We start from the raw sequence: 71,558 nt of genomic DNA, 5'->3' as shown, positions 1-71,558 counted from the left end.
TTGGCCCGGCGAACTCCTTTGCTTGCTCCCATTTGTTGGCCACAGTTCAGGAGGTTATGCATAACTTTGGGGTCCCCCTGGCAGGCGACAAAACGGAGGGTCCCTCCACGTGTCTCAGTTTTTTGGGCATAGAAATTGATTCCGTGGTCATGGAATGTCGCTTGCCTGCCGACAAGCTGGACGACCTTAAGGAGTCGGTTGCTAGGGCGCGCAGCCTTAGAAAGATTAAATTGGGTTCCCTGCAATCGCTGTTAGGCAAATTGAACTTTGCCTGCAGGATTATGCCTATGGGGCGGGTGTTCAGCAGACGTTTGGCTGCCGCCACGGCTGGGGTGCTTCGGCAGCACCACTATATTAGGTTAACTCGCCCTCTGCAGGATGATCTGGCAGTATGGGGACTCTTTTTGGAGTCCTATAATGGCCGAACTTACTGGCAAGCGGCTGAGGTGTCTAATGCTCAGCTGCATCTGTTCACTGATGCTGCTGGTTCAGTAGGCTTTGGCGCAATTTTAGGGAGGCATTGGTGTGCGGCCCAGTGGCCAGATGCTTGGAGGGATGCTGGCTTAACTAGGAACCTGGCGTTTCTGGAGCTTTATCCCATTGTAGTGTCTGTGGTGCTCTGGGGGGATAAGATTGCGGATAGGAGGGTGTTGTTCCACTGCGATAACATGGCAGTGGTGCAGGCAATTAATAACCTAACTGCTTCTTCTCCTCCGGTAGTCCGCCTTTTGCGTCGCCTAGTGTTACAGTGCCTGCGTCTTAATGTGACCTGCAAGGCTGTACACATTCCGGGTGTCCACAATATAACGGCTGATGCTCTCTCTCGGTTTCAGTGGGCGGAGTTTCGAGCTGCGGCCCCGCAGGCGGATCTGGTGGGAACCCCGTGCCCGGAGGAGCTCTGGGCCCTTGGGCTAGACGTGTAGACCGCTGGCTTCGTGACTCAGTATCGGTAAATACGTGGAAGCGGTATAAGAAGGTCTGGCAGGAATGGGCTGCCTTTGAAGGGGCTAGTGGGGGCTTTCGGGATTATACGAGCAGGGTTCAGGGCCTGCTGGCATTACTGTGCCAGTGGGCCAAAGCAGGGCAGTCGGCATCCACTCGTTTAGCGGGCCTGAGTTTTCTTTTCAAGTTGCGTGGTTGGCCCGATGGCACAAAAGACTTCATTGTTCGGCAGGCCATGAAAGGCTGGAGGAGGGGTAAGGGGTCCCAGGACCTCAGACGGCCCGTTTCCGCAGAGCTCTTGGGTCGGCTACTTGCAGTGTTGCCGTCGGTTTGCCTGTCCGATTTCGAAGTTCGGTTGTTTCGGGTTGCCTTTTCCTTGGCCTTCTTCGGGGCATTACGTATTGGGGAGCTGGTCTGCCCGGACAAGCAAGTCCCGGGGGGTATTCTCCGGGAGGATCTGTTTATCCTGGCAAACGCAGTGCGCTTTAAAATCCGGCGGTCGAAAACTGACGTTTTCGGTAAAGGGGCTTGGGTACACCTGGGCGCGACTGAGGGGTCGGCGCTTTGTCCGGTCACGGCAGTGCAGGAATTTTTGCGGGTGCGTCCTGACGTAGATGGCCCTCTTCTACTTCACGAAAACGGGCAATTCTTGTCCCATTTTCAGTTTATAAGGATCTTTCGTAAAGCCTTGGAGGCATTGGAACTCCCTGGGCGCTTTTATGGGGGTCACTCCTTTCGGATCGGTGCAGCTACGGAGGCTTCCAGACTAGGCTTGTCGGAAGCTTCGGTACAGCGTATTGGTCGGTGGCAGTCTCGGCGGTACTTATCTTACGTTCGGCCTGGTGCCCTTGTCTGAAGTTTTGTTTTTGATCTTACAGGTCGTGTTCCTCCCCAGGTGTGGCTCATCGGGCATTCCTATGTTTTTTGGGCCAGGAAGAGGGCCATGGTGAGGCCGAACGGTGAGTGCTTGGGTTTTTCACCTTCCGAGGCTGAGGTGCGCTGGTTTGGGAAGAGGGGGATGCGGTGGATACAGCTTCTCCCCGAATTGGTGCAGCTCGCTAGGTTGCTGGGCCCTCCGGCGGTTTTGGTTATTCATCTGGGGGGTAATGATCTCGGTCTCCTCCCTGTGCGTTCCTTGGGGTATACCATCAAACAGGATATCGCTCGGGTTTTGGTTTTGTTCCCGGACACTACTGTTGTCTGGTCCGAGTTGGTTCCCAGGAACTATTGGCGTCAGGCCCTTAACCAGAGGGCTATGGAAAGGTCTAGGATTAAATTGAATAAGTGGGTCTCCAAATTTGTGACAGGAATTCATGGTATCCCGTGATGCTGCGGTCTTTTTTCGGAGTGATGGGGTCCACCTGTCGGACGTGGGTCTGGATCTTTTTAATCTGGCGTTACAGGAAGCAGTTGAGCAGGCCATGGCTCTGAGGTGTGGGGGCCCCCGCTGATTTAAGGTATTAAGACAGCGGGTCTGTGGCGGGTGGCGTGTCCTTGCCGGTCAGGAATTGGTGTGGCTGGATATGGAAGGCGGGTCTCAATCCTCCCCTAACCTCTGGTGGTAAGGTCAATGACCTTGGTCGTGCCCACCAAGCTTATGGTCGGCTGGTGGTTAGCACTGGTAGATGGGCAGCGCAAGAAGCTGTTTTTGTGATGTTGGACGAGGGGGGAGGTGAGTACCTCGGTGGTTTTTCAGGATGGAATCTGGGCCGGCAAGGACAGAGTTAATTTATTACTGTGTTAGTTGTGGCGGTTTTCTGTGTGTTTATAAATGTGCTTTCTTTTATATATAGGCTAACACAGTATGGTTTGTGTTTTGTAATAAAAGCTGTGGCCTGTTTTCATCCATATTCAGTTGTCCGTGTTTTATTGGGTAAGTGGTCGTGGGTTGGTTAATGGGTGGCTTATCCCGGAGCCCTATCCCCTCTGCTTCATACAGGTAACTATCTATATAATCCTGCAGCCAGTTACATCATGTGCATCATTCTGACATCATCAGCAATTGTCAAGCAATGGTGCTCCCGCAGGAATTATAACTTAAAGGGCCCAAAATTGTGAGAAGGAACAACATGTCACCTTTCTGCCCAGCTTTGGTCAAGACCAATCAACCACCAATGATCCCAGAACATCCTCTCATTCCGTACACCGTACAAAGTGGGATCACTTAAAGGGAGACATCAGCGTCACATGGAACCCCAGCCAGCGAGGAATTCCATTGAAATTCTACAGAATCCCGCAAATCAATTGCAATGAAGACAAAATTTCTATTAAAAAAATCAAAAGTGAAGTGAAACAGAAGGAAATGTTCCAAGATTCTATTATTCTTCTTTTTCTATAATTACTGAAAATTAGATGTTTGCGCGCTGAGGTCTAGAAGGCATTTGAGGGACATTAAGAAAATGTAGAAGGCGTGTAATCCTGGACCTTCAATTACATCCTTGGGTAAAAACCATCAGCCGCTAATTCATACAGTACAGACCCGGCGCTGGAAATCATCAGAGCGCCGTCTTTCCAGAGCTATATTTATATACGGAGAGAGTGTCTGGAACCGAAGACCTTCCCTCAGAACGAAATAACGTTAACTCTTAACATCCACAAACCACTGGAATCATATACCAGCGCTGTATACAATAATATACCCCCCCAGCGCTGTATACAATAATATACCCCCCCAGCGCTGTATACAATAATATACCCCCCCAGCGCTGTATACAATAATATACCCCCCCAGCGCTGTATACAATAATATACCCCCCAGAGCTGTATACAATAATATAACCCCCAGCGCTGTATACAGTAATATAACCCCCCCCAGCGCTGTATACAATAATATACCCCCAGCGCTGTATACAATAATATAACCCCCAGCGCTGTATACAATAATATAACCCCCAGCGCTGTATACAGTAATATAACCCCCAGCGCTGTATACAGTAATATACCCCCCAGCGCTGTATACAGTAATATAACCCCCAGCGCTGTATACAGTAATATACCCCCCAGCGCTGTATACAGTAATATAAACCCCCAGCGCTGTATACAGTAATATAACCCCCAGCGCTGTATACAGTAATATACCCCCCAGCACTGTATACAGTAATATAACCCCCAGGGCTGTATACAGTAATATAACCCCCAGCGCTGTATACAGTAATATACCCCCCAGCGCTGTATACAGTAATATATATTTTTTAATGATTCTATAAGCCCATAATCCGTGTGTGTGTTTGTGTGCTTGCGCGCCCCTCGCTCCTGTACGGTTAAACCTGTTTATTTTGCTTGTGTGAGTTTTCGCTGTGTTCCACGGAAAAGTTACAGAGTGCGGGCGTCAGAGAGTTTTCTCTCCCGAAACGCAGACGCCTGCCAAGAGAAAGCAAAGCCTCCAGGTGGATCCGCCGAGTTCCATCTGTGCCGTATAGCGCCAACCGCGGAACGCGCTCATCAAACTGAATCGGGGAACGCGATGGAGAACATTAATTTCCGGCTTCATCCGGAGGCTCCTAAAATCAAAGATGACGGACTCCATGTCTGATCGGTCCAGAAGTTCTCTCACATCTCCTGAACCAACCAACAACAGTCACCAACTTAACAATAGGAGAGACGCAACTTAATGGGGAGGAATAATCAGGCAGATCCTAAGAACAGGAAGTTAAGATAAAACACGTATGGGTTTATTAAGTGTACAGAACCGGAACATGGATGATTTGGGAAGATAATTACAGTTTTCTTGTTGCCCCCACAGACTCACGTGGGTGGCCCCACAGCAAGGAAACCACGGTAACCCATCCATATAATTTATACAAAGTAACAATAGTATTTATTTTTTGCGGAGAACCCATAATTTTCTCATTTTATTTATCCTTGCATGAGATTAAAGGACACATGATGGCCCCGAGCGTGAGACGAAGGGCTGAGGAACAACCAGAAAAACGGGCAGATTCTCTGCGCTCCGCACCACTGAATGCAACATACTTCCCAAGTGTCTTGTTATTTGGGGAGGACAGTCCTGATTTTTCCCAGGACGGTGCCCCACTGTCTCGCGGATATCACTTTTTTATTATTTTAGTCATAATTTCTCTGGTAAAATCGTTCTTATTGATGAGAGGATCGAGTCGCCCCCACGGACAGCAACAGGGTGAAGCCGGCGTGGAAACTGTGTGTTCCCGGGAGCCGGTGAGGGCCACAGGCCCCGACACGGCTCCTGACAGATGGAGCGAGGCTCCGGGGTCAGGGAACTTTGTTATTATTGGAAAATAGGGGGCAGGAGGGGTAATTATACGTCTGTATAAACGGCGTATAAGAGCTGAGCGCACTCCGTGAAACGGCTCCCGGCCTTTTTGTAAATAAACAAATCGTCTACCTAAGCAGGGTAAGCAAAAAATAAAAAAAAGCCATCGCTTGCTCAGAGACACGCTCTGTTTGGTTTGGCCCATCGCAGGCACCGTCCGCGCCCCTGGCGGACAGCATGTGCCGGGGGTCCGGAGTCCGGGGAAGGGTTAGCTTTGAGGTGGTCGTGGGGGGGAGGGGTCCATGTTCTCTGCCGCGTGTTGGGGCAGATATCGGAAAGTATGTCTCGTCAGTACCGAGAGCCTCACACAGGGCGCTTTGTTTTCGGCGGGTCGGACGGTCCGTCAGTTTTTCTGCCGCTGGCCGAGGTTTTATTTTCCCTCAGACTCTGACGTCCGTCCGATCGCGCAGGTGCAGGAAAACGGCACGAGATCAAAGGAAATCAGGAAATACACATTTGCTGGGGGGTATATTACTGTATACAGCGCTGGGGGTTATATTACTGTATACAGCGCTGGGGGTTTATATTACTGTATACAGCGCTGGGGGGTATATTACTGTATACAGCGCTGGGGGTTATATTACTGTATACAGCGCTGGGGGGTATATTACTGTATACAGCGCTGGGGGTTATATTATTGTATACAGCGCTGGGGGTTATATTATTGTATACAGCGCTGGGGGGTATATTATTGTATACAGCGCTGGGGGTTATATTATTGTATACAGCGCTGGGGGTTATATTATTGTATACAGCGCTGGGGGGTATATTATTGTATACAGCGCTGGGGGTTATATTATTGTATACAGCGCTGGGGGTATATATGTATACACTGTATATATACACATTACATTTATTTATAAAGCGCAGCGCTGTTACAGTCAGTAGAACAATTTCACATACAAAACACCTACAATAACAAACTGGTACAAAAGGAGAAGAGGGCCCGGCTCCCGGGAGCTTACAATCTAGTTGGTGGTTGAGGGGGAAGTGAGACAATGGGAGAGGACGGCTTGGATGGGGATGAGGTGATTTGGTTCCGATGATGTGTTGTAGCCGCTTTCTGCAGTGGTACCTGGTATGTCGTTTCCCTCCCGTTTAACTCCAGTGTAACTCTTACATAGCCACTTATAAGGAGGCCACTTGGGGAGAGGCCACAGCAGCTACATTTCCAAGTGAGGCCTGGTAATTTATAGGGCTGCCTCACACGTGGTGATTGCATACAGGAGGCAGATGTTTCACACCTTGGCTAACAAATGCAATTAAGCCAGACTAGAGGGCACCAAATTTAACCCTTTGATAGCAGCAGGGTATGGAGATGGCAGGATACAGACATACCAGGTGAAAAACAGGGGTAACAGCAGGAGATGAGGGGTTCAGACAGAATATGGGATATTCATACCAGGTGGAAAACAGGGGTTACACATATATATATATATATATATATATATATGTGTGTGTGTTTATACGACGACCCTGCGCGGGGGGGAACCATCTCGTTGCGGTATGAGCCCGGGAATGTTTTCACCGTATCGGGCCGACCGGCGTCTCGCGGATCTCCAGCTACAAACTTTATAACGTTTATAAAAGGTGCGGCTGATCCCAGAGAGCTTCACCTGACCTTGTATTTAACTATACATAATACAAGGCATCACACTGCTTTAACTATACATTATACAGGGGCCGGGTCACTGATTTAATGATACATTATACAGGGCATCTCGCTGATTTCATGATACATTATATAGGGCATCTCGCTGATTAACTATACATTATACAGGGCCAGCTGTTCTTTATATGTTTTTGTTCGGGTTCTGGTTATGTCACAGCTGGAATCCTTGCTTGAATACAGGTGACATTTATTAAAACCCTTTGGCTGCCGCGGTTAGCGAGTCCCTGGAATAGGGGGCCGTTGCGTTAATAAACTCATTCTAATGAAGATGACAGACTTTGAAATGTTATAGCGGGTCGGTCACCCAACATCAATCAGATGTGAAAAGGTCTCATCGGGGGGGGGGGCAACCACCAGCATGAAATATTCTTTTGATATTCAAGTAGTTTTGTACAGAGCAATAAGCAACAGTCACAAGGTCACTGTATTAGTCTCTACCACTTCTGCTGGGAGGCTGTTCCCCATATCCACCACCCTCTCAGTAAAGTAAAACTTCCCTACATTCCATCTCAGTCTCTGATCCTCTAGTGTTAGATTCCGGTCTCTTGTTGTAACTTTTCCCCTCCTTTGGAATAAACTCCCCTCCTGCACTTAAGATATTAGTAAAAACTCTCATCACCTTCAGCCAAATGGGAAAATCCCCACATATGGATAACGACCTATTATATCATCGCCAGACAATTTATTAGGTCATTCTTTAACTAAACAATAATTGTAATATTAAAGAGACTTCACGGGAAACACAAATCAATAATAAAGGTAGTTTAAATAAATCATGAAAATAATTTTATTTTAAAAAAAATTGTTCTGTTAACATAAAGAGACAGAAAATGTGTTTTTTTCATCAAACTTATATTTATTGTTCTGTGAATAGTATCAGAGATATCGGAGACACATTTTAACCTACAAAACAGCATTTTTTTTAAACGTTTGTGCAAACCAGTTGCACGTTTACAAACACAATTCTCCAAACTGAGAATGAGCCAATCCATTTGACCTATGACATCATAATTCATTAACACAATTGTCACGTTGCATGGTCACGTGTAGTTATGCCGCAGTTATGTAGTCGGTGGCATATTCTGGCCTAGGGTGCCAGGTCAAGAGGGGCTCGGCAGCCCCTTTATGTCTCATAACAGGGAGCCAATTACTTCTGGGCCATCAGGCTCCCTGTGATGTCACTGCTCAATGGGCCTATTAAACAGGAGATCGCTAATCTCTCCAACCAACCCGTTAGCTTTATGGAGGACTGTGCCAAGCAATGTCTGTAACCCCCACCCCACCCCATGCCCCTGAGACCACCATCTTCACTGCATTAAAAGGCTCTATGCACCTTTAAGACACAGACCCCCAGGATATGACTTCACAAACCCTACAACTTTAGAATAAAACATTTTTTGTGCGTTGAGATGAACTCTATCGCCATAGTAGTTTTAGGACAAAGGTTGATACCATTTTTTTTAAACTTAGGGGTTAATTACCCTGCCATGGCCCACCAGCTGGTGAACCCCCAAGTACTAGAGCAGAGTTTAACTTTTAACTGTCTTGTTATTACATCTGGCAATGAAATAGAGAAAGTGGAAATACAAGCATTATATCTACTGAATATTTTCTTTTTTTTTTTTTAAATTGGTTTTCTTTTCTGTGCAGGAAAAATAGTCCCAAACATATTTTTTTTCCAAAAAGGCTTTTTTGTAAAAACAAGTATCTTTTTTCAACCTTCACAAAAATGAAAATGAAAAAAAAAAAAAAAAAAAAGGAGAATAGGTCTTGGCAATATTCGCAAACTGAGCAGAGCCTCCACCCTGGCTCACTGATAACTACACATGAATACATTCAAAAGGACCACAAACTGAGGTGGAGGACTCTTGGAGGAGGACACTTACGTTTCTCCTCGTTCAGAAGGACCAGTAACAGAGGTGGAGGACCCTAGGAAGAGGACGCTTATGTTTCTCCCCTCATGATAACCCTGGCCCACTTTGGCTGGCCGGGGGGTGGATCGGCTTCTTGGGCGATCACCCCCCCTGGTGCCCCACTGCGTAATGGGTCGGCTATAGGGGAGATTTAATGTCATATCTTGGCCTTCCGCGATGACCATGGAGAGGGTGGCCGAGGGCAGTCGCCCTGTGTCAAGCCCAAAGCGAGGTCCAAGGTAAATACGTCACTGCCTATATAGTTTACATTATTTATTTGTCTTCTTTAAGGTTTTAATACACGTATCCTGCATTTTGAATTTAGTATTATCAGTGCAAAAAAAGGAAGCAATTCTTAGTTGAATACCAGCAGTTCTTATATCGTCTTTTATATCCATTCATTAACATAAGTTTTAATACTTGGTAAAGTAAGGCTAGTTTTGGAAGGCTATGTCATCAATCTCATATGTCTTCCACACGAGAGGTGTTCTCTGGGATTTGGTCGAAACCATGGAAAACCTTAGTCTTGACCTTTGTACCTTTTTGTAAATGAAGCACTTTACCAGCAAGTGCCAAAAATTCCAGCGGCGAGTAAGATAACGCCACAACGCAGCATAAATGGCCTCTACAAGAGAGACGATCACTAGACGGCTACCATGTCTAAACTTTAGACCTGGCTGAATACCAAGGAGATATACAGATCCCAGAGGAAACCTTAAAAATAAAGTGGGGGGGACATTCTGGACCTTCGAGGGGGAAAATCCAACATTCCACTAAACTTTCAAAGATTTTTCACACCTGATTTTTCCTTGGTCTTGTGATAGTAGAGAGAAGTGGGAGATTTATGCCTCTGGTGGCCCCAGTATCTAGGCCCCATGAGACCTTGCCCATCAAGGCGGCTTCAAATGATGGAAGACAATGACATATGACATCATACCGACACACTGGTTAAATAGTATTAATGAGACACATCCTATACAATCTCCATTCTGCATTTGTTTTCCAGCCAATAAGGGCACTTGCATTGTGAAACTTCCCCATTTTTTCATTCACTACATTATCAGGACTAGATACCCCTTTTCGAACTTACAGTAAAGATTCCTTAATCATTCTTGACACTTTCTGATTGCACTAATGTTTTTTTTTTTTAAAGCTCCCAAGTGTCCCGGTTTTCACCTGACAGGTCTGGTTTATGGGCAAACAGGATCATGGACCAGCTTGGAAGATCCTCTGATCTCCCCTGACCGTGTCCACCTTGAGCAGCTCTGTAGTTGAGCACTGCAAAGTGGCTTTTCAGGTACGGTGGATGGTCGACCACCCAGGTCTAGGTCTGGTCACACCCACTTTTGGGTCAGACCCCTCCCCCGCACCATTGCCCACATTCCTAAGAGCAGGAGTCAGCACTGAATAAAAGCCATGACCATGACTGCATATGCCATAACTGCCAACAGCCCTGAACTGGCCAGGACAATCTCACAAAGGAGCTTATGGCCAAATGTCAGCTGTCCCAGCAAATGCTGTTTTTATTGGGACATTTGCTAGGAGGCTGGGTATTTTGTTGACAGAACGTCCTGCGACCTCACCACTCGGGTAACATATTGTGGATAGAATCGTTGCTTGGCTGAATTTGGGGAATGAAATGATGTATCTAATCCTTTGGGAACTGTAGCCATCTGAAAAAAAGTGTAGAATAAATGGGATTTTTTGGAAGTCCATTTAAGCAGCTAACGGTACCCAAAACATTAATCTGATTCTAGATATCGAGTTGTGCAAGAATTGTATTGGGTCTGAATCCCAGATAGACTAGAGGACATTTCAGCTTCACCATCCTCAACTTTTTTTTTGGGCCACCATGGCAGACACATCTCTGGAAACTTGAGGAACATGTGAGCTACTCGTTAAACCTTTGATTGGTTTACCTGGACCTCAGAAGAGTATAGCTATAGATTGTCACGTTAAGCCCCTGAGTTGGCCAGAGGTTCCTCGGTGAACAACAAAGGTGATAATGAGTTAAACTAGTGAATAAACCACTAAAAACCAGTATATGGAGCATGACTAGCACCTCCTTCTTCTAGACAATCTGTTCTTACTTGATGTGACATAATTCATAATTCTTGCTTCTCACTAAAACCATACCTTTTTTTAAGGGTTTGATCTTCAGGAACATATTCTGGTAAGCAAATGGTGACGACATCTTCTAAAACCATGAAAGGAATACCTTTAACATGCCGTCTCACTATATGTGAAGCATTAGATATGTAGCTTATGTAAATTCTTCAATATATATATATGTTGGACAAGTTATTTATCAAGATGATTGCCCAAGTTTTGCTGATCTAGATTAACACAACGTATGGTGGACCACATTGTGACGTCCGGTGGCCAGAAGCGTAGATTCCAAAAAATAAGTGTTGTGTTTTTGGTAGGATGATTTGTGAGGAAAAGGTGCACATTCAGAATAGTCACAAGATGTTCCTTGGTGTTTCTCATCGGAAAAATCGGTTATCTCCAAAACAGCTCCATTATACTTCAGAGAGAAGATTTTGCTGGTGGTCCTGGTGGCCCAGGAAGACCAGGTGGGCCTTCAATGCCCGGTTCTCCTTTTACACCTGGTGGTCCCTGTTTACCAATCATCCCACGAGGTCCAGGAAAACCAGGTTGTCCTTGTAACCCTGGTGGTCCTATTGCACCTGGTGGACCATCCGGTCCTGGAGGGCCAACATCACCTTTTGCTCCTTTTTGGCCTCTTAAGCCTGGAGGACCCATACTGCCTTTTTCTCCTTTGATGCCTTGCGTCCCCTTTACTCCAGTAGGTCCTTTCTCTCCTTGGGGGCCAGCATCTCCAGCGGGGCCTCCTGATCCTTGTGGGCCTGGATACCCTAATTCACCCCTGTCTCCCTTTTCCCCTCTTGGACCTAGAGAACCTTTGATTCCTACATCGCCTTTGAATCCTCTTGGTCCTGGTAGGCCTGGCAATCCTGCCATGAAAGATAAACATAATTAGAACTGATTTTATTATCTGTATTTATTTGTCCAATTGTATTACGTTCAGTCAACCTTTTTTGACTCTGGAGGGTAAGTTATTAGACCTTCGAGTCGGTTTGTTTAATGTCTGGGCTGGAGCTGTGCTTGATTCTGCCCATTCCCTCCCCGTTCCCCATACTGATATGATCCACTTGCCCTCTTTCTCTGGTGAGGTCTGATCAGAGATCTGGAAAGTGATAGAACCACCTACCGCTTCCTGCCACTAATGCCTCCCGCTATACACCCCAGCACCCTGCGACGCCTTTTCCAATGCTTTGTTGCATTGCCTGCTTACCTTTAAGTCATTGGAAATAATTACCCCCAAGTCACTCTCTTCAATTATGGCTAACAGCACAGAGCTCCTAAAGCTATATTCTGCTTTTGGATCTTTATTTCCCAAGTGTATCATCTTACATTTATCAACATTAAACTTCAGCTAATCTCAATCAATTCATTTATTTGCCATTTGGCTTTTTCCACCCATTGCAGGCCTTTGTATCATCTGCAAAAAGACATATCAAACCATTAACGCCTTCAGTATTATCACTACTAAAAATATTAAAAAGTCCCAATAGTGGGGGCCCCCACTAGTGACAAGCCCTTCCTCTGAATATACCCCATTTACTACAACCTTCTGCCCCCTGTCACTCAACCATTGGCTTTTGCAGATCCAAACAATGCAATTCATGTATGAGTCTCCTATACGTGACAATGTCAGACAGGCGATCTCTACTGCCCCTCCCGGAGCTAATATTTTAGTTACCCAGTCAAAGTAATAAACTAAATTAGTTTGACAAAATCTCCCTGCAGTAAACCCATGCTGTTTCTAGTCTTGCAAACCATTTACATCAAGACATTTAACACTTCTTTCCCCAGAATGCATTCCTTCTTCCCGATTGGCTGCCCGCCACATAGATTTCATGTAATACTTTGTAACTTGGGGAGAATCAGACAAGCTGGTTAAAGAGACAGTCTAATGTCACCGACAGCCCCACATATTAAAGTGCATAACATGTAATATGCATTATTCTACAATTGGCACTGCAAGCTGTCAATCAGTGGCAGAAAAGTACTTCCATTGAAATCAATAGGAACACTTTTCCCATGCGCACTGGGGGTCTAAACAGACCCTCGCCCCGAGGAGTTCAGCAGAAGCAGTGCTGGAGATGGCTGGAGGTGAGCAGATCACACGTAAGGAGATGTCTTTGGCCAAACGCGTCTCCTGCAAGACATCCAGCTGAAGGAATGGAGAAAGGGGCAAATATATTCTGGGGGATTCAGATAATTATATTATTAATATTAAGGAAATTCCATTTAAAAAAAGATGGGAAGGCATTTTTAATGTTTCTTCATAAAATGGCAAAGAAGACTTGCGGAGCCGTAAAGTTTTTTGGTGTCGGTGGAAAAATGTTGTCGACTTGTTTTTCTTAATCCTTTCTCGTTAGCGTGTCTGGCTCGGTGTGATGTAATGCTTCGACTCGCCTTATCCCACCCAGAGCTTAAAGGAAGCTAACATTTTACAACTTGCCAATTCTGCAGCTCTCTGCGGGGTTTATCGCGCTACTTTTTCTTTCCGTCAGAAACTTCTCTGTCCCCAGATCCTTATTTATTCGTAGAGTCTTTTCTTTCGTTGAATGTTTTTTTTTTAGAATTCCAAAATATCAAATTACTTTGTCTCTTTTGCGTCTGTTTTATACATAAAGTAGCATATGTGCTCATCATAAAAATAATACACTTTAAGACCAACAGCCGCCACATAACACCAGTGGATATGGGCGTTTTTATGTAGAGCGCGGCCGGGCATTTCTACCCACCGCCTGCACGCTGCAGTACCGGACCTGCCACTGGAGCAGCAGATCGGGCGAGTGTGTGGAGCTGTTGGATGCCACTGGATCCTTATACTTAACTGCCCTCAAACCCCTTACCCTAGAGGTCACAACACTTGGACGCCCCAATAGACGAATCGTGACCCCTTAATGTTAGCAGATTATGTCCCTACCAAGTTACCCCATAGTCACAAAGTTTGCTACCCAACGCGTTTTGTTCTTGCGCTAAGAATATCTAAGATAAGACGCCAACGCCCTACTCCCCTCCTGACGCTAAACACTCCTGACCTAAAACATTTTGTGGATTTTATCGGCTACCATACGTTATAACGAGGGTCACGGCATCGGCTGCTGTGTTGTTAGTCACGTCAGGAATAAGGTGATCTTGTGCCCCATACACATATCTGGGAACTCTCCGGTTCTCCTGGTCAACACCCGAATCCTCCAGGTCACAGGAGTGGGGTCTTGACAGGCCCCACTCCTTGACCATTTCCCCTTTAAATAGGGGTGAAACCCAATGTCAGCAGGAACGCCCCTGACGTCAGTGGGCCGCCCCTGAGGTTCTCAGGTATGCCCACACACCGTCAGGGATAGGAATATCCTATACAATTTTACACCATAACCCATCTCTACCACATCAGGAGGTGGGAAACCTGAGCGGTCCAATCACAGTGAAACAAATGCACTACAACCGGTCCTTCAGCTTAAGGTCCAATCACAATCAACAATTCCCACAGTGACATGCCTTTCATATATAGAGGTACTTTGCCTTTCATATATATATATACAGCCAGATTGGACCAAGTGTCCGGTGGTCACTCCGTATCTCCGCCCCGAGTTAATCCACCTCCGACGCATTTACCCCATTCAGTATTTTCGAGGGATATTTTTCAAGCCAAGAGCGGTTGAAAACCAGAAGTTATTTGGTACGTGGTGGGAGACTGTAGTGTTTAAGGAAATTTACTAAAGAAAATGTAAATTTTTGGAATATTTTGTAAAAAAAAATAAAAAAAAAATAATTGTATAAATGATTCCTAATTAGGAAAAAAAAGCCAAGAAACGGTGCTTCAGTGAACCTCACACGTGCATGTATGTCCCTTAAATGTTTTTAAGCTAGAATAGGGATGATAAAATGTTCCTTTGTACGGCTCTGGGGAATATGACGGCACTATACGAAACAATAAATAATAATAATAATAATACCCATTTGGCATTCACAAACTAAACCGATTTATTTTTCAGGGTTTGGGAGCAGAATCTAAAAAAAGACATTTTATATACACATTTGCTAAAGAGCGCACTTTCTTTAGCATCAACCAATCAATGCTCTCCTTTGTGTCACGTGACAATTAAGTGTTCCCAGTAAAAAAAAAAAAAATATATGAAAAAAAGGCAAAATTAGACATGCTTAATGAATTCATTTTTTTGGGGCATTCTGCAGTGCCAGAAATGATGCTTCTGAGAATGCATTTAGTTACAAGCGTCGGTAGAACTTATCTCCAACAATGTGTATAGAAACGGCAGGAAATTAGCTGGAATTGACACAAATACGCTAAGCGAACTTGTTTCACTAGTCATCTAAAGCTTGTAAATGTGACAGAATAATAAACGCAACGCCCGTCGCCCCCACACAGGTTTAGGTGGGTGGACCACAGGGCTTTTAATCAAATAAAGCTGCCTTGGCACCCGATCGCCACATAAAACCTTCACGTACTTACTCACAATCCCCTGGTAGCAATAGTTACAGAATTTATTTGGCTTTTGCCGGTTACTTACTGGAGAAAGGTTAAAAAAGCTATTAAAATATGCATTGCTAGAGCTTGGAGGAAAGCTGAATCCCCTACTTGGAAAGAAGTAATGGATCAAACTACCCACCAAGCTAAGATGGAGAAACATTTCTATCTGATGAATCAAAATCTGCTGAGATATAACCAGATATGGTCCCTGTGGTTTAATTATATTACGGATATTCATTCAAACGATTCTGTCTCTATCACATAGATATACTCTTTTGGGTACTAACCTTAATTCCCTTGAAAGACCCCAATGGGTATAGTGTCCTCGGAGTACATTATAGTTACCGATAACTCAACCTCTACCCCTCCCACCGCCAATCTCGTTTGTTTGCGTCTTGCGTGTATGTGTATGAATGTTGGGTAATATGAAGATTTATATACGTCTTAGTACTGTTTAAGGATATTATTGTAGTTTATGTGAAGTGGACCAGAGTAGTTCATTTTTTCCTTAATGGTTTTGTATCAGTAAGAGTTGTAACTCTGGTTTACCAAAGAATTGTTGTGTATATTCTTCATATGCTCTGTATCTTTTTGATATGTGTTTTATATATTTGAAAAATTCCAATAAATTTAAAAAAAAAAAAAAAAAAAAAAAAAGCTTGGAAAAGCCAAATATTAACCCCTTATTAGTTTATTCTGGGTGCTCCTTGGCACTGAAAAAGAGTAAAAAAAAAAAAAAGAAAGTAAAAATCTCGACTAATGAAAAATCCAGCTCTCTCCTGGAAAATAAGACCAAGTTTCAGTTTTAAGAACATTAGTCCAAGATGGGATTACTGGGTATTTTCGCCTTAAGCGTACCCCCCCCCAATATTCTTTTAGATCTACCCGTCTTTTTGATATTTGTTTCGCTGTGTTCAGCAGCTATAACCTCTTGTGAGCATCTGCTTCCACTATCGTGAAAAGCCGGAGCTCCACTAGACTAAGGGTTTCTTTGTAAGTCCTAAAAGCTCACACACTTGACGTTCCACCTGTGGCAAGGACACGGCAAGCTCAGGTGGACACGGAAGTCTCTAACTGACTTACACTGGGACATACTGAGGTCCTTCAACTGCTACCAGGAATGGACTGGAGATGGACCTCTGGCTGATAAATGATTTGTGTCTGGAGACATGTTGCTGCATGCTACACCCTTACGCTTTTTCAAGGTGTACCTAGCAAGCGGCCGCAAACCAAACCATCAGATCGGCCCCATGAGTGGAGAAAAGTGGGAGCCCAGAGAGCAACTAAATGGTGCACTTGGCAGGTATGTAATGTTAGATGGTACCATACCAAGACCTTTTGAAGATGCAAAACAAGTCAGTGACTGTATATACCAGATCTCTACCTTACCTTTCACAAAGGTGACATCGTCGAGAATTTTCCCGTGCTTGGTGTCCACCAATTTCATCTCTTCCATGATCATGGACAGGTTCCGTACGTCAAAGTCGAGCCGGGCGTTGAGAAGGCTAAATCTTTCCCTTAGCAGATCAGTAGTGCCCTGCATGAGGGTCACGGATTTATTTAGGTAATAAAGTTCCTCGGCATGCGAGTGAAATCCCAGGGTACAAGAGAGTCGAACGTCGTCAAGATATTTCAACATGCTATGGACGTGGTTGTCCGTAGCGTTGATATTGATGAATATGGTGCTGATCTCGGTTTCATGGGACGACATTCTGCCTTCCAAGCTCTCGAACCTCTCGACCGTCCGATTCTGTGTGTATTTGGAATGGTATTGAAGATCCTGCATGTTCTCCTCATGGTCATCCAAATAGGAGGAGACGTTGTCCAGTTGTAACTGAAGGCCCATAACCTGCAGAACCAAATCGTGCATGACCTCAGTGTTTTGGCTGATCCTCTGGGCCGTAGCTCCGATACTGTTCTGAATGTTCTTGGAAAGCTCGGCCGTTTTGGCCGATGTGGCCTTAAACCCGTAGACGACTCTGCTGTAATTCTGCCAGTCGCTTACAATCTTTTGCAGCGTTAGTGTCTCCTCGTCGGTTTTCCTTTGGATAACGTTCACCCACTCCGATGTTTGACCTAACGTGAAATTTATTTGCTGAACCGCAGACGTGATGTCGTAACGTTCCTGGACCAGCTTTTTCACCGATGTGTCCAGCTCGCTTGCCGCTGCCTGCCAAACTCTCACCTGCGACAGGAAGAGCCCCAAAGTCTGGTTGATCTGTCGAAGAGAGAAGTCGCTTCTTTGGATCTCACCATCCATTCTGCTATTGGCCGACGTGAGAAGCTGGTGGCTTTGAGAAGTCCTGTCTAGAAGCATTTCTTGTACCAAAAGCATCTTCTGGATCTCCTCCAGCTCCGTGTGGAGCTTGTTGATCTCCTCGCCCAAGCGGGTGGCATCGTGGCAGTAGGAACAATTGCCCAAAGATTTATCATCTGAAAAGAAAACCAAAAAATGAATTTACAATTTCAAAAAACATTAAAAATTCCTGATTGACGATCTACAAGAAGGTGGCACCTTATCTAAAAGAAAAGGAAGACATATTGTCCATTCTCTACCTCGTTCTGTCAGACTCTTTCCTACTTGTTCTAACCTTAAATGTTCACAAAAACCCCACCTGTTCAGAGAAGCTTACAATCTATCCCCTTAATACCGTCAACCTGCCCCCTAAGGAACCATCTGTCCACACCACCTTCGAGATCTCCAGTCACTGACCTCTCCACATCCCCCCACGCTACAATCAAATCATTATCACCAAAGTGGTCTCGTGTCCTCCCCCTGTCTCGTTCCCCCTCAACCTCCTCATAGATTGTAAGCTCATAGGGCCAGCACCCTATTCTCCTTCTGCCCCGGTATGTCTTAACATGTGTTAATACTTTACAAAATTCTTGTTAATTATCACAATCCCCTATTTGTAACAGTAATATAAATATATATTAATAATAATAATTAATACTAATTTGAAAGAAGTAACAATGACAATAAAATTAACCTTGTTTTTATTTTTCACGTGAAAATAATTCAGCCGACGCGATAAATTTGCCATTTAAATGAATCTAAATCCTCCTCCTTTTGGGTTACTTTTTGCTGTTTAGCGAATTCCCGTCGCTCGTCTTTTTTTTTTTTTTTTGGCCGTTCGGAATGAGTTCATTGCAAAAACAGGATGTGGTTATTTTCAAGTGAACTTTTGATATTAACAGACGATTCCGTGTACAGTCCAAGTTTCTGCTCCCCGGCCGATACACAGAAACCACTATTATACCCTTCAAGGGCTTATATATAGAGGGGTTACACGGTCAGGGCAGGGGCCAGACCTGGACTGGCCATCTGGCAACTGCCCAGCTTGCACCAAGTGGCAGGGGCCACTCACTTTTCGTGCTGTTGGCATGGCGGATCCGGGCCGTTTATAAAGAGTGTAACAGGAGGCCAGGCGCATTCACGCACGCCATTTAGCGGCCACTGGCCTTAAAGTGACAGAAACACTTTTCTGCTATATATAATCTGAACTATGTATACATTGTGGCTCATATTCCTGATATATTGACTTAAAATGTGTATTTTAGTTTTGTTGAGTTTTTGGCACAACAAACCCCGCTTTTGGTTAAAACTGATCAAAGCAATCCTACAGGTAGCCAACTGAGATCAAAAAGTTCAGTGTGTCCAGATCCCCTTGATACGAACTGAAATACAACCTTTACAGGTATATATATATATATATATATACATACATACTTATATTACTATTAATAATTCAAAATAATATATTAATATAAAAATAACTGATATAGTATTATAATAACTAATAATGAATAATTTATAATATATAAATATAATAATAATAATAAATACTGTAATAATAATTTTTGTGTATTTGAATGTTAGGTAGATGTTGCTCACAAACACAGACAAGTAGTGGAACATAACTTCTTTTCTTTACTCCATTAACCACATGCAACACTTTAAGATATATATACAAGAGACCTAACACAACAGAACAAGTACACATTTCCACGATGCTGCCATCTACTGGCAAAACAGACTACATAGTACCCCAATACATAACAATAATAATGTTTTAATTCATTATAAATAATTATCTTTACTATTTTTCCTACTGCATGTTTTTTTTTTAGAATTTTTTAAAATATTTTCTTTAGATTTAATATTCTAATTGCTAGTTTAAACTGGAGGGGGGTATACTGGGAGCAGCAGTGGTCTGGAGCGAATGCTATCTTATTATTTCCCTGTCCTTAGTGTTGTTATTACGTAGCCATAATTGTTAAAAAACAAGGCCAGTTGCATCATGATGATGACATCACAGGAACGCTTTTAATATGAGGAAGCACCAGGAGGGTTATGTTGCCATTGGGGTTACTGCAGAAGGGGGTGAGACTTTCCGCCCCGGGTGCCTATGGGTAATTCCGCTATTGAACAGTTTTGATTTTGACCAAAAAGCTTTTTAACCCCTTAAGGACAATGGGCGGCCCCTAAACCCATTGAAAACAATGCATTTTGAGCCCGTACATGTACAGGCTTTGTCATTAAGGGGTTAAGGCTCTTCTTATCAGATCTCAGAGAAAAAGGAAATAATTTTAATAATAAGAATATTTACCGAGTTCTTGGAGGTTTTCCTGCACGGAAACAATTTTCTCCTCGTAATAATTCTGGGCCGTGCTCAGGTCGTTGTACAAAGAGTTGACTTTCCTGAAGACTGATGAGGTGAGAGATGAAACAATCGGAACGAAAATGACATCACCGTTTTAAGCAATCCGTGCATGGCCAGAAAAAGTCAATAAACTGAGCTGGTGTTCTGATTCATGTAATGTAAGTAAGTTTTACTTTACTGAGAGGGTGGTAGATAAGGGGAACCGCCTCCCAGCAGAAGTGGTAGAGGTTAATACACTGAGGGGGATTTAAACATGCGTAGGAGTTGCGTATATCCTGTGGGTGAAATCCTCTGCACAAATTCCAAAAACAATTTATACCTCCCAAGTGTCCCATTTTCTCCGTCACAGTCCTGATTTGCAGAGACTGCCTACTTTGACTGCCTGGTCCAAGGAGCTTTAAAATCGATGGCGGTCTGTACTGAGTGCCATGATGGGGGGGGGTCTTCAGGTAAGATGAGCCGGTGGCTCTTTTGCCCCAGTCCTGCCTTTGTCCCTCCCCACCTTTCAGCCACTACTCCCAACAATAGTGCCCTGATTTGGAGGCATGGAAAAGCCTTTGTCCATTAAGGGGTTAATAGGCGTGTTCTTTTTGCATAACCATGAAGGTCATAAACCCACCGCTTCCGAGTGGAGACCCCATGTTTCATGTCACTAAACGACACCCAGCTGCCTTATAACGGACAATATTGGGCAATATCTCCATTCTCTGGAATTTTCAATAAATAATCTTAAACTGCGCTGCCCCCCCCCTCCGATCTCAATCTTGTAAACAGATTAATCCCATGCAACCCGCCAAATCGGAAAACAAAAATGTTAAGTATCTTTTCAAGGCAAAACAAGTAAACAAGTTACCTTTTTTAACACATTAAGACCTGAAAGAAAACAATAATTATGGAAGTAAAGGGTTAACGACGACACAATTCTAGATTGTTCTTGAAAAATAGAAATTTAATTCAAGAATCAATTTTAAAATTGGCATTTTTTTTTTTTTAATCGGCGCTAAAGCTGCATTGCGGACTGGAAAACTGGAACCAAAGAGCTGACAATCTAAATAAACAGCTGCATTTCTTGCTTAATACATTATTTGTATTTCATATAAACTCAGATTTTATTTAAAATAATTCCACTTGCCTAATGAAGCCAGTATGATGACCGCAGCGATCAGAACCACGATGATGACATACAGAACCTTCACCGAGTGCTGGAGCGTCAGGTTCTTCTGGCATTTAATGCAATTGGTTCCCATCCGGCCTAAAAAGTCAAAAAACACGATATTTTAATATTTTTCCGCTATGATGTAATATGATGTCATATGATATAATATGATGCTCTATCGATCAACTTTCTATTTCTAACAGCAGATAACAGGAAGGAAGCTGTGCAGACAAACCCTACGATATTCCCATTTGTAGGAACTCTACAGGGTTTGCCCCAGGCTCTCCGGGGCCGTTTTTTGCAAGCAGAGGGAGGAGTGACATTTGGCCACACCCACTCAAACTCACTTCCTCCCTAATCCCCAACCACCTGAGGGAGTCTGGGGCTGCTTCCACATGAAGCCACTTCCCCAACGGAGAGAGCTTCGAGTAACCTACCCTGGGTCATTCCTGGGTATGGATACTGGGGCATTCAAACCATGGCTCGCCTGCCTGCCAGACCCCGGGGAACCCCTTACCATGTACTGTGAAATTTCCACCTACCGCTCGGTCTGCACCTGCCGGAGGGCATATCGTCTTCCTCCTGAATGAGCTCCTCGTCTGTAAGACATAAAAGTTCTGCTTTCGTTTATGGTGACATATTTATAACACCCAACGTTCTAAAAAAAATATATTCATATATACGACAAGGAAGAGAAAATGACATCATCAGGAGCTTGTTGTTCCAAGTAGCCAATGACTGCGAGATAAGGCAATGGATGTATCATCATACGCTGTGTATAGCGCCCTCTAGTGGCACAGCAGCAAACCCTAATCAGCCGTTGGTCTCGTCTTAGATTCAGGAGCCGTTTGTCTATCCCATGCATGTTTAATCCCCTCACTGTATTACCCTCTACCACTTCTGCTGGGAGGTTGCTCCACTTATCCACCACCCTCTCAATAACTTAGTTATATGGTTCCTGGAAACAGGCAGTTAAGATGGCTGCTCCCGTAATTAGGGGGCACATGGGAGCTGCAGCCGCGGAGGCCACATTTTTACAGCTCCCTGGGCCAGTTGGGGGAGACCAGGGGATGTCTCCAAGAGACCCGCGATCCCCACAGCTGAGCCACTCAGCAGCCCCCAAAATCAGGACTGTCCTCATAAAAACGTGACACGTGGCATAAATGCTTATTCATTCCATTTAAATGGACTTTTCTGTACCCAAAGGGTTAAAATAACCCCCCAGCTTTGTAGAAACGCTTCGTTTGCGATGTTTCTAAATATAAAAAGTCTTTGTGGAGTCGAGGCGGCAGCTTCCTCCGGGATGTTTGGAGTTCTCTCCCCGCTGATGAGGTGACATTTTCCTTTCGCACAGGCGGCTTTAAAAAGTTTTTTCACGGCAGAAACACAGAGGTCCTTGAGCCGCGGGGCAGAGGTGGCAAAATCGGGACTGTCCCACGCGAAGCGGGACAGATGGGAAGCATCCCGGAGGAAGCTGCCTCCTCGACTCCACAAAGACTTTTTAACAATAATAATAACAATGCCATCCGCCCGATCGGTGCACGGAGCGCGGAGGCCGATGTGGCTGCCTGCCGTACGGGCAAGAGAATGTCGGCTGACGGGCTTTCAAGGACTACAACTCCCATCACCCTTTTTTTGTGCCCCTGCTTTTGAGGGCTGTAACTCCCACCGAGTTACAGCCCTCATAAGCAGGGGCACAAGAAAAGTAGAGGGAAAAATAATGGTAAAAATGTGTATTTTCTTCATATAACCTGCGTACCGACGAATAGCTTAGCGTGCCCCCCAACAATATATATATATACTGTATGTGTATATATGTTACGCTGCTCATTAAATTGTCCCCTAAATCCTATATATAGAAAAAACGATGAAAATGTGTCCTGAATACCATCACAGGTTCATTTCCCTCATTGTATTAACCTCTGCCGCCTCTGCTGGGCGGCTGTTTCAGAAATCAGTGAAGAAATACTTGGTAGGGTGCCGGGAATCTTCCTAGAAGTGCAGACCCGACTTCCGGCATGTTGTTTACTGTCCAGTCTGACATGCGTGATCTCCCAGTGTGACATCATATGTTTCCGCGTGGAAATATGTTTCCAATCTCCCTGAGGGGATGACCTCATCCCTGAACGCTAATATTTTCAGGGCTAACATTCCAGACTGCAACTCCCATCACACCTAATTGAGTGCTATGTATCGGGTGACTGTCAGAAATCACGCAGTAGCTTAATATATACCCGCTGACGGGTTTAGTAGATAACTCCCATCATGTTCAGCCACCTGTTCTTGGATTGGCAGTTTCTCATCAGGCTCATCCAAGCTCTTCATTCACAGACATTAGATACTAAGCACTTTCTATTCATTTAGTTGCTGCTGACTATAAAGCCCATCATACAGACGACTCTGATTTTGATATGTTATCCCCCATTAATCACGGTGACTTCTATATATCACATATAAAAAAGCAGCAGCCATACACTCTTTCAGGGCCTCAGAGGTCCCTTCTTCAAATGAGATCATTCCACCTGAGGAAGAGACCTCCGAGGTCTCAAAAGCTTAACTTCAACTGAAGACTCCAACATCCTGGTCGATCTCAACGAATCACTCGTCATTTACGAAACGGCGACGCAAAAGTCTCCTCTCCAGCACCTCTCCTTCTGATATGCGGACTATCGGGCGGTATTATTATTATATACTGTATTATTATTATTATATACGGTATTATTATATATGTTATTATATGCGGTATTATTATTATATACGGTATTATTATTATATACGGTATTATTATTATATGCGGTATTATTATTATTATTATATACTGTATAATTATTATTATATACAGTATTATTATTATATACTGTATTATTATTATTATATACGGTATTATTATTATATATGTTATTATATGCGGTATTATTATTATATACTGTATTATTATTATATACAGTATTATTATATACGGTATTATTATTATATGCAGTATTATTATTATTATATACTGTATAATTATTATATACGGTATTATTATATGCGGTATTATTATTATTAAATACAGTATTATTATATATGTTATTATTATATGCGGTATTATTATTATATACGGTATTACTATATACTGTATTATTATTATTATATACGGTATTATTATTATTATATGTAGTATTATTATTATTATATACGGTATTATTATTATATACGGTATTATATATGTTATTATTATATGCGGTATTATTATATACTGTATTATTATTATTAGATACGTTATTATTATATGCGGTATTATTATACACTATTATTATTATATACGTTATTATTATATGCAGTATTATATACTGTATTATTCTATACAGTATTATTATTATTAGATACGTTATTATTACGGTATATACGGTATTACCGGTATATGCGGTATTATTATTATATACTGTATTATTATTATTATATACGTTATTATTATTATATACTGTATTATTATTATTATATACAGTATTATTATATATGTTATTATATGCGGTATTATTATTATATACGTTATTATATGCAGTATTATTATAACCTGTATTATTATATACGTTATTATTATTATTATATGCTGTATTATTATACACTGTATTATTATTATATGTTATTATTATATGCGGTATTATATGGTGTATTATTATTATATACGGTATTATTATTATATACGGTATTATTATTATTATTATTTCTATAGCGCCCTCATATAACGCAGCGCGGCAAAACAGTCCTTTGCATATGGAACTTTACTTAATTAAATTTTATTTAATTAATAAAAAAAATAAAAAATGAATACCAGTAAAAATAATCAGCATCGTCAGCAAAGGGTTAACTATAGGATATAGGCTCAGTATAATACCCCATATATGGAAATATTCATTCCGAGCCACACTGGTGGGTCGTTCCATGCATTCACTACTGACTGAAATGCTAAATTGTTGTATGTCAGTTAATGACTACTGTGGGGAACCACAACTCTTATAACACTCAGCCAACTGCAAGCTGGTTAAATAACATCTGCCAGCAGATCGGCCCCATTCGGCCTTCGTCCAGTCGCCCGTTTCTCCTGCTGTAAAGACTGAAACCTTAATCAGTCGTTGGTCTCGTCTTAGATTCAGGAGCCGTAAGTCTATCCCATGCGTGTTTAATACGCAGACTGTATTACCCACTACCACTTCTGCTGGGAAGCTGTTTCACTTATCTATCATTCTCTCAATAAACACAGTGAATGGCAAACCCTGGAACTCTCATGGATCTTTGCCCCAGGCTCAGGGTCTCCGGGGCAGATCTCCGGGTCCGGATCTGACTCCTTCCTATTCTCCCCGCTGGGATCTTAAGTATGACTCCCAGTTGGTGCTTTTCCTCCCAGTGTGTTATGGTTGATATCGCTGCTTGTATGCAGGTGACTCAATTAAATGTATCTTTAAATAATGACAAGTCAAGGTTTCCATGACGACCGGTATTAGAGCCGTTTGGTTGACACATTTGGCGAGTCGCTACAGAGAATCTTCACGACGGGCTATTAAAGGGTTAATATAGAAAGCGTCTCAGCGGCGGCTCGTTATGATAATCCGGTCATTAAAGAGTTAAGTGGGGACCGCGGCGCGCGAAGCGTCTCTCCTTACCTTTCATTTCGCTCCCGGAGCTGGAATCCTCCGTCAGGTGGTCCGAGAAACGCGCAGAGGGGCTTAAAACCCCGTTAACGCCCCCCCTCCCCTCCCCCGGGGGGAAACGGCAGGAAACGCCCGGGAATTCTCTCTCTCTCTCTTTTTTTTTTTTAGTTCTTTTTTTTTAAGAAAAAGCAGAAAAAGAAATGTGCGTTTTGGGAAACTTTTTGTGTTTCCTTTAGAAATGTTTTGGATGGAGGCGTTTGCGGCCCCCGTTGGCCCCCGGCTCGGAGCGATCGGACAGCATCCCGGAGCGCAGTACTCTGTGTGAGCCGCCAGCGGAGCGGCTGCGGGGAGGAGAAGGGGTCTTGGCCGCCGTCCAGCGCAGGCTGGGGGAAATCTGACACGGTGCCGTGCGGCCGGCGGGCAGAGGGTCCGGGGCCCCCCCCTCCTTCACATTAACGACAAACAAATGGAGGGGGCTGGAGATTGAGACTGACGGCGGACATCTGATCCGGGGGGGCCGAGAGACCCCGCAGCAGTCATTTAACTTCATGTCATATGCATGATGTCATCTCCCTGACATCACTCGCTGATTTAACTATACATTATACAGGGGGCCGGCTCGCTGATTTATCTATACATTATACAGGGGCCGGTCACTGACTTATCTATACATTATACAGGGTCTGGCTCACTGATTTATCTATACATTACACAGGGGGCCGGCTCGCTGATTTATCTATACATTATACAGGGCCAGCTCACTGATTTATCTATACATTATACAGGGGCCGGTCATTGATTTATCTATACATTCTACAGGGGCGAGTCACCGATTTATCTATACATTATTGATGATAGTTTGGCGGGGAGGAATAATGGTCTGGGGCTGGCAGTCAGGATGCTGACCGCTTACTTCTAGTGAAGGGAAATCTTAATGCTTCGGCACCAACAGACTCTGGACGAGGCTCGGCTTCCAGATTTGTGGACAGTTTGGAGAAGACCCTTTCCAGCGTGACTGCCCCCCCGCAGGGTCCATAAAGACGGCTGGATGAGTTTGGGGGAAAAGAACTTGAGCAGCCGCACAGACCCCCGACCTCAACCCCATCCGACACCTTCAGGATGAACTGGAATGGAGATTGTGAGCCGGGCGTCTCGTCCAACATCGTTATCGCTGCAAAGGGGGCCAACGTCACACTAATGTCTATGCTCTTAACCCCTTCAGCTTCCTTTTGTGCCGCTCTATCTCTCCTCTCCGTCCCTCACTTTCACTTTCTCGCGGTCCCCAACCTCTTCCTTTCACATTCTCTCGCATACACTTTCACATTCTCTCGCATACACTCTCTCTCGCACTTTCACTATCTCTCTCTCTCGCATAGACTTTCACTCTCTCTCGCACTTTCCCTCCAGATCGCTTTCACTTCCTCTCCCCATACCTTTCACTTTCTCTCTCTATTGTCCGTGGCTTTCGCTTTCTCTCCCTCCTCTTTATCGTTCCCCCCCCCCCCCCCCCCCCCGTTCGCTCACTTTCACCATCTCTCTCTGTCTGTCACTATAGATCACTTTTTTCCATAGCTGTCACTTTTTCACTATCATTTCCTTTCGGTTCTCTCTCACTCCTCACCTCTCGCTCACTCTTTCGGTTTTTCAGTCATATTTACGGCTTTCAGCGCTCCCTCTCTTTCTCGCTTTCTCCTGTATCCTGCGCTTTTGGTCATTTTAGATTGAAAGCTCTTTTGCTCTTTTTATTTCTGTATAATTGTTATGTCCAGTTCACCCGTTGTACAGCGCTTTGGTATATGATGGCGCTATATAAACACTGAGTAATATTGGTGCAGTCAGCGATTGGCACACATTTTGCGCCCCCGTTACACAGCCCCCTCCCCCATCTCTCACGTTCCTCTGGCTCTCTCTTGCTGTCTCTTTATCTATCCTTGTAGTTCTTTGTTTTCTCACTACTGCCCCCTGGTGTTTGAAAGAGGAATTTCCAGGCATTGGTTACATTTTAATATAAATTATACACTTTTCAGGGACATTCTGCCTAAAAAAAATCACATTTTTATGACCGGTTTCAGAACATATAGACCCTGACCTGAGAAAAGTCTTAGCTAAACGCATGGGGAGGAATAATTCAGAGAACAGAAAGCTGACTGCTTCCATGGTATACACATAGGGGAGGGGGCTCTACTACTGCAGTTTACAGCAGATTCTTTTAAGAGGTGTATATTCCTCCCAACTGTCCCGTTTCGCATGGGACAGTCCCGATTTTGCCACGCTATCCCTCTGTCCCACCGAGCTCTACCTCTGTCCCGCTTTTTTGGGAGAATAGAATAGTCTATTTCTACAAAGTATGCGGAAAAACAAAGGAGAGATGAAGTGGCAGCCTCCGAAGGCCGGACCCTGAATGCTTTAACTCAGGTTACCACCTTTTCCCAAGCACTTTCCTGGACCATTTCTGGAACGTTCACACCGGATGGTGTGGCTGGGAGGTGACCAAGGAGAGAGACCTGCAGTGAAAAGAAGAAAGGAGAAATGGAACACGAGACAAGGGTGAGGAGAGAGAGATCAGAGAGAGAAAGGGGGGAGATACAGAACGGAGAGTAGAGAGAAAGAAAAGAGAAGAGAAAGAGCAGAGAGAATAAAGAAAAGAGAGCGATCTGTAACTGAGTGGGGCATTTAGAAGAAGAGTAATGGGGTTTATTTACCCCGTTTCATTTATAAAGCCGTTCCCTGCTGTTTCTATACCTGCAATACCCACCTTCATGTTCCCCACAATCAACTGAAGCCCAAGCAAACCTGCATACTTTGCTACAAGGTATACAGAGTGGACCAAGAGATCTCCTTTATTATCTGTTATTGTTTTCTGTATTGTTATTATCATTTTCCTGTTTCTGAGCCTGAATTGTCTATTACCCTTTTTTTTTTTCTTTTTTTTTTTCTGTCTATCTATGCTTTATGGCCTAGGAATGCCCTTACTGGGAGTTGCAGCATTTTTCCACTGATTGTTTTATTTGTTTTTATTTGGTAAAATTTATGTCATGCCTGTCACTACTTAAGTGTGTTATATTTTACTTTCTATCTTTCTGCTCCACTAACCCCTTATCTCCTATATCTGCCCTCTTACTGCCCCCGTCCACTTTAACACTATTTAACACTCTCTATTACAGCCCTCACAACCTGCAATACCCACCTTCATGTTCCCCACAATCAACTGGGGTTTTACGCCCGCCCCAGTGGTGTTCTACGCCCGCCCTCCCTGCCCCTCTCCCACCCGCCCAAGTGGTGTTCTACGCCCGCCCTGCCCCTCTCCCACCCGCCCCAGTGGTGTTCTACGCCCGCCCTGCCCCTCTCCCACCCGCCCCAGTGGTGTTCTACGCCCACCCTCCCTGCCCCTCTCCCACCCGCCCCAGTGGTGTTCTACGCCCGCCCTGCCCCTCTCCCACCCGCCCCAGTGGTGTTCTAAGCCCGCCCTCCCTGCCCCTCTCCCACCCGCCCCAGTGGTGTTCTAAGCCCGCCCTCCCTGCCCCTCTCCCACCCGCCCCAGTGGTGTTCTACACCCGCCCTCCCTGCCCCTCTCCCACCCGCCCCAGTGGTGTTCTACGCCCGCCCTGCCCCTCTCCCACCCGCCCCAGTGGTGTTCTAATGGAACTGTACCATCTGCCTTCAAGCATGCGCTAATCACACCAATTCTAAAGAATCCTTCCTCAGATCCCGTCTGTTTGACTAACTACCGCCCTATCTCTCTGCTTCCTTTTATCTCTAAGCTGCTTGAACGGAGTGTGTACAACCGCCTCATTAACTTCCTCTCCTCTAATTCCCTCCTTGACCCTCTACAGTCTGGTTTCAAACCCCTTCACTCTACTGAAACAGCTCTAACAAAAGTCTCCAATGACTTGCTCTCTGCCAAAGCAAAAGGTCACTACTCTATTCTAATTCTACTGGATCTCTCTGCTGCTTTCGATACTGTTGATCACCACCTTCTTCTAGACTCACTTGCTTCTATAGGCATTCGAGATACAGCTCTCTCCTGGATCTCCTCATATCTGTCTAACCGTTCCTTCTCTGTCAACTTCTCTGGCAAGACATCATCACCCCTTCCACTTTCGGTTGGTGTCCCCCAAGGTTCAGTCCTTGGCCCTCTGCTATTCTCTCTTTATACTTCCTCTCTTGGCAAACTAATCAACTCATTTGGCCTCCAGTATCACCTATATGCAGATGATACCCAAATCTACCTGTCTTCTCCTGATCTCTCTCCATCTCTCCTGTCCCGTATTACCAATTGCTTGTCTGCTATTTCTTCATGGATGTCACAACACTACCTGAAACGTAATCTTTCTAAAACTGAACTCATTATCTTCCCTCCCTCCATCTCCACTCCACTACCTGAATTCTCTATCACCATTAACAACACGACTATCTCTCCTACTAACCAGGCCCGATGCCTTGGGGTCATCCTTGACTCAAACCTCTCCTTCATCCCTCACATTCAGTCCCTCGCCAGATCCTGCCGCTTGCACCTAAAAAACATCTCTCGTATCCGCCCATTCCTCACCCAAGAATCCACAAAAACACTCGTTCATTCCCTTATCATTTCCCGTCTTGACTACCGCAACACTCCTCTGGTTGGCACTCCACTGTCTCGACTCTCTCCTTTACAGTCTGTCCTAAATGCTGCTGCTAGGCTCATCTTCCTTGCACGTCGCTCCTCTTCTGCTTCCCCCCTCTGTGAAACCCTCCACTGGCTCCCAATTACCTTTAGAATTAAATTTAAGATCCTGGTACTGACATATAAGGCCATCCATAATACTGCTCCCCAATAATACCCCCCATAATACTGCTCCCCAATAATACCCCTCATAACACTGCTCCCCAATAATACCCCCCATAATACTGCTCCCCAATAATACCCCCCATAACACTGCTCCCCAATAATACCCCCCATAACACTGCTCCTCCGTACATTTCTGACCTCATTAGCAAATACTCTCCTACTCGATCCCTACGTTCCTCCCATGGGCTAAGGCTCTCCTCCTCACTCATCACCTCTTCCTTTTCCCGTCTACAAGATTTCACTCGAGCTGCCCCATATCTCTGGAATCTTCTCCCAAGGAACCTTCAGCTTCTCCCTCCCTCCCAACTTCTTCAGAGAAGCCGCACCATCTTAGCTGCTAGAACTTCCTTGTCATCGATACAACCCCCACAATACCTCTCACCCTTTCTCTATGCCTTATGTTTGTCACCCCATTTCCCTCTAGATTGTAAGCTTGCGAGCAGGGCTCTCTCCACCAAATGTATCGGTTTGTCTTAGTCTGTCAATTCTTGTCTTGTCATATCCCTTGAATTTATGTATTGTATTAAGCGCTGCGTAAACTGTTGGCGCTATATAAATAAAGGATAATAATAATAATAATAATATACACATTATCGGGGCTTTTAGGGCTGTAGAACCCTGCGATCCCCTCATACCCAGCAAACATTCTGACCTCCTAGAAAAGAGGATCCCCCTCTTTCCTCCCCCGATGCCCCTCTCTCCTCCCCCGATGCCCCTCTTTTCTAGGAGGTCAGAATGCTTGCTGGGTATGAGGGGATCGCAGGGTTCTACAGCCCTAAAAGCCCTGATAAAGTGCTTTAAGGTGTTATACACAAAACGGAGAAATGTGCATACTTCCCAACAGTCCTGGTTTTAATGGGAAAGTCCTGATTTTCAGGCACTATCCCAGGTGGCTGCCCTACTGTCTCGCTGTCGCAGAGGAGAACATGGGCCGCTCACAGACTGCCGCTGCGGCTCTCGCGTGGCCCCCTCGTCATGCTCAGCCTGGTGGCTCCTGGAGTAAAGTGGGCTGTGAGCCGGTGGGTTTAATGTTAACTCTCATCACATAAATACTACTGCCACTCGAGTCACCTGTATTCAAGCAGGGATTCCAGCCGCGATCTAGCAGGGAGAAGCGCACCCATTGGGGTGGTCAGATACGAAATCAGAGGAGAAGGTGAAGGAGTTGGCTTTAGATTGCGTGACCCCTAGAATCTGCCCCCTCACCCCGAGACTGGGGTAAAAACCCTGCAAATCTGCCCCTTCACCCCGAGACTCAGGGCAAACCCCCTCAGTTCCCAGGCATGCCGGTGCGAATAGGAGAACGCATTCTTTTTTTACTTGATCCTCTGTCCCTGGAGAAATAGCCCCGCCGAGGGGTAATTGTTCTTATGGGAACCCTGCGGACAGCGCCTCGTATGTCTCTGGAATCAGCGGTGGGACTGGCCTGTGGGTATTCAGGTCACTCGGCATCTGTACTGCGGGGATTACACGGCATTACACGGCTCGTTGCGGGATTACACGGGCAAATTACAATAACAAAGACTCCTATAGCTACCAGCTGTCCCGGATTTCCAGGTAAATTCACATTTCTCGGTGATAGTGATAATGCCAGTTCTGCCACCTTTTGCCACAGATCTCCGGCCATCACCTGCTCTTTAATGGATATAATAGCGGGGAGGTCCCTTTAAATGTTCATTGCATCCCCCCCCCCCCGCTATTTGCCATATGCACCCCCCCCCCCCCCCCATGCTCCAGGTATTTCATGCAGGAGATGATAGACTCATTGTCAATAGGCGATGATCTATTGAGACCCCCGTGCGCATGCGCAGAAAGTGCTCCAAGTGATTTCAATGGGATCACCTTCCTGCTGCTGATTGGCTGCCTCAAGCAGGGGCAAAAAGGCAAATCCAAAAATCAAGTCTAATATAATAATAATAATATAATAATTATAATATAATAATACTAATAATAATTATAATATAATAATAAGATAATAATAATAGTAATAATAATAATAAGATAATAATTATAATATAATAATAATATAATAGTAATAATATAATAATAATAGTAATAATAATAATATAATAATATAATAATACTTCATGCATTAAAGTGAATACGACGGCTGTTTGTGGGGAGATGGTTTCAGTCACCAGCTGTGGGTCAGGCCGGTTTCATACTCGGTCAGATCTCTGAAAGCCGGGACTATACCCGGCCATCGACCTGTAATAGCCTTCGGGCATTTAACCTCCGAGCCCGTGACTAATGTGACTTCATTGCATTCCTGCTGTAACGACTCAAACCTTAATCAGTCGTTGGTCTCGTCTTAGATTCAGGAGCCGTATGTCTATCCCATGCATGTTTAATGCCCTCACTGTATTACCCTCTACCACCTCTGCTGGGAGGCTGTTCCAATTATCTACCACCCTCTCAGTAAAGTAAACCTCATTCCATCTCAGTCTCTGATCCTCTAGTGTTGGATTCCGGGCTTTTGTTGTCATTTTTCTCCTCCTTTGGAATAAATTCCCTCCTGTACTTTATTAACCCTTTTGTGTATTGCAGTACACAGCTCCGGTGTGCCCTCTAATGGAGGCCGGCGGTACTGCAGCCCCCGAGCTCAGACACTTCCAGAAGGCTCATGTTGCTTCATTGTGCGCTGATGAGTCACAGCAGCTGGACCCAGCATATATAATAACCCCAGCATCTCGAGAGGTCCTCAGAGCGCCAGCCGTCAGCTCTGCGCTGCCCTCACCCCGATACCTCCCAGGTAAGAACGCGACGTTCCGGTTACTGGTATAGCGCCAGCAGATTCCGTAGCGCTGTCACAATAGGGAACAATTGAAAATGACAATAAGATAAACTGACGTTAAAACAGAGGCAGAAGGAGAAGAGGATCCTGATCCTGAGAGCTTACAATCTATTACTGTAAGATTAGAATCCCCTTAGAAGCAGCTGCTCTTATGTATTTCTTAACGTTTAGAACCACAAAACCCAAGCATCCAACCCAAAAAATATATATTTTCTAAAAGCTTCCATTACATCGTATTTTAAGTTTTAATTACATTGTATCTTCATCTTAACCCTTTGAGGGAAGGTTGGGATGTGTTGCAAATACCCATGGTTTTTAAAGAGTTAAACCCCAACGGACCAAAAAAATTGTAAATATATATATATATATATAACCAAAAGTAGTGACATCGCTCCCCGGTGATTATCCAGGATACCGTTTATTAATGTGCATAAAAAGTGTCGGAATACGGTTTATTCTCTGCTTACAAACACTAGAAAATGAGGGGATTTATTGGAATTGTATTATTTCTATATGTAATAGTGACAATTCTACATTGAATAATATTATATATACTGTGTATATTTATATATCTATAATCTATCTACTGTATATATTTATGTATTTTTTAATATATATATACTGCATATATTGATATAGATATATACTGTATATATTTATGTATTTTTATATATATACTGCATATATTTATGTGTATATATATCATTATTATTCATGTATTGTTTTATATAGCACCATCAAAATCCGTAGCGCTGTACAATGGGTATATATATATATATATATATATATATATATATATATATAGTAATACGTGTTATGCATTGAGTGCAGCTGTTAATATAATCTATTATATATAATATATTATAAATATTGGAATATATAATATATTAATATTAGAATATCATAAATATTGGAATATATAATAGCGATATAAGAGTGAATATACCTGGTTACTGTACACGATCTGCCCCCGTCAGCAAAAGCTGATAATGAGCAGCCTTCCCCGCGGGGCGGCCAGACGGCGCCAGAAAATGAGCACTCTCCGAATGTGCTGCCTGGCAGCGAATGGGTTAAACATTACACGCGTCGGTCACGGTTATCACTGATATGTCATACGGTACCTTTATGGGGGATTATTAGATATATTATTAGATTTCTATACAGTCATTTTACGTTTAATAATTTGGGGACAATCAGCGGATTTGATTTTTTTGGGTGTAATTCATGATAATTCTATGATAAATCCTGGGAGTGTTTTAATGAATGTTTTTTTGGTTTTTTTTTGACAATTGAAATGGTGTTTTTAAAGAGAATTATCCGCATTGTCAGCATGCAGAACCGGGCCGGCCTTACAATAGCCTCCGGCGCTCTTTGGGGAGGAAAAACAAACAAAAACAATCCAAATAGAAGAAAGAAGGACTTAAGGAGCTGCATTGGGTGTATTGGGTGTATTGGGGATGTCAGGAGAGATGGCGGTCCTTGGTGTTGTCCGATGTTCTGCGCATGATGAAAAGTAGATGTGAGGTCAGGCTGGCGGGCTACCTTTGAATCTGCCCCGTGGGCCGAACTCCCTGGAGTGGGGGAACTCAGGGCCGTAACTAGGGTCCTTGGGCAAGGTCAGAGGTTGACCCCAGCCTGATGTCACATCTACCACCGGTGGGAAGCACGAGAAGACCCAGGGGGGCTGTGGCCGGCAGCTCGAGTGAGTCCCCTTATGTTGAGGCACCTGAGGGCCCCTTTTGGCCCATGGACGTTCCGGCCCTCGCTGTATGCGTTGGACAAGCTGGTAGGTCGCGCAGCACAAGCTCAATGCGGCCACTGGCTTCACTCATGGAGCCACCCTCAAGCCAAGATGGACGTGCCCGTTGTATGGACGCAAGCGGGGAGGAAAAAGTCTATAGTGGAGGAGGTGTCCATGCTGGCCGAGCTCCGAGTCCCGCTTTAACCCTTCGTGAGCAGAAAAGGACAGCAAAAGTGCTCTACTAGTTCACATCCATGGCCGCAGAGCCTCCGGTTTGGAGCTTCTGGCAAATAGTTCCGTTTATATTTTTGTTTTAATTTCGATTATTTTTTTTTTTTTTAAATTTGTGAACATTTTTGATTTTTTTTAAACACATTTTTAGCGTATCGCGGATTCAGCCAGTTTCTGCGCTTAAGGAAAGTTCTAAAGACAACAAACTTTTGGAAGAATCTCAAGAGAACTTCCACATATTTTTCTCTTATCTGAAAATAACGAGAAATTCGGAGAAAGGGAAAACTTGCCCAAAAAAAATAATTTTTTTTTTTACAATAAATCGCTTGTCAGGCAACATTTTTCATTTTGAAATATTGTTGCCTTAATTCGCAAACCATCCAAGTCAACTTGGCTTTAACTCTTTACACGCCAAAAAAAAACTTTAGCGCTCTTAGGGAATTTTTTGGTCATAAATACCTTTTTATTCGAAATCTGGAGCCGCTTCAATAAAACGTGACGTGAATTTTCCAGATGCGAGAACGAGGATTATTGCCTAAGATTCTTGCTTCTGGGGAAAGAAAAGTTTCGTAATACTTTATTATTTTTCCCCGGTTCCCTAACTCTGTTTAGAAATTTCCAGTAAGGTGAATTATTGTTAATAAAACAAATTAAAAAAAAAAATAAAAAAAAATCTTAAATACAGGCTTCTTTGTTGAAGAAGAAATAATGCATTTTTTTTTATTTTTTTTTACTCTTTTATATGGAAAAAAATTGCTAAAATATTTGAAACAGTCCAGTTTTGGGTTTTTTTAGAGAAAAAGTGTAACATTAAATATTTTAAAAACGTTGCCAAGTTTTTTCTACTTATTTAGGTTCTATGGTACCTTTTTTTTGATCTTATAATAGGAGGTGGGTGGGGCTACTTTGAAGCTCCTCCTCCTATGCCTGCCACGGTACAATCCGGTACTTTTTGCCTGCCCTGGCCCTGGCCTGCCCTGGCCTTTCTACTGTATTGTTTGAACGTTATATTTATCGCTATTCAGTGAAACCGAACGGAGAGGAATGAAAAAAAAAATTAATAATGCCATATTTTAAAAAATATAGATTTTTTATTTATTTTGTTTATGTTTGTTTCCTAGAAGTGACGCCGTCGATACGATGAAGACCACGTCCGTGTTTCCCGTCTTCCTGCTGGGAATCCTCTTTGGGCTCGGCCATGCGCTGCTTCCTCCGGAGAGCCTGAAACGTAAGTCACGACTCGCAAAGTCCTTATAGAGTCTTACATTATTCTCTTTACAGCAATTGTTTACATTAATTATCTATTAATATTCCCCAAATCCTGCAATTTGCGGTTCTTTACACCAAACAAGGTTATTTAATGGTGTTTACAGATAACATAAGATTTAATACCTATAAAAAGTCATTTTATTCCTTTAAAAATGTATATTATTCCTCCCCATTAAGTTATCTCTCGCCTGTTGTTAAGTTGCTGATTGTTGGTGATTGGTTTGGGCAGGCTTTGTAAAGGTGGGGGAAGGAGAAGGGAGAGAACGTCAGGGCAGGAAATCGATTAGGTAATGCTGGCTCTGCCACAGGCTGCCACCAGTCTCGGTTTTAAGAAACACATTTAGTTGTAATAAAAGCTCTCCCCTTTTAAAATGTAGCTTTTGGACTTGCATTTTACTGGGAATATTTTTGTGTCCTGACATAGGGGCCCCGTTCTACAGAACTACAGAGTATAACGGCCATATATAAATGATAATAATAAATCAAATGAAGAAATAAATACAAATAAATAATAAATATAATAAAAAAATAATAAATCAAATGAAGAAATAAATAGTACAAATAAATCATAATTATAAATACAAAAAAAAATAATAAATTCATAAATAAAATAATAATAATAAAAAAATAATAATAAATAAAATGAATACATAAATAAAAAAAAAAAATAATTAAATTCAAAAAGTAAATACAAATAAAAAAAAAATACAAAGAATAATAGTTTATTATTTAACGATATAATACGTGGAAAGTATTAATCCTCTTGGGACTCTTGTGCATCGAGCAGCGGTCATCGTTACAGAAACATCGATAGGACGACGTTGAAGGACTCCCCGGCAGACGAATCTATTTCCGTCCTGGAGCCAAACGCATATCACTGACGTCCGCTGCATGCAGTAGATCCGCTATCTCTGTCGTTCTCTGATTCCTGGGGCTGTCTCTTTTTTATTCTGCCAGCTGGAAACCTCTCACTTTCCAGATGTCCACCGTCTGCCGGAAAAATGTTCAATAAAAACACAACATAGTTTGGGTGTACCTTCCAAGTGTCCCCATTTACTGTGTCCAGTCCCTATTTGAAACAATTGTTTCTGTGAAAAAAAAGCGCTTTCTGACATAGATCACCAGGAGAAAGGTGACTGTAATCCGACTGTCATCTCGACAACAAATCACGAGTAATAATGTTTGATGTAAAATGAGCCAATAAGTTTACTGCCGGGAGCATTTTAATTATTGGCAGAAAAGGAAAAAAAATGGAAAATCTTTTTTTTCTAATGAAAAAGAAAAACTTGTCCTTGGGATGATTTTGTACACATTGTTTATCTCTCTGGGGGGTTGGGGGGGGGAGAGGAGATGGGAGGGAAGCGGAGGGGGGGAGAGAAGACAGGAAAGTAGAGATAGGGGGAAGTGGAAATGGGGGGTTAGAGACGGGGGGGAGTGGAGACGGGGGAAGCGGAGACAGAAAAAGTAGAGATAGGGGGAAGTGGAAATGGGGGGCAGAGACAGGGGGGAAGTAGAGATAGAGGAAAGTGGAGACGGGGGAAGCGGAGATGGGGGGACGACAGGGGGGAAGCAGAAATGGGGCGAAAATGGGGGAAGAGGAGACAGGAAAGTAGAGATAGGGATAAGCGCCGAATGGGGGAAGCAGAGATAGGGGGTAGCAGAGACAGGAAAGTAGAGATAGGGAGAAGTGAAAATGGGGGGCAGAGAAGGGGAGAAGTGGAGACGGGGGAAGTGGCGACAGGTTAGTAGAGATAGGGGAAAGTGGAGACAGGGAAGCGGAGATGAGAGGACGACAGTGGGAAAGCGGAGATGGGTGGAAGACGGGGGGAAGCAGAGACAGAGGGAAGTGTCAATCTTAACTTCTATTTCTCTGAATCTGGATGATTATTCCTCCTCGCTTAGTTATCTCTGCCATATCATTAGGTTGCTGATTGGGTCAGGCAGTCTTTGTAAGGTTGGGGGGGGGACTTCAGGGCAGGAAATTGATCAGATTATGCTGACTCTGCCGCAGGCTGCCACCCATCTCAGATTCACCTAGAGGACTCTTAAGCAAACAAGATTTCTCTAAAACAACAACAGCGATGGACAAATTTAATTAATTGTTTATTTAATTAAATTACTTAATTTAGGTGTAAAAGCTGCAACAGATCCTCATTAAAACAATGAACTAATCAAGGGGCGGAAAAACAGTTACCGAGTGTTGTTGCCGAATACAAGATATGATCTACATTAGATATGGACTATTCTTATAGATCGCGGCTCAATGCGTGCAGCCGGTGGTTACAGATACACTAGAAACATAGAATCTGCCAGCAGATCGGCCCCATCGGCCCCTCACTGTATTAGCCTCTACCATTTCTGCTGGGAGGCCGTTCCATTTATCTACCACCCTCCCCACCACTGCGATCGGTTATTAATATGTCTGCTCTCTCTCTTTCGAATACAGAGATATCAGAAGAAGGCAGTAAATACATCACAACGCAGTTTGAAAATGCCCTGAACGGCGTGAAGAAGATGAAACTTATCATGGACAATACTGGAAAGGAACATCAGGAGATCCTGCGCACGTTGGATGAAACCAAGAGGAACAAGGAGGTGACGACTTATTGTATTTTTATCATCGTGCTTTAGAGGCACAGCTTTAATGTACTTTTTAAATGGATTCCAGGCGTAGACAAATTTCACCGACAACTTTCAGCCATGGGGACAGCCCAACTAAAATGACCATGATCATTGGGGCCTAGGAAATGATGTGGGGGGGGGGCAGAATACACCATTAGTTAACCTTCGCTAATCAGGACTGGACAGGACATCAGTAGAGAGACCACAGAGAGAATCTGCTCTTGGAAGACGGGCTGCCTAATGAGATTTTTAACCATGCTCCCCCTCTGGCCATATGTGGAATTACATTTGAACAAACGAGTACGCATCCAAGAGTCCCATCAATACCGTAATTTACTTTTAACAAACATTGAGTCCACACAACGATGAATGAAAACGATGTGAAATATAAAGTTATTTAAATATTGTGTTGGATTTGTGATTATAATTTCTAATGTATAGATTTAGATTCCTGTCTATGATAATTTGATGGCATAAATTGTCTAACACGGTGAAAAGATGGGAGTGGACGAGGATTATAGAGAGATGGGGCGATTACTTTTCAACCTCTCCTCTCTTTGTCACCACAGTTATTGGATATTTATTTATATGATGGTCGTCATAGCTTTTAGCGACCAACGATGGTGGAGAGAGTCACATAAGACCTCAAGAGTTCCTCCTCCATATGTAATCTGAAGACTTTTAGTACATCTATTACATTTTATGTGTTATTAGGTTGGTGTAATAATACAATGTTCTGCTATCATGCTCAGGAAGCTCTCAAGCAAGCCATGGAGTCAGAGCAGCAGTTGGCCGAGACACAGGAGGTCTGTAACGAGACCGTTCGTGCATTATGGGAGGAGTGCAAACCCTGCCTGAAACAGACCTGCGTCCGATTCTACTCCAAGACATGCAGGAGCGGCTCAGGCCTGGTGGGGCGTCAGGTGAGGGTTTTTACGAGCGTACGGGTCAAGGGCTGATCAGGCCTCAAGGAGGCATCTAGAGCCAAGCTAGAACGTCAACCTTTGGTCATGTCGAGGGTTCTAAAACAACGTTCAAGTTTCTCAAACAGGACGCCACTTGATCCTGTTCCATCGAAACAAGCTTTACTCTATATCAGGAGATGCTGAGATCAGTGGCAGTCTGTGGCAGGGCCAGCATTATCTAACCAACTGCCTGTCCTGATGTCCTCTACCTTCTTCTCTCTCCTACCTTAACAAAGGCCGTCTGAACCCATCAGCAACTTAACGACACAGGAGAGAGATAACTGCCAATAAGTCATAAAATAGCTAGAATTTTTAACAATTTTGCTTTCACTGCAGTTTGAAGAATTCCTGAACCGATCTTCACCCTTTTCTATAATGATAAACGGCGAAAAAATAGACACCTTGACAAAGGAGGACGAAGAACAACACATGGCCCTGGAGGACCTGGAGGACGGGTACAGCATCGTGGAGGACAGCGTCGATGAAATCTTCCAGGAGAGCATCAAGGCCTTTAACCAAATGAAGCCTTTCTTCCCCAGCGCTCTCCATACTCATTTTCTTGCCCCCCAGTGGAATCCTTTCCAGCACCTGAGTCTCCCGTTTTCAGCCTCGGGGAGGCGCAGGGAGAGATCTCCGCTGTTCAGCCCGTACTTCTCTGGGGGGTTTGAATCTCTTTTTGAAGCAGCCCAAAAAATGATGGAAAGAAGCCATCAGTTGGCCGGTCAAGTGCCGCGGTGGGACGGGCCGAGCTCTTCAGAAGGTAATGGGAACAGCCACACATTCCACGTGTATTTATCTATTGCCATGCTAAACGTTGGATATTATGTATCTGGGACAAGGGTTGTCCATATCAGGCCCTCCAGGTGCAAGGAGTTAGCCAGGGGAAAAAAATAACCAATTTTGGTAAAGATTAAACTGCATTGCATTGGATTGCGAGGTTTTGGAGACGCAACATGGAAACAGATTATGCCAGCAGGTCGGCCCTATCCGGCCCCCGTCTAGTCGCCCGTTTCTCCTGCTGTAAAGACTCAAACCTTAATCAGTCGTTGGTCTCGTCTTAGATTCAGGAGCCGTATGTCTATCCCATGCATGTTTAATACCCTCACTGTGTTACCCTCTACCACTCCTGCTGGGAGGCTGTTCCACTTACCTAGTATCGTCGCAGTAAAGTTAAACTCCAGTAAGCCACTGACCCTCAAGTTTTAATGATTAAAGACTTTACATCTCTCTGGATACAGTGACTAGCTCATAGCTTCTATTAATAAGGTGAAAACCCAGCGTGTTAAATATTCAGGGAGAAAAACCAAGTTTCTTTACTTTTCCTAGTAAACACGACGAACGACAAGGTGGTCTGCCGCGAGCTGAGACGCAATTCAGCCGGCTGCTTGAAGATGAGCGAGAAATGCGAAAAGTGCAAGGAGATTCTGGCGATCGGTAAGAGGGAGCGACAGAGAGAAAGAGACGGGGGTAACGGAAAGGACCCCAACGCCAGCTACGCTGGGCCGGCCAAAATCGTTCACAAAGGGGCCGGTTCGAGGGCAGGAGAGCAGCGGGGTCCGCTTGCATTACTTTAAGTGATCCCACTGCGGTCCTGTCCACTGCGGACTGGCCCAGGGGGCAGCGATTGTGGCTGCTCTGTGCTCTAGATAAGGGAAGGATGTCAGGTGGCATCTGTTATAGGAGCGATGTGCGATGGATAGGTCTGATGGGAGTGAGGTGTGATTGATAGGTGTGATGGGAGTGAGGTGTGATGTATGATAAAGTGAGAGAGGCAGTGAGGTGTGATTGATAGGTGTGATGGGAGTGAGGTGTGATTGATAGGTGTGATGGGAGTGAGGGGTGATGTATGATAAAGTGAGAGAGGCAGTGAGGTGTGATTGATAGGTGTGATGGGAGTGAGGTGTGATGTATGATAAAGTGAGAGAGGCAGTGAGGTGTGATTGATAGGTGTGATGGGAGTGAGGTGTGATTGATAGGTGTGATGGGAGTGAGGGGTGATGTATGATAAAGTGAGAGAGGCAGTGAGGTGTGATTGATAGGTGTGATGGGAGTGAGGTGTGATTGATAGGTGTGATGGGAGTGAGGGGTGATGTATGATAAAGTGAGAGAGGCAGTGAGGTGTGATTGATAGGTGTGATGGGAGTGAGGTGTGATGTATGATAAAGTGAGAGAGGCAGTGAGGTGTGATTGATAGGTGTGATGGGAGTGAGGTGTGATGTGTTATAGGAAGCTCTTTCTACTTGAGAATGCAATAAATGCCCAAACATTTCTTGTCCACTATTTTCACTATTGTTTCGTCTGAAATGCTGAGACGTTTGTCCTTCGGGACGTTCTTCTCGTGGTTGTTCTTAATCCCGGAGCTCAGACCCCGGCCCGTGTATTAATAAGAATAGTGTGAGGTTTGTGATGGGTATATCGTGTGTGTTGTGTTCTCTGAAGATTGCTCCGGGATGGATTCCATCGAGGCTCGTCTGAAGGAGAAGTTTGAGGATTCCGTGCGCTTGGCAGAGAAACTAACCCGGCAATACGACGATCTGCTGCAGAGATTCCGCCAGCGCATGCTCAATACCACCGGCCTTCTGGAGCATCTGAACCAGCAGTTTGGGTGGGTCTCCAGACTCGCCAACCTGACTCAGGACCACAAAGACGGAATATTCCAGATTTCTACGGTAAGCGCCGTGCTTATTTTTATAATTCACTGGAGTGGAAACCCAGACGTATTCTTAAAAAAGACACCTGAAATAAAAAATTCTAAGAAAAGGAGTTTTCAGAAATATTGTTTTACCCCATTTGTGGTTTTTGCCCCATAATATAATGTTTTCAGGCAGCTGCATCTTACATTTGTATGATTCTCGCTGTATTATCTGACCCCTGATCTACTAAACACCTCGACTCCTTATCATACTGCCTGTGGGGAGCAATAGAATGGCTCAGTCTTAATCACCCAGCTAGACTCTCTGACTAATGAAAGTCTATGGAGGAACGGACTTCATTAGCATCGCCATAAAGCGTCAGCTCAGTGTGGTGTTTGAGCCGGGAAGTCACCTAGCATATCAGCGTACAGGGCAGTCTCTAATAACGAGACGCGGGCGACCGGCATTCACGTGTTTTCCACGATCCGCAGGTTTATTCCAAGTCCAGTAGAGACGGCGTTCCCTCCGACACCACGGCCACCGTGAAGCTTTTCGACTCCGAGCCTTTTACGTTCACGGTGCCGGCCGACGTCCCGTTTGAAGATCCAAAGTTTGGAGAGTTGGTGGCCCAGGAGGCCCTGAAGAGATTTAAGACGGAAGTCATGTAAGGTTTGATCCGTCCCTTCGGAGAGACGGCTCCATCATGTTTTGTTTTTATGTCATGGCTCAGAGTTCAACAAGATCCGTTATTCTGGGGTTCCCGTTTCTCCCGCTGTAAAGACTCAAACCTTAATCAGTCGTTGGTCTCGTCTTAGATTCAGGAGCTGTATGCCTATCCCATGCATGTTTAATACCCTCACTGTATTAGCCTCTACCACCTCTGCTGGGAGGCTGTTCCACTTGTCTACCACCCTTCCATTCCATCTCAGCCTCTGACCCTCTAGTGTGCGATTCTGGTCTCTGGTTCTAACATTCCTCCTCCTCTGAAATAAACTTCTCTTCACTCTTATTTCTGTTTGCAGTGAAGCTGCCTGACGAGACGCAGCGGAGTTTGCTTCTGCCATTAAGTGCTTCGTTCGGATCCTGCAGATCATCCGACGTTCTAAACAGATCTCCTGAACCCAACGCTGATCCCAGTCTTACCACTGCTGTCTTATCACTGTTTCTGCCGCATAGGAGCTGCTTTTGTAGGGACCAAAAAAAAAATAAAATAAAAAAAAAAATAATAATAAAGGAACCTAGAAATGAAATCTTATTTGCACGCAACTGAACCAAACATCGACCTTCAGGCATTTCCAAGGTCACGGCCGAGAGAGCTGGAGACCTCGGAGAGATACTCCTGTGATCGCCGTACGATCAGCGCACGGATCCTCCTCCAAAAAAATACCCATAAAAATGACAATATTAAAAAAAATAATAATAATAATAGGGTGCAGTGTGATGTCACCGAGGAGTGTTATTGTGCACGAATTAGGTTATTATATTTCCGTAGAAAAAAACAAAAAAGCCAAATTGGCAAAAAATTTATATTTTTCCAATTTAAGCCTAATTTTTTTTTTGTACGTTTTAGTTTTAAATATTAGAAATAATATATATAGATTAAAAAAAAAAAAAAGGTCCTGGGCTTTTGAGTATAAAAAACGCGTAGCCAAGAAGGGGTTAACTATTCCTTATATAGGACCTGCTTCGTATAAGACCTTTTATAATGTATATCAAAGTAGCTGAGATGTTAGACCCTCCCGCAAGCTCCCGTTTTAGTGAATGGGCCCCTGAAGGAAGTTTTGTCTGCTGCTATGGCAACAAGTACTTTTCCCCCGGGCAGTTAAGGCTGGAATTAAGGAGTCCCTTAGAAAATGTAGGGCACGCTCTCCCGGGATAAAAGATTTCTTTCTAGGCCGGCTATTGTAAAGGTTAATGCATTCAGACAGAGATTAGACTCTCGGGAAGAGGATCGCGTTTTCTGCAAACAAAAGAGATGCCGAGAATCCTCTAATTTGGCAAACGGTTCACGGAAACAAGCGGGGTCCGGTTTCCACGGCGATGCCAAAAACCTGCAAGCCGCGGAAACTGTGTACTCTGTTTATTTGACACAATTCTGGAGAACACAATGCCGGTGAAATCTAAGCGAGATCGCAGATTAATGCCTTAAAGGAACATAAAGGCCATGTGCTCCTAAACAATTGCATTACTATGTATTATGCAGAGCGCCGACATATTCCGCAGCGCCGTACAACCGAGAGCAGCTGGAATTTTGGCAAACATTCCACTTCCACTATGACTAAATGCCTCAATCATCACTTCTTCAGGGAATGCTTTATAGTCACGTGACACAGAGATGCAATCTGATAGGCTGTTGCCGTAGAAACCTAAAACGCGGCTCAATTTGGTTAGGCAGCCCTAAAGCGATGAGGCCGTGATTATCAGACCAAGACTTGAGCGATTCTGTAAGTAGGTTCTATGGTTGGGGCAGGAGCTGATGCCCCAAGACTGGGCAGGTGGCCCAAAGTGCCCCACATGTACCCTCCAGTATTTATGGTGAGTTTACATTGGAGCTAGACATAGCGGCACCTTATGCCTATACAATCCAATTAACCCCTCTCATACTGAAATTAGCCATACCATCTCTACCAGGTAGCAAGTCTGTTTATGCACTACACAAGCTGACGTAACACCCAGGACTTCCATTGAGGGCATCCTTGAGTAGGCCTGGTTTCGGTGACAGAGGCGTCTATTCAGAAAGATCGCCGCTGTCTTCAGGATGTGTTGGGGGGGTATCTGTGGGAAGAGGGTTGTGAGCAGACACAAGTGGGTAGGTGGCGGCCACTCACTGATGCACTCATATACACCGACATGGAGTAGCTGAAGCATCTACACACACTCACACTCACGCTGTCACCTATAGATCCCTATATCCCACCATGATGAACAGAGCCTTTTCCCATCATCCCCCTGCTCTGCTGTATGTTGTGCGGCTCTTGTTGAGGCGTTATGACATCATACCCTAACACCCTCAGCCGCAGATTACCCGCTGCCTCTTTAGGTGACGCCAATTACCGACCCTCCTCCTTGTGTCGTCCCCCAGGACCGGCCTGTCCCCGAGAAACGGACGCTCGGCCTCAGTCCTAACTCTGAGTGCGTCCCGGAGCGGATGCCGTTCAACAGAATAGGGGGAAAAAAAAGGAATGAAAACCCCCCCGAAACGCGCTGATAAACATCAGGTTCCGCACTTTACAAAAACACAAACCATACTCCTAATCCCAGCGAGCGCGGAGAATGAGCCGCTCCGGCCAGGTTTTATTATCCGGGTACAAAACGCGCTTCCCTTGAAATCCTTTTTATTGACAGTTGCCATGACGATTAACGCTCATATAATCGAGCAGACGTCTCCAAACATGCGGAAAACCGTTATTGATTAGTAATGTATTCATGGTCACGGGTGACATGCGCAGATGTCATAGATAAGCGGAACAGCCTCCCAGCAGAAGTGCACCAGTCGTCAGTCTCGTCTTAGATTCAGGAGCCGTGTGTCTATCCCATGCATGTTTAATACCCTCACTGTATTACCCTCTACCACTTCTGCTGGGAGGCGGTTCCATCTATCCACCACTCTCTCAGTAAAGTAAAACGTCCTTACATATAGTACTACTGAGTATATTTCCACATGGCCACAGCTCAATGCTTATTTCAGCCCGATTTTTTCCGCCCTTCTTCATCGACTCTGCAACATATAAAACATATGTTACTAAACTAAGAACTTTATCTAAACGCAGAAAACCCGTTTCATTCGAAAATCGTAAATACTATTTATAATTTGCCCCGTGAAGAATTTCCCAGGCATTTGCCTAAATTCCCTTAATTTTTTTTTACATATATAATATAAAGTAAACAAGAAAACGCTTGGATCATAGTCAGTGGCGTATTTACTTCGGCCCCCAGCCGGCCCTTCCATGGCTGTTGTCTATGCTGCGGGGCGCTGGGATATGACATCATATGCTGGCGCTCTATGACGCAGAGCACCCATGAAAGCAGCGGGTGGAGTTAAGGGTAGAGACGGAAGATCAAGGATCTCCGGTCTCATTGAGCAGCGGGACACGAGGGCAAGATGCCCCCTATTTTTGCGTCGTAGGGGCTGTCTGCCTGGACTTGCCGGACCAGGCCTCAGCTTAGCCGATGTAGGCTAGAATACGCTAACCAAGCAAAAACTTTAGTATTTTTGTGCTGACTGGACCAAGGTTGGCCTTAAAATATGTCTAAGTGAATACGCCTATGAGTTCCGAACACAGTTCTCTTGTATCGCGTAGAACCCCCTGCTTAATATCAACGTTCCGCGTTGATGGCCGTCTGTTCTCCACGTAGGAGGCTCTGAGTCTCATCACTCTCTTCCCGACACCTGCGGCACATCAGGGGTTTGTGAAGACCGTTGTAAAGAGCGGTTCCCACCAGGAGAACGATAAAGCCCAAGATCTGCAGAGCGTGGAACTTCTCCCATCCCACCGCAAGGCTGACCACCCAGATCACGACGGTTCTCAGACTGTCCAGGACCATGCGGGTGGTCGCGCTGATTTCCTTCGTTACGCTGATCCCGGCAAAATTGAAGAAGGCGATGCTGCTGATGTTCCCCAGGAGAGCTACGATAATCAGGGGCTGGTTGCCCATTTGGCAGAAGGCATCTAAGGAATCTTCAAGGACCCCACGGTCATTGTTGCTGAAGTCACTTGCTGGGATGTAGTAGAAAGGAATCAACAACAAAGTGAGGATAATGAAGCCAAAGAAACCTGCGAGGAGACAGAGGGACTCATTAATTCAACTTTCCCCAACATGGAAACCATTCGATATCGATGAGACGAAGCTAAACACGGGTCAAAATCGTGGACATCACATGTGTCATGATGTTTATGACGTGTGACTAATGTTGACATTTCACTTTGACATCAGTTGGTGGAAGCTTCTTACTCTAATCAAAAAGCCCAGTTCCACCCTCCCAACCTCCGAGTCTTATCCAGTGAGGGAACTTCAACATGCATGGGATGCGTGGGAGATATGGTAGAAACCTTTGTACATAATCAGAGAAGTGGCCATTGCCCCAGGTCTGATCTAGGGCAGGTCCTCAGCTGCCCCCCTCCCTGGCCGCTGTCCTCACCGCGGAGCACTTAGACATGACTCCATATCCCAGCGCTCCATGTTTTAAAGACATGCAGTCGGCACAGTCTTCCATGGCGTAGATGACCCGGTTGGGGAGATCACAGATCTCCCTTGTAACCAGCCGATTGAGCAATGGCACACCAAGCGGGGTGATCGCCCCAGAGGACAACATACCCCTCTATTTTGGGGCATGGAGACTGCCATACCCTCTGCATCTGCCCCCTTAGGCCAGGATAGGTAAGAAAATGAAGATCACAGATAACATGGGTTCTAGATAACTCAACGGTCGCCCGTCTACTTACCCTCGGTGCCCACGGCTCGGAGCGGGTGCACGTTGTGCTTGTAGACAAATTTCTCTTCTAGAACCATCTGGATGGAGACAATCACTTGAGCCATGATTATGAGCAGGTCACCTGCGCAAGAAACGGTGCAGGAAAGTCATAATGTGATTGGGTCTCCAAACCCTACCTAGAAATATATATTTTTTAGATTTCAGATTTCGTCCCCCTGTTCAAATTTTTATCGGGTCGGATGAATTCCAGGCTGTAGCCATGTGACCCAAGAACAGGGAACTGATAGGTCGGTGTTAAAGCATGAAAAAATATTTCGTTAATCATTAGTTTAGATGAAAAAGGACCTTGAAAAACAACTCATTTTATTATTTCTTCCCAAATATCGTGTCCACTGACCCGTAATGACGTCACTGAGACTCTTCCCGCTGGTTGGGCCGCTTAGCAGATCCGCCAGGCCGACAACCACCAGCCCGGCGATGGTGACAAAAATACCGACCCACTGGCTGCACTCCAGCTTCCGGCCCAGGAACGCCACCGACAGCAGACCCGTGAAGATGATGACCGCCCCGCGCAGCATCTGGAAGCTGGAGGCGCTGGTCATGTTCAGAGCTGAAATAAAGAGGGTTTTTTTGTAAAAACAAAAAAAAAAGAAGAAGAATTTTAAAAAATAGACAAAAATATATATATATAATATATAATATATAATATATAATAAAGCGGCATCTCCTTTAGCAGAGAAAATGTATTTTACTGATTTACTGATTACACGTCCCTAGAAAATCCAAAAAAGTGGAATTTCATCAAATAAAAATAATTCCTGGGGTTCATATGGTTACGCGTTTCCGCATCGCATTTATTGGGGTGATTTATAAGCTTTGTAGGCAAAAAAAAGAAAAAAGCGCGGATTAAAAACCAATGTACTCCGGGCCGCGGGAGAGGCATTACGTCAGTCCCCGCCCACTTCCCCCGCAAAAAAAGGGTGTGTCCTGTGATGTCAGCAGGTCCTCCCACTGATGTAAAAACTATTTTTATTTTAATGCAATTTTTTTTAAAAAATGATACTTTGATATTTTTGAATCCACAAACTGCGGAAACTGTGATCTTTTACACGTTATATATTTTTACTATCAATGACTAATACGCTCATCACAGCCACTAAGAGTCCTGAATTTTGTAGAACAGTCCCAACATACATAAGTGAATCTTTAAATAATGGCAAGTCAGGGTTTCCATGCCGAGCGGCATTAGAGCCATTTGGGTAACACTTAGAGAGCCGCTACATAGATTCTTCACGACAGGCTATTAAAGGGTTAAAATTTAAAGAGTCTTCATGCAGGACGTTGAAAAGAAGGTAAGTAAGAACATACGTGTGCTTCATACACTCACCCACATACATGATGCTGGTCCCCGTCATGTCACAAAGAGCCGGGGGGAGGAAGAGCAGGGAGTTGAATGGTTGTGAAACCGATAGGGTGGGCTCCGGAGAGCGGCGGTCTCTAAACACCAGTATGTAGAAGACCGCCAGACAGGAGAGCTCTCCTAGGAACATGCCGACCGCCTGCAACAAAGACAGCCTTCATCGCGGGCTTCCCCACGCTTATATTCCCTCACTGTATTAAGCTCTACCACTTCTGCTGGGAGGCGGTTCCACTTGTCTACTACCCACCTGTAGGAACGGGTGCTGGAACTGGTGAGACGAGGAGTCTTTGCATCCCTTTGCTTCAAAGTTGTCTGCCCACCTGCAACACAAACTCCGAGCGGTCAGCGGCGAGGCAAAAAAAGGAAAAGATTAGAAAAGAAATAAATGCAGCTCCAAGATCCGGCGCCCAGCGGTGGGGGAAAAATTTTGGTACCGGAATCCATGCATTTGGGTTAAAGATTAATACTAAATGTATCAATATTTACAAAGTTCCACAAATATATATATATACAGGCCCGGACTGGCCATCGGTGGGCCGGGCCGGATTGACTTAGGGGCTGATGGAGCTGCAGCTCCAGGCCCCTTCCTTAAAATAGGCCCAGTCAGGACCGAACTGACTGGGCCTATGCGGCCTCTACGGCCGCATTAACGCAGGGCATGAGGGGCACCTTATGCCCCTTAAGCCCGCCGCAACTGCGACCGGGTCCGCCACTCTAAGGGGTCGGAAAGCCCCCACCAGGGCCGGCCTTAGGGGTCTGCGGCCGCACAGGGTTTAAATTAAAACATCGGGGTTTGTTTTTTTTACTTTATTAAACATCCTCCATGTTAAATAAAGTTTTTGTTAACTTTATTTAACATGGAGGATGTTAAATAAAGTTACCCCCCCCCCCCCGATGTTTTAATGTAAGCCCTGTGCGGCCGCAGACCCCTAAGGCCGGCCCTGGTGGGGGCTTCCCGACCCCTTAGAGTGGCGGACCCGGTCGCAGTTGCGGCGGGCTTAAGGGGCATAAGGTGCCCCTCATGCCCTGCGTTAATGCGGCCGTAGAGGTTGCTGCTTGCTCCGGCAACAAGGTAAGTAGGGTGAGGGAGGGGGGTTAGATAGTGAGAAATGGGGAGAGGGGATAGATAGTGAGAGGGGGTACATAGTGAAAAGGGGGAACAGTGAGAAGGGGCAGATAAGATGGGAAGAGGGGGTAGTGTGAATGCGTATGAGAATGAATGAATAAATGTGTGGATGAATTGCTTGAATGATTTGTGAGACTGCATTAATGAATGTGTTAATTATTTGTGTGAATGAGTAAATGCAAAGATGGTACATGAAGGGTGGGCTTTAACAATAAATAAATAAATAAATATGGGCTGCTCGGGCTTAAATGCCCGGGCCTATTTTTTGTCCCAGTCCGGGCCTGTATATATATATATATACAGTAAATATTATTATATTATTATTTCTGGTGCACAAAATGTAGCTTATTTCATGAAATAATGTTTCTCATATCATTTAACAACATGTCCTTTTCCTATTTGATTGTATACAGTAATATAACCCCCAGCGCTGTATACAGTAATATAAACCCCCCAGCGCTGTATACAGTAATATAACCCCCAGCGCTGTATACAGTAATATAAACCCCCCAGCGCTGTATACAGTAATATAACCCCCAGCGCTGTATACAGTAATATAACCCACCAGCGCTGTATACAGTAATATAACCCCCCAGCGCTGTATACAGTAATATAACCCCCCCGCGCTGTATACAGTAATATAACCCCCCAGCACTGTATACAGTAATATAACCCCCAGCACTGTATACAGTAATATAACCCCCCAGCGCTGTATACAGTAATATAACCCCCCAGCGCTGTATACAGTAATATAACCCCCCGCGCTGTATACAGTAATATAACCCCCCAGCACTGTATACAGTAATATAACCCCCAGCACTGTATACAGTAATATAACCCCCAGCGCTGTATACAGTAATATAACCCCCCAGCGCTGTATACAGTAATATAAACCCCCCAGCGCTGTATACAGTAATATAACCCCCCCAGCGCTGTATACAGTAATATAACCCCCAGCGCTGTATACAGTAATATAACCCCCCAGCACTGTATACAGTAATATAACCCCCAGCGCTGTATACAGTAATATAACCCCCCAGCGCTGTATACAGTAATATAACCCCCAGCACTGTATACAGTAATATAACCCCCCAGCACTGTATACATTAATATAACCCCCCAGCGCTGTATACAGTAATATAACCCCCCAGCGCTGTATACAGTAATATTACCCCAGTGCTGTATACAGTAATATAACCCCCAGAGCTGTATACAGTAATATAACCCCCCCAGCGCTGTATACAGTAATATAACCCCCCAGCACTGTATACAGTAATATAACCCCCCAGCACTGTATACAGTAATATAACCCCCAGCGCTGTATACAGTAATATAACCCCCCAGCGCTGTATACAGTAATATAACCCCCCAGCACTGTATACAGTAATATAACCCCCCAGCGCTGTATACAGTAATATAACCCCCAGCGCTGTATACAGTAATATAACCCCCCAGCTCTGTATACAGTAATATAACCCCCCCAGCGCTGTATACAGTAATATTACCCCAGTGCTGTATACAGTAATATAACCCCCAGAGCTGTATACAGTAATATAACCCCCCCAGAGCTGTATACAGTAATATAACCCCCAGCGCTGTATACAGTAATATAACCCCCCAGCGCTGTATACAGTAATATAACCCCCAGCGCTGTATACAGTAATATAACCCCCCCAGCGCTGTATACAGTAATATAACCCCCCCAGCACTGTATACAGTAATATAACCCCCCAGCACTGTATACAGTAATATAACCCCCAGCGCTGTATACAGTAATATAACCCCCCAGCGCTGTATACAGTAATATAACCCCCCAGCACTGTATACAGTAATATAACCCCCCAGCGCTGTATACAGTAATATAACCCCCAGCGCTGTATACAGTAATATAACCCCCAGCTCTGTATACAGTAATATAACCCCCCCAGCGCTGTATACAGTAATATTACCCCAGTGCTGTATACAGTAATATAACCCCCAGAGCTGTATACAGTAATATAACCCCCCCAGAGCTGTATACAGTAATATAACCCCCAGCGCTGTATACAGTAATATAACCCCCCAGCGCTGTATACAGTAATATAACCCCCCAGCGCTGTATACAGTAATATAACCCCCCAGCGCTGTATACAGTAATATAACCCCCCTATGCTGTATACAGTAATATAACCCCAGCGCTGTATACAGTAATATAACCCCCCAGCGTTGTATACAGTAATAACCCCCAGCGCTGTATACTGTAATATATAACCCCCAGTGCTGTATACTTTAATATAACCCCCCCAGCGCTGTATACAGTAATATAACCCCCCCAGTGATGTATACAGTAATATAACTCCCCCAGCGCTGTATACAGTAATATAACCCCCAGCGCTGTATACAGTAATATAACCCCCAGTGCTGTATACAGTAATATAACCCCCAGTGCTGTATACAGTAATATAACCCCCAGAGCTGTATACAGTAATAACCCCCAGCGCTGTATACAGAAATATAACCCCCAGTGCTGTATACAGTAATATAACCCCCAGCGCTGTATACAGTTATATAACCCCCAGCGCTGTATATACCGTAGTAATAACCCCCAGCGCTGTATACAGTAATATAACGACAGAGCTGTATCCACTAATATAACGCCCCCAGTGCTGTATATACCGTAGTAATAACCCCCAACGCTGTATGCAACTGTATAATTTGATAATATAGACAGTTATTCAAGATTCCGCCGCCAGGTGTCAGTATTGAGCACGCAGATGGCATTGGTAATTAGAATCCTATTTTTTGGACAATGTATCAATTATTTAACATTTAGTTATCAGTGATACACAAATTCTGCATTAAAGGTCACTAGAAACATTTGACTGCCACCATTTGCGAGTAACAGGGTAGTAGATACTACATTTAAAAAAAAATCTTGGTCTGTGTGTAAAGTTATCCTTAATGATTTAATAAGTGAAAAAGTGATTCATAAACAGCACACTAGAGGGCCAGTTGTTTTTTTTCCAATTCTATCTATAAAGGGTTAAAATTTAAAAATCCTCCAGCTGGCAAGAGTTCCTGGTATCTTATCAGCATCTGGTTTAATGTATAACCTTTAAAGAATCAATAAATAGCGCAAGGTGTTATTAAAACAGACAAAGTTGTTATGATCATTTAAGGAAATCCATCTATTAACCCCTTTGTATCCACATACATTTCTATAATATATATATCATATATAATATATGATACAGTATTATATTATATATAATATTATATAATATATGATATTATATTTTACATAATATATAATTTTATATTTTTTTAATATATAATTTTATATTTTATAAATAGTTTTTTTTTTCAAGGAAAGATAGGATTTTGTTTTGATTCCACTTTTACGTGTAAAGCCCAGCATTCATTTTTCATACTATATTAAAAAAAAAATTAAAATATTTGGGAAAAATTTTTTTTGTTTGATTTCCATTGATTTTTTTTTTATTTTTTTTTTACAGTTAGTATACTGCTTTGTATTTTTAGTAGTGAATAAAAAAAAACCATGACCCCCCCCTCCCTTAAAGTTGTCTAGAAAGTAGACAGCACAGCCCAGGGCAGGGCCGGAGCGGTGATGGCAAGGCGACCCGGGCACTTTAAGGCTGGCGGCTGCCTGGTGACATAAGTGCGGCTGACGGTCAGCTACATCTCCAGGTAATAGAAATACCCAAAGGGTTAAAAAAAAGTATTATTATTATTTTTATTTATTGTTTTATATAGCGCCATCAAATTCCGTAGCGCTGTACAACGGGTAGACAGGACAAGTACTAGGTAACATAACAATTTAACATGAGCTTACGATCTAGAGGGTAATGTACAGTTTATGAATGTGTACCTAATAATAATAATTGTATATTAATAATAAGGTGTAATAATAATAATAATATTTTTTATTAGTAATAAAATGTCCTAAATATAGTTTATGAAGGTGTAACTAATAATAGCAATTTTATATTAGTAACAATGCTCGATATATAGTGTAAAACCAATGCTTTTCTTAGTTATAAAGTGCAATGTATGGGTAACTAATAATAGTCATTTTTATAAGTAATAATGCATAGTATATAATTTGTGAATAGAACTAAAAACAATGATTCTATATTAGCAATAATGCATAACATATACTTTATGAATGTGTAACGAAAAATAATAAAAAATATTATTATTAGTTACACATTCATAAACTATATGTTATGCATTATTGCTGATATCGAATTATTTAGTTATAAAGTGCAATATATAGCTTATTAATGTGTAACTAATAATAGCATTTTTTTTAGTAATAATGCATAATATATAATTTTTGAATTTTAACTAAAACTAATAATTTTACAGTAGTAATAATGCATAACATATAGTTTATGAATGTGTAACTAAAAATAATAATACATTTATCTTAGTTAAAATGCACAATATATAGGTTATGATATGAACGTGTAACTAATAATAATAATATTTTTTTTGTTATAGTGCATAATATATAGGTTATGAACGTGTAACTAATAGTAATAATATTTTTTTTGTAATAATGCATAATTATAGGTTATGAATGTGTAACTAATAATAATAATAATATTAATAAGTACAGGTTCAGCTAATGGGCACTTTGTACGTTCTACTTTTTTGGGGGGGTATTGTGTTTTTTGGTGATTAAATATTGGTGAATTTCCGTGTCCGTTTTCGGCGCACACAGCACTGTTTGATTTTTTGGAGTGTATTTTGGCCGATCCCCGCTTTGTTAATTATCGCTCCAGACCGGGACACACCTGAAATTATAAAGTAATTACTAAAATATGTAGGTCAATAAACCTGAGCTAAACCCAAAACTGGATTTATGAATTATAATAAATAATCAGAGCAGACTTTGTTAGGGCTGCGTTTTTCTCAGCACAAGAAAGAGTTGGAGAGGAAAAGAGAGATTACATGAGGGCCAAAAGATCTGTAGAACAAGAGGCCATAATCTAAGTGGATCAGCCTCCCAGCAGAAGTGGTAGAGGGTAATACAGTGCGGGTATTAAACATGCATGGGATAGACATACGGCTCCTGAATCTAAGACAAGACCAACGACTTAAAGACTAGATGGGCCGAATGGGTCTGATCTGCCACCAAAGTTTGCATTTTAACCTATTCAGTGCTGGGCAACAGAAACAGAAGAAAATTTTAGCTTTAACCGGTTCAGCGCCAAGGGGCATACTACCATAAAGCATTATAGTCCATTGTACAGAGCTGCAGAATATGTTGGCGCTATATAAATCAATAAACAACAGGACTAGTTGGGCCGAATGGGTCTGATCTGCCGGTTTCTGCGCCGGGCTTATTCCGTAAACCTCTTCGCTCTCGTTGGGTGAGCAGGAATTTGCCAGCTCAGCAGAACAGGCAGCGGGGGGGGGGGGGGGGGGGGAATTCACTCACTCGTTACCGGAGCCGGGACCTACGCGACTCACTGACTCACGAAGAGAACTCGCAGAGCCTCTCGGAGCCGGTGTGTGGACAGCCAGGGGTTAACGGCACTTTAACAACTAAACAGCAGCCAGAGAGAAGCGTAAGAGAAAAGCTCTTAATGGTGTAAAGTGTACAGCGCACCTCCCTCCTAGAACAGGTGATGGGGGAGGTGTCAAAACTTTATGTGACTTTGTGCCCCACTGCGGGGTATTTGTGGGACATTAAGAAGAAGAATAATGGGGTTTATTTACCCCGTTTAATTTATAAAGCCGTTCCCTTCTGTTTCTATACTCATTATCGGGGCTTTTAGGGCCGTAGAACCCTGCGATACCCTCATACCCAGCAAACATTCTGACCTCCTAGAAAAGAGGGGCATCAGGGGAGGAGAGATGGGCATCAAGAGAGAGAGAGCGGGGCATCAGGGGAAGAGAGGGGTATCGGGGGAGGAGAGAGGGGCTATAGATTTGAGAGAGGGTGCGTGTCCAGAGTAGGGCCGGTTTGAGAATATGCTGAATGAACGTGCAGCTCGAGGGCCGTTATGGAATGGATTGGAAAACGTAGAAATTGTGCAACGCTCTGCGGCTCTTTATTACTAATTCCTTCCTTTTTGTGTAATTTTAGCTCTTTGCTGACGCTGCTGATTTCTTCCCTGATGTTTCAGTTCCGCATCTCCAAATCTCACCAAAAATATTTCAGGTTAACTTACGGAATACTACTTCTACTACTGCTAATACTACTACTACTACTAGTAATACTACTACTAATACTACTACTACTGGTAATACTACTACTAGTAATACTACTACTACTGGTAATACTACTACTAATAATAATACGACTACTACTACTTCTATTAATACTACTACTAATACTACTACTACTAATACTACTTCTATTACTACTACCACTACTAGTAATACTACTACTTCTATTAATACTACTACTTATACTACTACTAATACTACTTCTATTACTACTACTACTACCACTACTAGTAATACTACTACTACTACTACCACTACTAGTAATACTACTACTAATAATAATACTACTACTACTACTACTACTACTACACTACTTCTATTAATACTACAGTACTACTACCACCACTACTAGTAATAATAATACTACTACTTCTATTAATACTACTACTACTACTAATAATACTAATAATAATGCAATCCTGATTGAGACCCCTCAGCCGGCTGGTCTGCTGCATTCATACTCTATTTAAGTGAAGTAATAAATGATTCCACCGGCTGCTGTTCCACTTCCTCTGCTGAATTTAAACTTTTACTTCTAAATACTGAATGTCCTTCCAATAATTGATGTTTTGAATTTTCCATCATTTTTTGGCGGCGTCGTATTCCCGAGGTCCCCGTAACTTGGGGTTTTTTAGTCGATGTTTATTGAGAACAAAGAGGACCCCTCAGCGCATTTTTTCTTACTCGGGGGGGTTGGATACTTAAACATTTTATGGCACAAAAGAGCTGACAGGACAGGCCGAGGTGGTAACGAGACCTCACATGACGATGTGCACGATGTGTCGTGTGAGCTTGTGGTATGGAAAAGGCTACAAGCGCTAAATTCACGAGAGATGTCCGTTACGGGGAACTCTCAGGACTTTTGCCCCAGTTTTGGGGTGAAGGGGCAGATTCTCCCGATCTGACTCCTTCCTATTCCCCCCCTGCTGGGATTATATATACCCAGTTAGTGTTTTTGCTCCCAGTATGTTATGGTTCATCTCCCTGCTTGAATGCAGGTGACTCAAATAAATGTATCCTTTAATAATGACAAGTCAAGGTTTCCATGACAACCGGTATTAGAGCCATTTGGGTGACACAGAGAGTCAGCTGTGGTCTTGATTGCTGTTTGATCACTGGAGAAGCTTAGATATTCAAGACAAAGAATATTCTAACAGTCGCTACATAGAATCTTCATGACGGGCCAATAAAGGGTTAATATATAAAGAGTTCCCAGGTAGGGCGATTTGGCGACACAAATATAACCAGAAACTAGAACAGAGTATCTAGAACTCATCTCTCTCTTTCTTGCATAGAGACCTAGAACCCGCCGGCAGATCGGCCCCCATCCGGCCCCCGTCTAGTCGCCCGTTTCTCCTGCTGTAAAGAATCAAACCTTAATCAGTCGTCGGTCTCGTCTTAGATTCAGGAGCCGTATGTCTATCCCATGCGTGTTTAATACCCTCACTGTATTACCCTCTACCACCTCTGCTGGGAGGCTGTTCCACTTATCCACAACCCTTTCAGGCTTGTTGAGGTCACTGAGCTGTACAATGTAGGATTCGGATGATATGACGGAGGTATCCTGAACGTATATCTGATTTTATATACTAAAGCTTTTTAGTCCCAGCATTTATTATCATGTTAGGATAAAATCTGGTTCCAAAAAGATTCTAACAAAGAAGAAAAATGACTCCTTCTCGGCGACCAAACGGCAACACGCAGAATCCGGAAAATATCTTAAATATCAAATAAAAGGACAGAATTCCATCCATGCAGATTTAATGTTAACAAGTAACGTAAATCCGTGCTGTACTAAGAGGATGATGGGTACGTGGAACAGCTTCCCAGCAGAGGTGGTAGAGGGTAATACAGTGAGGGTATTAAACATGCATGGGATAGGCATACGGCTGTTGAGTCAAAGACGAGACCAACGTCTGGTTTGAGTCGTTACAGTGGGAGAAACGTGTTGTTGCTTGCGGATGGAAAGTCAAAGCGAGATAATATTTTATGGCGCGGCTCACCTGGCGTTATCTGCAGAGCGTTATATCGGGCGGCGTCTGGGGGTCGGATTCCTGCAATGTCTGGATATATTTAGAGTCGAGTTACTGATGGAATGACAGCATTCCAAGGGAGGACTCTGTGTGATCTGGTTGCTGGCCTACGAGGAGTGTCAGTGACATCATACACACCGTGTTACATCACACATCGGGGGGGTCAGAGCCCCCTTGGGATTAGGGTATGGCAGGAAAATATAAGGGGTTAATCTTAAAAGGTAGAAAACATGATTTAGCAGTACAATGTATTATTATTATTAGTTTATATATCGCCATCATATTCCCCCGCGCAGTACAATGTATTATTATTATTTATATAGCGCCATCATATTCCCCCGCGCAGTACAATGTATTATTATTATTAGTTTATATATCGCCATCATATTCCCCCGCGCAGTACAATGTATTATTATTATTTATATAGCGCCATCATATTCCCCCGCGCAGTACAATGTATTATTATTATTAGTTTATATATCGCCATCATATTCCCCCGCGCAGTACAATGTATTATTATTATTAGTTTATATATCGCCATCATATTCCCCCGCGCAGTACAATGTATTATTATTATTAGTTTATATATCGCCATCATATTCCCCCGCGCAGTACAATGTGTTATTATTATTAGTTTATATATCGCCATCATATTCCCCCGCGCAGTACAATGTATTATTATTATTAGTTTATATATCGCCATCATATTCCCCCGCGCAGTACAATGTATTATTATTATTTATATAGCGCCATCATATTCCCCCGCGCAGTACAATGTGTTATTATTATTAGTTTATATATCGCCATCATATTCCCCCGCGCAGTACAATGTGTTATTATTATTAGTTTATATTATTACTACTTGATGATGTTGCTGCGGATGTCCAGCAAATGGCTGCACGCCTGCGATTTATGGGCGGTTTTGCCGTGACAGAGATGATTTTTACAGCCAATAAACTCCCTTTATCTGCAGACCTGGAGCTGCCGGTGCTGTCAGTCATGTGATATTTTGGGTGACTTTCCCGGCTCAAACACCACACTGAGCTGATGCTTTATGGCGATGCTAATGAAGTCCGTCCCTCCATAGACTTTCATTAGTCAGAGAGTCCGGCTGGGTGATTAAGACTGAGCCGTTCTATTGTGATAAGGAGTCGGGGTGTTCAGTAGATGAGGGATCAGATAACAGAGCGAGAATCATACAAACGGCTAAAAGTACAACTGGGGTAAAAAAAAACCCTGATATTTTTGGAAACCTTTTAATGTGAAATGAGGAATAAGAACTTCCTCCCCAGTCACTCGCGAGGAGGGAATCGGTAGAAGTGAAAGCCGCTGCTCCCCGTCCGCTGGGATTTAATAGATCCGCACGTTACTTCTTCCTTCTTCCTCTTCTGTGCTATGGTAGATTGTAAGCTCCTGGGATCAGAGCCCCCTCCTTCTGCCCCACTATGTGGTAACGCGTGGTAACGCCATTGTCGAGTAGTCTCACCCTCCCCATCATAACAGCGCTACAGAATCTGCCGGCGCTATAGAAATAAAAGGGGGGGGGGTTAACCCTTTCTGTGCTAAATGATGTGGGAGGGGTTAATCCATTTAGCGCCCGGCTCCAGCCTGATAGCAAAGGAGCTAACAGTTTAACCCATTCAGTGCCATTATATATGGGTAATGGAATAACCCATTGGGTACAGTGTTACAGACCGATGTAGAAGAATCAGGGGGTTTGACCCATTCACGACCAGATTCCATACAGATTATAAAGGGATTGGGAGCTTTAACCCATTCAGTGTCAGGTGACAAAAAGAAACACGGGTTTCGGAGGCTTAGATGGAATATAAGGAAGGTTTACTTCACTGAGCGGGTATTGGATAAGTGGAACAGCCTCCCAGCAGAGGTGGTAGAGGCTAATACAGTGAAGGAACATGCATGGGATATACATACGGCCCCTGAAGACAAGACAGCGGAATAAACAGGCGACGTGAGGACTGCATTTTAACCCATTCCTTGCTAGGGCTACAGACAGATGCAGACAAAAAAAGTCAGCTTTAACCTGTTCAGTGGCAAGGGACATACCACTACACAGCATTACGGTCCACTGTACAGCGCCGCGGCATATGATGGCACTATATAAATCAATCCATAATAATAACAGGCGCTATTAACCCATTCATTTCTAAATTCAGTGAAATCCATAAAGCTCTTCTCTGTAAACAAGCCCCGCCGCCGCCGCCGCCGCCGACATACTTAGCTGACAGCGTATTAATCGAGCCGGTGACGAGCATCATCCCCGCCAGGAGAAGTTGATACGAGGTCCACGCCATGGTGCAGGAGGTCTGGGGCTGCCTCTGCCAGGGGGCATATGAGAACGAGTAACTTGAGCTGCTACCCTGCTTCCTCTACCGGGCAAAATCTAAAATCATGTGACCGGCGAGTCAGCTGAGAGGCAGGGCGTGCAGGAGCTGCGTGTCACGGGCAGGAGTGTCACACGCAGCTGCCTCCCAGCAGACATTTCTTTCCACACAGAAAGGGACTTAATAAAAGACAGGAGGGAGGTGTAGCTCAAAGGAGGAGAGACGTTACAACAAGAGACCGCAGTCTAACACTAGAGGCTCACAGGCTGAGATGGGATGTAAAGGGGAACAGCCTCCCAGCAGAAGTGGTAGAGGGTAATACAGTGAGGGTATTAAACATGCGCGGGATAGGCATACGGCTCCTGAATCTAAGACGAGACCAACGACTGATTAAGGTTTGAGTCGTTACAGCAGGAGAAACGGGCGACTAGACGGGGGCCGGATGGGGGCCGATCTGCCGGCGGGTTCTGTGTTTCTGGATTTCTTACCCCCCCCACTGAGAGCCCCAGACCCTGCATCCAACCGGCAAACAGCTCGACATCTGCCCTCGGCTTCCACCCCCCAGGGCTTTCTATTCATTAAAAAAGAATCATGGGCTTTATTATAAAAAAATATATAAAATGATAAAAATACCCATCAGCCCGTTTTATTTTAATATTATTCCTAAAAATGACAATAATGACGCGTGATAATAAATAAAGTTATTAATAAATAAAACATGAAACATTTTTTATTGCTTTTTTCTCCTTTGCTGAGAATGTTTGTATTCATAAAATATTAATTTATTATTGCTGATTAATTATACATTTCATTATATTTATTATTTATTTTATTTAGGCCAGACTGACAGTTTTTCCTGCTCTAAAGAACCTTAACCCCTTCTTTGCCGAGAGTATAACGTATCCAAAAAACACATTTTTTCGCCCCTTTATACGATAGTTTTTTTTTCTTCAAGCACACAGAGGGCTCTTTTTTGATAGCCCAACATTTACTATAAATAATGTATAAAAAACCACCCCAAAAATACATCTAATAAATATTATAAATTGTCACCAAAACAGCCCAGAATACATTCATTGAAGTGCCTTGTAAATAACGTGGTATATTCTCGTGGCAATCAGAGGGTTAATATTAGACGGTATACATTTGCTGTTTCAGAAAATAAAGTGTTAAATACCATAATATACCAATATAGAAACGATCTGGAAAAGACTACAACGCCTATCACCCTCATCCGCCTGATTTATAAGCCGCCAAAGCGGATACGCTATAAGAGCTCATCTTAGATTCAGGAGCCGTGTGTCTATCGCATGCATCTAATAGCCTCAATTTATTACCCTCTACCACCTCTGCTGAGAGGCTGTCGTCTTATCCACCACCCTCTCCCTTCCATCCCATCTCAGCCTCTAGTGTTTGGAATAAAATTCCCTCCTAAACATGTCTTTATGTATTTAAATGTCTCTCCCATCCTCTCTCTCTTCTCTCCCCTCTCTCTCTCTCTCATTTCTCCCGCCTCTCCTCCTTTCTCTCTTCCCCCCCTGTCTCTCTCTCTCTCTTCCATCCCCTCTCTCTCTCTCTCCCATCCGCTCTCTATCTCTCTCCTCTCCCCTGTGTGTCTGTCTTCTTTCCCCTGTCTCTCCCATCCCCTCTCTCTCTCTTCCATCCTCTCTCTCTCTTCTCTCCCCCCCTCTCTCTCCCATCCGCTCTCTCTCTCTCTCTCTCTCTCTCTCTCTCCTCTCCCCTGTGTCTCTGTCTTCTTTCCTCTGTCTCTCCCATCCCCTCTCTCTCTCTTCCATCCTCTCTCTCTCTCTCTCTCCTCTCTCCCACTCTCTCTTGGTGGGACTGGACTGTAAACACTTTCCGGCCCGAGGTCTCATTAGTCTCATTAGAGGTGTCTCTTGGTGTCTGTCCCTCCCCGTCCCTCTCTCATTGTCCCGGTGGTTGTTGTCACTCGCTGGTCACCTTGGAGATGATTTACAACAAACTCCCGGCAGCCGCCGCCGCCGTCCTCCACTCCTCGCCGGAGTCACAGAGACCTCAGGACTTTCTTTCTGGAAATTGGAGAAAATTCCTCGAAATTTAGAATTTTAGGAAAAAAATCTGGATGTCTGAAAAATGCGGTAAATGCTGGAATTTCTTCGGCGGAGACGGGGTAACGCATCCTAACGCCGTGCCACCTGAGGCGGGGGGGGGGGGGGGAGCTCACCGGCAGGGGCCACAACGCCTAGCGTCTCTGTCTGTCTAAACGCATAGGCGTTATGCATTCAGGAACTTACATTGTACAGCGCTGCGGTATATGCTGGCGCTGAATACAAATAATTAATAATAATAATAATTATGACTCCAGGGGCCCGATCTCAGCCTGCGGGTGATTTCATTGGCTAATTAATGAATTAGCGCAACATGAGAGGACATGTGACACCGAGGTTTACTTTATTGAAGGGGTGGCAGATAAGTGGAACAGCCTCCCAGCAGCAGTGGTAGAGGTTTGAGATGAAGGTGGTGGGGGGGGAACGAGGCCGATCTGCCGGCGCGTTTCTATTGGAGGGTTGAACCTGCGCGTTTTGCCTTCCCCAGCTGTCGGTGACGGAGGTGAAGGATGTCTCGCCGGCGCCTGGAGGAAGCGCTCCTGAAGTCCAGGGAGCTGGAGAGCTGCGGGGAGAGCTGCGGGGAGAGCGCGGATGAGACATCGGGGGCCGACGGCGGAGAGAGGTACTCCGAGCTCTTCGTCAGGAGGCGCGTCCGGCTCAGGGAGGATCCCCACGGTATCTACAGCCTGCGCTTCTCGCCCGACGGGAGGCGGATCGCCGCCGGGTTTGGCAACGGAGCCGTCGAGGTGAGCAGCAGCCGCCGGAGCCCAAAGAAGGAGGAAAAAAATTGGGTTTTCTGGAGTTTCCATAAAAAAAAAGCAACATTTAACGTTATTTTTTACTCTTAAAGGGCCGGCGTCCTACGGAGCCCCCTATACTCTGAATGCATACGGGAACAGCTGGGGGGAGGGGGGTAAAGGGGCAATGGATGGGGGGGGCAGAGCAGACGTAAGAGTTCATCTTAGATTCAGAAGCCGTATGTCTATCCCATGCATGTTTAATACCCTCACAGTATTACCCTCTACCACCTCTGCTGGGAGGCTGTCCATTTATCTACCACCCTCTCAGTAAAGACAAACTTCCTTCCATTCCATCTGGAAAAGTAGGGAAAGTGGGTTTTTTGGGTTTTTTTTTGCAGTCTCTTTTTCATCAAAAAGTCATGAAAAAGTGACATTAAACGTTACTTTTCACTCTTAAAGGGCCGGCGTCCCAGGGAGCCCCTAGAATAGGAATGAATATGGATTTGCTAAGTACGGGTTGCACGGTCGTTATGGGGTTAATGCCTAAGATGATAAAGATAAGATAGTTTTACTGAGAGGGAGGTGGATAAGTGGAACGGCCTCCCAGCAGAAGTGGTAGAGGGTAATACAGCGTTGGAATGGTGTGGTTGCAGGTGCTGAGCGCGGGGGATGGGAGCCCGGATGGGACATTATTCTCCGCTCAGCGCGGCAGGCAGGCGGTCACCGCCCTGAGATTCCACCCCAAGAGCCCCGATCTGCTGGTCGCCGCCGGAGCCGCCGGACTGCTTTCTATTTACGATATCAAATCCAAGATCAACGTCCTCACGCTGACAGGTGTGCTGAGAGTGATGGGATTTATTTACCCCGTTTCACGTATAAACCCGTTCCCTGCTGTTTCTATACACATTATCGGGGCTTTTAGGGCCGTAGAACCCTGCGATCCCCTCATACCCAGCAAACATTCTGACCTAGAAAAGAGGGGCATCAGGGGGGGGAGAGAGGGGCATCAGGGGAGGAAAAATGATCACAAGGGGCATCAAAGGAGGAAAGTGGGACAGAGGGGTGGAAAAAAGGACATCAGGGGAAGAAAGAGAGACATCAAGACAGAAAAGAGAGGCAGTGGGGAGGAAAGAGGGAGAGGCACTTGGGATCCGAGGGACTTTCCAAACTAAACAGGGACACCTTGGAGGTATGTTATCGCATGCGACTTTTTTCTCCCCAGAGAGACAGAATGAAATCAATGCTTTGGATTTTTGTGCTGACGGCAGCGTTTTCGCCACGGCCGGGCGAGACAGAAACATCCGACTGTATGACAGCCACACTAATGAGGTAACGTGAACACGTGATGAGAGAGAGGGACGGGGGAGAGAGACGGGGGAGAGAGAGGGACGGGGGAGAGATGGGGAGAGAGACAGGGGAGAGATACAGGGGAGAGAGAGAGGAAAGAGAGAGACGGGGGGAGAGACAAGGGAGAAAGAGGAGGGAGAGACAGGGGAGAGATGGGGAGATGGGGGAGAAAGAGAGAGAGAGAGAGGGAGGGAGGGAGAGATGAGGGAGAGAGACATTTAAATACATAAAGAGATTTAACAAAGGAGGAGAAAAGTTACAAGAGACCAGAATCTAACACTAGAGGATCAGAGACTGAGATGGAACGGAAGTTGAAGATCAGCTGAACGGCCTCCCAGCAGAAGTGGTAGAGGGTAATACAGTGAGAGAATTTCTTATCAAGTATAGGTCACAAGTGCCCCCCCCTCTAAAAACCCAATCAATAAAAAATAAAGAACAAACGTATTTCATGAAAACACTTTTTTTTCGATAAAAGAAACGGACCAGACGTTTTTCGCTTCAACCCCTATCACTCTCAGCCAGAATACTAATGAAAGTCGCAAGGAATAGGACTTAAGTAAAGTAAGTGGCAGCCGGCAGTAGCCCCTGAATAGATGTGGCCTCGCTGGCACGCGCTGTTTCCTAGCTGGGTGCGAGGTTGGGTTACGCTCCTGTTTTTCCTCCCCGGATTATTTTTTGGCCCCTCCCCCTGGCAGATTGTGAGCGTGCTGGAAGCCCCCGCGCTCCTGTACGGTGACGCCGCCGCGCTTCCCAGCGGCCACTCCCGGCGGATCTTCGCTTTGAGGTTTCACCCCTCGGAACCCCACGTCTTCGTGACCGGCGGCTGGGATAATTCCGTCAAAGTAAGTCACAGAGCCTCTGATTGGCTGGAATCCCTCTAGATTGCAAGCTCCTCCCCCATTATGTTATATACTGCTTGTCGTTACCCGTTGTACGGCGCTACGGAATATGAAGGCGCTAAATAAATCAATAATAATGACATCTGCTGCCTCTGCTCTAACGACGCGTCCTTCTGCTCCGTCGTCGTAGGTTTGGGACAAGCGAGTGGCGAAGGAGCCCCGGAGAGACATTCGTGGCCCCCATATCTGCGGCTCGGGGATTGACATCCATGTGAGGGCTGGTGCTGGGGCATGTAGGCGAGCTCCGTGATTGGCTGACGGGGCGTTCCATCTGTATAGCCTTCGATGCCCCCAGAGAGGAACCTATTGCGATGTGTGGGGGAGGGGTTGGGGATGGTTGGAGCCCAATGTGCCCCCTCCAGCCACCAATAAACAGGTTATTTGCCCGAGGTGCCCCCCCAGTCACCAATATACAGGTTATTTGCCCGAGATGCCCCCCCAGCCACCGATAAACTGGTTATTTGCCCCGGGTGCCCCCCCAGCCACCAATGAACAGGTTATTTGCCCCGGGTGCCCCCCCAGCCGCCAATGAACAGGTTATTTGCCCCAGGTGCCCCCCCAGCCACCGATGAACAGATAATGTGTCTGAGTTGCCCCCCAGCTGCCGATAAACAAGTTATTTGGGGTATTTAACTTCTTTTGTAACTGGTGCAAGACTCAGGGAGTACTCGGCCTCTCATGATATAGTGATTTTGATCAGTGGGGGCAGTTCGGGTGGCCCCTCCACGTAATGACAAATTTACTCTGTCTGCAGGGTAACAAGCTGCTAACTGCCTCGTGGGTGGCACGCGATGCCCTCCAGCTGTGGGATTTGCGGGCGGCCCAGCTGGTACAGAACGTGCCGTTCCCGGCAGCCGCTCTGCAGGGCGAGTTCCTCTACGCCGCCGCGTTCTGCAGCGAGAATGTGGTTTTAGCTGGCGGCAGCGGGACCTGCGCGGCCTCCGCCGTCGACCTGAGAACGGAGCAGGTAACACTCCGAAAACTGAGCCTCTTCCGCCAGGTCGGCCCCATTCGGCCCCCGTCTAGTCTGCCCGTTTTTCCTGCTGTAAAGACTCAGATCAGTCGTTGGTCTCGTCACAGATTCAGGAGCCGCTTCTGCTAGGATGGTGTTCCACGTATCTACTACCCTCTCAGTTATAAATTCTTTTATGTTTATGAATCGTTGTGCCTTCATCGCAGGTCCTTGGAGACATCTCGCTGTCCAGCAGAGCGGTTCAGGCTGTGGATGCTGCCCCCGGTGGCCCGGAGGTTGCAGCGGCTGGAGTTGCAGGGAATCTTCACATCGCAGAGTTATGTTGACGCCGGGCCGCGGGGTTAAACGTTCGGAGATAACTTCTCCGGGATTCTCAGCGTCGCCAATAAAAGTCAGATTTGGGAGCCTTTTTTCTCAATTTCACTCTTATTCATTATAATGATTTATTGTTATATATATAGCGCTATCATACGACGCGGCGCTGTACACATTCCCTGTCGGAGAAACGGGGCAGATTGTCCTTAACGCCACCGATCCATTGGCGGACTGCGAAGCACCGTGCCCAGCGAGCTCATCCTCCAGACTGAACTTACTCTGGGGCGCGCCAGGTTATGATGTCATAGCCCAGAGGCGGGAGGGACCCGGGTGAGGCCTGCAGCAGCACGCAGCAGGATGTGTCACTGGTCACCACTGGCTGCCTACAGCTTGAATGATGACCTCATCGCAATACGGCTGAAGGCTTTGTAGGCCTCTAACTAAATGACACCGGAGGCTAACTATGGCGCAATTATTAACCCTTTCTGTGGGTTCTTAAAAATGCTCATTACAGGTTTCTTTCTTGACTTGTGTGTCTATTACAGAATAAATGTCCTAATGGGGTCATAATCCAACCGCCTATACCCCAAGGAAACACAGAGGGCTGTAATAACCCCCAGCGCTGTATACAGTAATAACCCCCAGCGCTGTATACAGTAATATAACCCCCCCAGCGCTGTATACAGTAATATAACCCCCAGTGCTGTATACAGTAATATAACCCCCAGCGCTGTATACAGTAATATAAAACCCCAGCACTGTATACAGTAATATAACCCCCAGCGCTGTATACAGTAATATAACCCCCAGCGCTGTATACAGTAATATAACCCCCCGGCGCTGTATACAGTAATATATAACCCCCCAGCGCTGTATACAGTAATATAACCCCCAGTGCTGTATACAGTAATATATAACCCCCCAGCGCTGTATACAGTAATATAACCCCCACCGCTGTATACAGTAATATAACCCCCAGTGCTGTATACAGTAATATAACCCCCAGCGCTGTATACAGTAAGGGAGTAAAATGCCTCCCTTCCCTTTGTACAGAAAGGGTTAAAACCAGCTGTGTCAGTGAGTTAATCATTCATCGCATCCTCTCACTAATAATACTCTATGGAAGAAAGGGCTTCATTAGATAAGCAGGACTTCATCAGCACTGCCATAAAGCATCAGCTTGTTGTGGTGCAGATAAAGGGAGTTTATTGGAGTATAATATATATATGTGGTCAGGTATGCGCAAATATATATATATTATTATTCTAGCAGTAACCCGGAAATCTGAATGTTGATGTTTTTTACACTTTTCAGGCTGTGCGCTCCCCTTTCTGTATATTATTTTCACAGAGTGTTAGTACGTGAGATGACCACAAGGGGGCAGTACAATTACAGATAAAGAACGTGTTTTAAACTTCATAAATAATTTGAATATCCAGCAGGGTTAGGAGTTCCACTTCCACTTATTTTTGAAGTATGCATATACATGTCACTGACCAGCATAGAAACCCATCCGGCCCCCGCCTAGCCGCCCGTTTCTCCCGCTGTAAAGGCTGAAACCTTAATCAGTCGTTGGTCTCGTCTTAGATTCAGGAGCCGTATGTCTATCCCGTGCATGTTTAATACCCTCACTGTATTACCCTCTACCACTTCTTCTGGGAGGCTGTTCCACTTATCTACTACCCTCTCAGTAAAGAAAAACTTCCTTACACTCCTTACATTATGGCCAAGTGTTCTAACATTTTTCCTCATTTTAAATAAACTTCCCTTTCTGTATTAAAATTTTTTATAGCCCATCTCCTCTCTCTCTCTCTCTCGCTCTCTCGCTCTCCTTTCCTCTCTCTCTCTCTCCTTTCCTCTCTCTCTCTCCTTTCCTCTCTCTCTTCTTTCCTCTCTCTCTCTCCTTTCCTCTCTCTCTCTCTCTCTCTCTCTCCTTTCCTCTCTCTCTTCTTTCCTCTCTCTCTTTCCTCCAAGCCGTACAGATTGAGATCCCATAGCCTTTCTCTGATCTTCCTCCGGTTTGTCAATCTCATTCTAGAGACGTCTCCAGAACTGTACTGGAGACCCCAACGCAGGTCCGCATCAAGACTTGGGGGGATGACTAGTAGCCGAGCTTTATATAAAGGAATGGCTGTGAGCTATGGCCTGAGTAATGTTCCTGGCTATCATCCCTTCTGATGTCAGCATTTTCCCATGACATCAATCAGCGATATTATTTTTTGTGTCCGGCACCTCTTTTCATGCATTATCTGGAGGAACAGACCCCCATAAGTCTTCTTTCCAGGGTCTACATCTCTGCTTTGATTAACTGCCAACTGCAGAACCTTACATTTGACCTTGTGCAACCTTTCTTCCAATACGGACCAGATCACTTAAGATTTAAAACCCGTCAAAGGGACTTAACCCCGGTAAACAGTTCCCAGCCGGAGCAGACGCAGGAACAGCCGGGATTCACAAGGAAACATGGGAAACGGATATTCCCGGCTTTGATGGTCATGGAAGACGGGCCGTTGTGTACAATATCAAGGATCTGTGTTTACTGGGACCTCTGTCCTTAACATGTTGGCTACGGGGGAAGAGTCAAAAGAAATATCCACAAAGATGAAAATATTTGGAGATAATTAATAAGAAAGGAGAATTTTTATGTGACTTTGTGCCCCACTGCGGGGTATTTGCGTCACTGAGCGGGGCATTTAGAAGAAGAATAATGGGGTTTTATTTACCCCGTTTAATTTATAAAGCTGTTTCCTGCTGTTTCTATACACATTATCGGGGCTTTTAGGGCTGTAGAACCCTGCGATACCCTCATACCCAGCAAACATTCTGACCTCCTAGAAAAGAGGGGCATCGCTTCTGCTGGGAGGCTGTTCCACTTATCTACCACCATCTCAGCTTGGAATGTGGCTAATCTTTACCATGTTTGCCTTAAATACATATTTGCTGCTCGAACGATTTAATTAACCTGGTACATAGTATTAGTCCTCATATATATACACTTGCGCTTTCCTAGATTGTAAGCTCACAAGAGCAGGGCCTTCTTCATCGCCTGTCCCGATATGTCTTAACGTGTGTTATCCTTATTGTCAAATGACATATTGTTAATTGTAATGTTATCGTTAATTGTCTCCCTGTTGTAACAGCGCCACGCAAACTGCTGGAGCTCTATTAACGTAATGTAATTCTGGACTCTGGAGCTTCACACCTTCTGCAGTTCGCACATTTGGCCACTAGATGGCGATAGTAACACATTCTCTTCCAGAGGCATGAATACGCACAATAACGCTAACATTTTTATTTTCTGTCTATACCTTCAATCCCACAGGATATATATACAGCCCCCTGCACCCACCCTATTTAATCTGCTCTATATTATTAGGCCCCCCCCCCCGATCTCGGTGTATCGTGATGTTTTTGGCTGCTATTGTTTATGTTTCATGAATGAAGAATGAAGAATAATCCTCTTAAAATGAGTCTTCCGCTTGTTGCGGTTTCACACTTCATCTTTTGGGCCCAGGATTCAATGTGACCCCAGACGGGCGGGCCCCTGCCAAGCTTGCTCTAAGGACACAGTACCCGCGTCTAGGGCCGCTATATCACTCCAGCAAAACACCCGTGGCACAAACGGAGCCGAGTATTGGTCTCTGCGGAGTTCTAAGACGTG

General features: G+C 44.5%; 4 protein-coding genes across 4 annotated transcripts; 2 read left to right on the top strand and 2 right to left on the bottom strand.

Moving 5' to 3' along the window:
- Window positions 1-11,344: 11,344 nt before the first annotated feature.
- LOC149283137 (scavenger receptor class A member 3-like) lies at window positions 11,345-25,871 on the bottom strand. The gene is made up of 6 exons (XM_089497963.1): window positions 25,865-25,871; window positions 21,764-21,838; window positions 21,198-21,317; window positions 20,012-20,110; window positions 16,791-17,834; window positions 11,345-11,793 (listed from the first exon to the last, which is right to left on the bottom strand). The coding sequence occupies exons 1-6, from the start codon at window positions 25,869-25,871 to the stop codon at window positions 11,345-11,347; spliced, it is 1,794 nt and encodes a 597-aa protein (XP_089354089.1).
- A 10,715-nt stretch (window positions 25,872-36,586) lies between these two features.
- On the top strand, window positions 36,587-44,019 carry LOC149283136 (clusterin-like). The gene is made up of 8 exons (XM_089497982.1): window positions 36,587-36,674; window positions 39,162-39,310; window positions 40,090-40,260; window positions 40,639-41,062; window positions 41,629-41,736; window positions 42,742-42,971; window positions 43,427-43,599; window positions 43,958-44,019. The coding sequence occupies exons 1-8, from the start codon at window positions 36,587-36,589 to the stop codon at window positions 43,968-43,970; spliced, it is 1,356 nt and encodes a 451-aa protein (XP_089354108.1). The 3' UTR covers window positions 43,971-44,019.
- Window positions 44,020-47,252: 3,233 nt separating this feature from the next.
- On the bottom strand, window positions 47,253-61,503 carry LOC149283135 (solute carrier family 35 member F6-like). Its single transcript, XM_089497962.1, has 6 exons — window positions 61,427-61,503; window positions 50,037-50,109; window positions 49,757-49,928; window positions 48,767-48,979; window positions 48,380-48,490; window positions 47,253-47,710 (listed from the first exon to the last, which is right to left on the bottom strand). Exons 1-6 carry the CDS (start codon window positions 61,501-61,503, stop codon window positions 47,253-47,255), a joined length of 1,104 nt encoding a protein of 367 aa, XP_089354088.1.
- Window positions 61,504-64,132: 2,629 nt separating this feature from the next.
- Window positions 64,133-67,908, top strand: LOC149283134 (uncharacterized). The gene is made up of 7 exons (XM_089497960.1): window positions 64,133-64,369; window positions 65,017-65,197; window positions 65,586-65,692; window positions 66,406-66,552; window positions 66,740-66,820; window positions 67,364-67,609; window positions 67,789-67,908. Exons 1-7 carry the CDS (start codon window positions 64,133-64,135, stop codon window positions 67,906-67,908), a joined length of 1,119 nt encoding a protein of 372 aa, XP_089354086.1.
- The last annotated feature ends 3,650 nt before the right edge of the window (window positions 67,909-71,558 follow it).

Source organism: Sceloporus occidentalis, unplaced genomic scaffold (genome assembly GCF_023333645.1).
Source record: "Sceloporus occidentalis isolate IW3139 unplaced genomic scaffold, rSceOcc1.0.p SCAF_111, whole genome shotgun sequence".
Taxonomy (NCBI): domain Eukaryota; kingdom Metazoa; phylum Chordata; class Lepidosauria; order Squamata; family Phrynosomatidae; genus Sceloporus; species Sceloporus occidentalis.
The sequence above is the reverse complement of the archived record's forward strand: the minus strand, read 5'-3'. Positions and strand labels throughout refer to the sequence as shown.

What these genes read in the sequence shown, in the direction of transcription:
- LOC149283137 (XM_089497963.1), bottom strand. An exon ending in CGGCAGGTGCAGACCGAGCG is followed by an intron (nt 21,318 to 21,763) that starts GTAGGTGGAAAT and finishes TTGACTTTTTAG; the next exon opens with GCCGGATGGGAACCAATTGC. An exon ending in GGAAAACCTCCAAGAACTCG is followed by an intron (nt 17,835 to 20,011) that starts GTAAATATTCTT and finishes TTTTCTTTTCAG; the next exon opens with ATGATAAATCTTTGGGCAAT.
- LOC149283136 (XM_089497982.1), top strand. Translation starts at nt 36,587, where the DNA reads ATGAAGACCACGTCCGTGTTTCCCGTCTTCCTGCTGGGAATCCTCTTT. An exon ending in TCCTCCGGAGAGCCTGAAAC is followed by an intron (nt 36,675 to 39,161) that starts GTAAGTCACGAC and finishes TTTCGAATACAG; the next exon opens with AGATATCAGAAGAAGGCAGT. An exon ending in CAGGCCTGGTGGGGCGTCAG is followed by an intron (nt 40,261 to 40,638) that starts GTGAGGGTTTTT and finishes CTTTCACTGCAG; the next exon opens with TTTGAAGAATTCCTGAACCG.
- LOC149283135 (XM_089497962.1), bottom strand. Translation starts at nt 61,503, where the DNA reads ATGGCGTGGACCTCGTATCAACTTCTCCTGGCGGGGATGATGCTCGTC. An exon ending in ATTAATACGCTGTCAGCTAA is followed by an intron (nt 50,110 to 61,426) that starts GTATGTCGGCGG and finishes TTTGTGTTGCAG; the next exon opens with GTGGGCAGACAACTTTGAAG. An exon ending in GACCAGCATCATGTATGTGG is followed by an intron (nt 48,980 to 49,756) that starts GTGAGTGTATGA and finishes TCTTTATTTCAG; the next exon opens with CTCTGAACATGACCAGCGCC.
- LOC149283134 (XM_089497960.1), top strand. Translation starts at nt 64,133, where the DNA reads ATGTCTCGCCGGCGCCTGGAGGAAGCGCTCCTGAAGTCCAGGGAGCTG. An exon ending in GCTCGGGGATTGACATCCAT is followed by an intron (nt 66,821 to 67,363) that starts GTGAGGGCTGGT and finishes CTCTGTCTGCAG; the next exon opens with GGTAACAAGCTGCTAACTGC. An exon ending in AACTGAGCCTCTTCCGCCAG is followed by an intron (nt 67,610 to 67,788) that starts GTCGGCCCCATT and finishes CCTTCATCGCAG; the next exon opens with GTCCTTGGAGACATCTCGCT.